Below are 60,948 nucleotides of genomic sequence, written 5' to 3'. Positions count from 1 at the left end.
GTGGAATTATAGCCAGCAGCATTTCCTGAACCCTCCGAAAGCCTTTCTCCAGGTCACAGGTTCCCACTTGGTAAAAGACGGATCTGAACAGATGTCGACTATAGATTTTGATATCTGGATCGATTGCTCGGAGTATAGTGAACTTGAGTGGATACAGATCAAGGACAGTACCGGTACCGTCGTTTACAGCAGGTCATCCGCTATAACATCGGAACTCGACAGTCCACTTGGTCAATGGTATCAACAATATACCAACAACTTATCACAACAAAATGGGTATATCATCCCTCGGATCTGGCGATTAGATGTCACCGCTAACCTAATTACGCAGCTTTATGGTCATTAAAGAAGTTTCACAATATGATAAGGCCGCCATATCAGCTCAAATAAAACTCCTTGCGGATGGGGTTGTTTACGGAGGCACTCTGACGACTAAATTTCATCATCTTGGACTACAGATCATTGTGCCATCTATTAACCCGTCTTTGACATTTCATCAAAAACCTGAAGTGAAGAGCTGCTGGAGTTATAAATGGCCATTTACTGACTATAGTCAGAATGTGTCAAAAGATATCTTATATGCTAAGCACCTGCAAATCGCAATGGTCGATCGACTAAAGGGTTGGATTACACTTGGAGATCTACCTCCACAGATGGGAATGTCTCCGCTCCGCAGAGGTATAAGAATGGGTAATCGCGAAATTGTTTCCTCTACCACTGTGCCCACAGAGACTGGAAATTTTACACGGTCAACTATAAGATTTAGCAAGTGGGGCTGCGATGAGATCAGTAATTAATTAATCGAGCTAAGATTTTTGCCAATTTACAGCAAATTTGTAGTGTTTCACAAGTCGAGGAGAGCCATTGACAGATAAGTCGTGATTCATATACTATAAGCCAATAATCCCTCTCTTCGCTCATGTACTTAAAAGGTTATCATTTCTATACGAGTAGGTTCGGATAGAAATGGGAAGTAAGGTATGGACAGACTTGGAAAGTGCAGGGTTTATATGAATTATATTAGAAGCAAAGGCTGTAAAAAAGCTAATCTCTAGAAATGATATATAATTCTTTCTCAGAAGAAAATAGGACGGAGAGAGAAGAAAGGTAGGCTATAGTGATATATCTTAATGTACATCTATAACATATTCCTTTGTAGGGTGTAGTAAGATAACGCATTAGTGATCCTAAATATTTTGCTTGATTGCTTGTCTGACTGACTGATACATTTCAGGATATCTAATTTGACTATACTATTATGCAAAGAGGTGGCAAAGTCAACTAGAAGTGCGTAACACTGTATCGACTTCTTATCATGGTGGTAAGTGGTAGGGGAAAAAGATATCAATAAAATCAATAGCAATAACAATCACGATATATCAAGTACTCTTTATGCTAAATCGCACTGGAGTATCTCTTAGCTGCAGCGATACGGAGGTAGCTCATCGCCAGAATGCTCAACTCCAACCTCAATATGCGCACCGCTGTCATATGCAGCGCCGGTTTCACCTAGGAAGTCTACACAAAGGCTCCTGACCGATGAAGCGATATTGATCCACAATGATGTTGGATATATAATATCGTTACAGGCAGTACAGGCGTAAATAAGACAAGTACCATAGACAACCTCATGACAATAACCTGCTGGGATTCCAACACTGCCTCCAACGCTCTGGATTATCGCAATCGCATTGTTGCAATCATCAGAAAGCGGAGGCCCGCTGCCACTATGCTATTTATTGCGTAAAGTAGAAAAATCAGAATTCAAGAAAGAAGGTTTATCAAAGGCTAATACTAACCCCAGTGCAAGTCACAACATAATCTGCTGCAGCTTCCTCAGATCGGCGAGTGTTGGCCGCGGCAGTGGTTAGGTTATCCGAATATGGCCGCTCCTTGATTGTCCAGCTATATCCCTCAGGAAGAGTAGGAATATCTTCTTGACTTTTTATAACTGGATCTGGGTTATTGGCAGAAGGGGCTCCAGATATGGCAGCACTAAACGCTGTCCCATATAAACTGAGAATCGGGATGGAGTATGAAATTCTCATTTTTTTTTTCTGCTTAAGGAAAACAATCAGAATAATTGTAGATGTTTTGTGATTGCTGGATGATGTTAAAAAATCAATGCGTCAAAAAGATAGCTTATATAGTAAAGTTATCCTAGAAAGTGCTATTCCTCTGTATCAAAGGTATTATTTGGACTAGATTAAAATAGTGTAAGATGGAAAAATATGAAGCGGGATAAACACGGGAACGATCATACGCCTACCCGTCCTATCGTTTCCCATCATGCCGCCTTTCCTATGCAGGTAGAACGCCGTGTTGTATGCAGGTCTAGTGGCGGCAGTGAGACTAAATTAGTGCGGCGCAGTGCTTAATATCTTTAGCGCTGTGTCTACGCGCTGGCCACTTCCTGTAGCAGGAAGGAGGTGCCAACCTATGTAGGAATTGTTATGAAAGCCTTGTCTACGCCAAGTCCAGCATTTACCCAATTTATATACTGCAGGACCTTAGTGCAGCATTGTCAATAACTAACTATTCCTTCCACCAGTCTCAATCGCTAGGGAAGACTCACTAAACTTATCTACTACATCTAACTCACAATCTAACTCTAGTACAGCACCAACAGTCCATCTCATTGCTTATTCGTCGCTTATTTTCTAGTGAAGGTGAACTTTTTAAGGTTCATCATGACCATCTGACATTAAAAACTCTGTAAGTATGTCTTACCAACAGCATCCCAGCTAATGCCAGCCAATGCCAGCTAAGGTGACTTGATAGCAACTCTGGGCAGCCAACAACCGTAGTCAATCTGGACGAATCAATAGCGCCACGGGCTTCAAGATTTCACGGTACGCCTCTTTTACTACGTCTTGGTTTGAGTGGTACGGTCGTATACACTACTGCGCTTGTCTGGAGCATGCCTACAGTAGTTGCACAATTCAACAGTCCGGATACTGTTGAATCTCGAGACATGGGCCCTTTTACATGCTAGTCTCGGTAGCCTGCTGTTAACTCGTCGTAAGCGATATTAATTGACTCCAGGCAATTTTCCAGACTTTTGGCTATTTGATCTGGGATTGGACCAGGGTATTGGCACGCTTGTTCATTGCATGAGAATTGGAAGCGCGGTCCATGTCTCGAGATTCCTAATAGTGGTACCTGAAGCTCCATCGATATTACTTACTTTATAGCACAAACGTATGTACTTGGCTTCAGCTTTGAGGTCGACAAACACTGGCTTTATCCAGTGCCGGGTACCGTTCCGATTTCGTCTTTTTTGAACCATATTCGCCTAAGCCCGGACTGTTGAATTGTGCAACTACTGTAGGCATGCTCCAGACGAGCGCAGTAGTGTATACGACCGTACCACTCAAACCAAGACGTAGTAAAAGAGGAATCTTGAAGCCCGTGGCGCTATTGCCTCTTATTATTCGTCCAGATTGACTACGGTTGTTGGCTGCCCAGAGTTGCTATCAAGTCACCCTAGCTTCTCAGCTCCTGCAACACCAGTCATGTGATGACTGCAGTGAACAGCCCAACGAGGCTGAGCGCAACCTCACTAACGATGGAACTACACGGCACACTCTGATGAAAAAGACCGCGAAGAGGACAGCATGACCCAGGTGAATATCACAGAATCAGGGCTCCGATTCTGGTCCGACACGTCTTTGTCGAATCGCCTCTTGAAGTTGAGTAAGTCAGGGTTTAATCTTGATGTTTGTACTCTGCTGATCAAGCATAGTATCATCGCTGTCGCAGGACTTGGTGCGAATCCATTCTACACGTGATTCGCTGCCTCGTCCGCCTGAGCGGAGGGTCCGGGGATTATTCTGATCTTGACTCCGGCGGCATCTTCTGGAGCACGTCGAAGCACAATTTGCGTTGCAAAACGTGTGCAGAGATCACTCGCAACGGAAATGATTTGCCAGTCAGACCTTCTAAGAAGGATGGCTTTCCACTTGACTGGTCTCCCAACACAAGCTTTACAGCATCAGCTTCACTGAAATACCATTATCTGAGCTGCCAATGTACCTGAGGCAGAGAAACATTCTCGCTCACTCCAAGTTCACGTAGTATATCTATGACCCCAAGAATGCGCACTCGTCTCTCATTATCGAGTTGGTCAACTGCTTGACCAATTCTCTTTGTCATCGCGATTCGAGTCGATTTCTGTCTTTGAGGAGGCACCGTGCAAAATTTCATCAAAATACAGCCTTTGGACTTCAAAGATGACATCTGTACGTTACCGAACGCCCTTTATATGGTTCATCAGCAGCATCTTCACCTAGTTGCATCGCAACTAGTAATCCCTTCTCAGTACTTGGCATGCTCATTTCTTATCCCTTATTGGCAATGATCGGAAATTCCAGCTAAGAAAAACATCCGCCTTATCTTGCATCAACCTGCTCCAGTTGGTATGTTAGGCAACAGCATTACGTACAGGATGCAGATGATAAGACTGAACTGTGAGGCGCATTTGAAAATAGGAATGTGAGTGGCGCAAATACTGCATTTGAGCATGCTATGAATCTGTAGTCACGAGAGAAAACATATAACCCATAACGCTCTTTTAGAAGCCAGGGCGATATTCAAACGTAAATCGAGGTGCCTTGCTAAAGGATGCAACATGGTAGATTATATTGTCAAGTGGCATACGGGCGTGAAGAGACCGGTACACATGTGTAAAAATTTGGTTTCATTTACATCTCAGGAAAATCGGAAAGACGACACCTTGTGTGAAGGGCTGGCTACTCGGAAACTGTTCTTTGGAGATAAGCCACACAGAATGTCATTTTCAGAGGTAGATCGACGCCGCGTGTATCTTGCTTGCAGACCTATTTTTACAGGCACTGCTGCAAAAATCCAAAAGAATTCGCGAGCTCCTGTTGATGCACCTAAAATCAGTTCAACCATTAGTCCAAGATTTTGCAATCGAGACGGTCGCCGATATAGTAAAAGTATTGCTTAAAAGGTGTATATTTAAATCAGATGTCAAAGCTAACCTCGAGTTTCTAGAGCTGTTCCACTCGTCATCTATAAGAGATACTTAACAAGCTACATCAAAGAATAATACTGCAAGATTAGTTGCTGAGGTGCTAGAAGAAGTGGCTTTGCAAGAGGAAAATAGTAAATGGGATAATGAAGAATAGGAAGCGCTAGAAGATATAATTCAGAATTCCAATAATGTTCAGCTTATGTTTAACAAAGATTTGACATCGAAAGAGCAGCTATTGTATAATATTTCCTTATATCCAATATTTTTTCTATATAGTGCACAACATGCCATCCTTTCCAAGGTACAGTCTATTTCAGAACATTGCTGCTTTAAGTTTATGCGTAAATAGCAACCGTCAATCTTGGAAGATCGTGCGTGGAACTGTGCTGCGGCCATGGAGTAACAAAGTGGACAAGGATGCCTGCTAAGAAGGCAGAGAGGTTTCCCTAGCATACGTCACTGAACGAAATTCTCTTTACCACCCAGAAGCTACGTCACACCGCTGTGCATCGACTTCCTACTACCTGTCTTGGAGTTGAAGCCCTTGTGAAATCCGTGGTCATCCTGGCTGAGACGCTTCAAGATCCGCTGCGAACTGCCAAGCTCGAAGACTTACAACTTGAGGTTGACAGCAAGATAGTAATAGCTAATACCACGAGTTGAATAACAACTACAGAGACCAGCCAGATTGGTCCAAAGCGCCAACTGCCGGAGTCAGTTGCTGTCCAGGAGCTGAGTGTGCGGGAAGAGGATGTAGTTTCTGGGTGGTTAGGGCCTAGGGCTTTGATTCAGAGCTTAAAACATTCTTCTATCAGAGCAAAGGCGACCTGGATATTTCCGAGTGATTTCTAAGTATAGGCAAGATTGCACATGCTAGTTAGAGTATTGAGATGCTTAGGTCCTAAACCTGTTTTTAGGTCTCTATCACCTATACCTGCAGCTCTTCTGCTTCTTTCTATTGTTCTTGATTCTGGTATGTTAATAAAAGGTTGTTTATATTAGTTAGAGTATTAGGATGCTTAGGCTCTAGAATCTATTTATAGATCTCCATCTCCTGCACCTGTAGTGTAAAGTCCGTAATAAGGGGGTAGTTGGTGATTCTGAGAAAGCGTGACTAGTAAGATAGATATTCGATTAGTTAGGAAACTGATCATTGACTATTTCGAAGCAATGATTATGATATTAATATATATACATATGTTCGAATAAGCTTTTCGAATATAGGAATATGTTTCCGTATGGTACAACTTTGGGATGGAGTTCTGTAAGTTTATATCATGGAACTATCTTCCGTCGGATTTGGTATTCGTACGTTTTTGATGAGCATTCGTATGTATGAACGAAGGATTCATATTGCGAAGTTTATTTCGAATGTTCGATATTTCTTGGCGTTTACATGTAGCTCCTCTGCTTCCTTCCATTGTCCTTGATTTAGATATATTAATAAAAGGTAGTTCATACTGGTTAGAGTATGGGGATACTTAGGCCCTAGCACCTATTTCTGGACCATTACTATCTATACCAACATTTTCTCTGCTTCATTATTCCTACCGTTGCTGTACAAGCAGCGCCCCACATTCTAGATGTAGTCATTATACTAATCTTATTGCTCACAAAACTCATGTTCACTCAACAAGGATAGAGCATAGGATAAATGTTCCCTCTAAAGCTATTGATTAGGATAATCATTATAATTATTATAATAGAAAATCTTATCCAATCAGTCAGCTGCTTTAACTATATAGGTTAAAAATTGTTTCTTCTTCCTCATCTAGATTCGAGTTGCTAGATATGCCAAGCGGTGAAGAGAAATAGAGTAATTCCTAGATTAAATAGTAATAAAAGAGTATGAGCTGAGAAGCTTAAGAGCATTAGTTATCTTCAATTTAGATCCTGGCTATAGTAGAAATCTATAGAGAATATTACGTGGATTGATATAAGCTATGAGCAATAGATAGTTAATAGCAAGTTAGTCTAGCTTCTAGATCTAATAGAATAAGATTAGCTATATCTTAGCTATTAGATTCTATATATCCTTGTAGCGTCTATCATCATTAAAATCCTTGCTAAGGAGCTCTATAAGGTCTATCTCTTATTCTTTTAAAAGTATTAAATAATTAAACAATATTATGTCTTTTTTTTTTATACACAGTAGCCTAGCTAATAGCTAATGGAAGAAATGTCAGCTGCTTAAGTAGAGTGATTGTTGTATAAGAATCATAAAGCAGGTCTGTGTGAACTAGAGACTTCTTTAGAAACTCTATATCAGTCTTTTTATTGAGTTTGCGAATATGTATCATATAAGAGGATATTAAATCTACCGCTAAATCTTGATTGCGGGTTGTAAATATTATATAGCTATGATTATTAATAGAAAGAAAGTTCTTCAATAATAGAGCTGTTTTCAAGGTAACCAAATTAGAGCTGATGAGGTGACTAGCTGCAACAACGGCCTCTTTTCTTCATCGCACATAGCTTTGGAGGGATTATTCTTGCCCATGTGGGCGAAATTGTAATATTTTAATATGTATCTACTGACATAATCTTCCAGTGCCTAGTCAGAGCGATCCAGACGATAGATGAAGACCACCTAGCGATTACGTCACTTCATCGGGTCAGGGCCACATACAGCATGATTTTCTTTGGCATCCCGCACAAAGGGTTTGTCGTGGAAGATATTCAGCAGATGTTGGCTGGCGATGGAAAGCATCCATGCGAGAAACTATTGCAGCAGATCTTCAATAAATCCGGGAATACCATATATCGGACCCGTACGAATCCAGATGGCAGTGGTCTTCACGAGTTGATCAAAATATTGGCGGATTAGCGTGAGATTCAGTTCAGCGTTAACTGCTTCCGCCGCCGTGGTACGAAACACCCCAGTGATGAGACACGCCGCCCGCTTTTGGATATTCGCGAATTCTCGTGAGATCTTGGTGAGGTGAGCTTGCGTCATATTCCCAACCTGATACCACGAACCCCTTGGACGCAATTTAGCGCTGTTAGACGTCTGGAAATCCTGCTTCAGCAAGCAAATCTAACGACAGTGATTTCTCTATATTACATGACTCTGCGCGGATGCTATTACTGCAATCAATCTCTATCTAACTGCTCTATGTAGTCTCCCTAATTCGCTAGTCAAGGATAGATTTGCAACTACGCCATATACCCTCTAACTCAGCTATGTATATTATCGCCGTCTATTGATCACCATACGCCCCCCCGTTCTCTGTTCAGCTAGTGTCACACTATTATCTACTGCTTTGGGCTGTTATTCCAGTTTTTACACGCAATCTCACTGCCGTACCGTTTAGGCTCTCATGGCCTTGCTCACCATCAATCAAGCTAACAATTCCACGAACGCCTGCTCATCAGATTCACCACTCACCTTTTCCTCTCCAGTGGACCCTCAAGGCCAATACACTCTTTTTGTTCGTGTCTCTCGCTTCACGCTCGTCAATCAATAAAGAACGACTTTAGCTTATTTAGACCCGAGGTCAACATCTCTCGCGCGCTAGTTCGAACTTGCTTTTCTCTCAAGAACACACTTTCAATTCATCTCTCCTCATCCACAAGTTTCCCCAGTGTCCCCATTAATCCATCACTCTGGCTACTACCAGCCTACTACTACTACCAGCTATTAAATTAGTACTACTTCTTACGATAGTTGTTCAAGTTAGTTAAGTTATGTTACGGCTCCGCCAACCGTTTGCTGAGTCATCGCCTCCCCTAACCGGGGTGATGGGTCCGATATCGGCATGATTGGTTTTTCAGCCTTCTCAACCTTCGCGGGGAAACCTGCCCAGCATTCATTCTCTAGCATATCCATCATTCCTTCCTGACTGCTTCTCGGATTCGTTCAGCTACTGGTTTGGTGCCTCTACCGCGTTGCTACAACCCACAATGGCTTCAGCATTCCCCCCACCACCTGTCGATACCATTGGTGAGCAAACCTCACCATATTAAACGTTCGACGAACATTCGACCGCTAATGGTGTGTCAATTGCAGACTGGAACAATGTCGGATTCAAAGTTCGCGAAGGTGTGAAATCCATCCGTCCTTCTTTGCACTAAAACATCAACAGACCATCGCTAAATTAATATCTAGTCAATGGCCATATCGAATCGCACTTCAGCTACTCTGGTGGCGGCACGTGGTCGGAACCCAAATTCGTCGCATCTCCCCATCTACAAATCCACGGCATGGCACCTGGCCTGAACTACGGCCAACAAGCCTACGAGGGGATGAAAGCCTTTCGCTCCCCCGACAACAAGACCGTTACGATTTTCCGACCGAACCGTAATGCAGTCCGCATGCAACGCTCTGCCGACTTCGTCTCTATTCCACGTGTACCAGAGGGGCATTTCATGAAATGTGTGAATTTGGCTGTTGCTGCGAACGCCGAGTTTGTGCCTCCACACGAGACCGGAGCCGCAATGTACATCCGTCCTCTGATATTTGGATCTGGTGCTCAACTAGGCTTGAACCCACCGGATGAATATACGTTTGTCGTGTTCGTTATGCCGACCGGCGTCTATCATGGCGTACACGCCGTCGATGCTCTGATTCTAGAAGACTTTGACCGCTCTGCACCCGAAGGAACTGGTTCTGCCAAAGTCGGTGGAAACTACGCTCCTGTCCTTCGTCACTCCCAACGCGCATACGCTGAGAAATACGGAATCACATTACACCTTGATAGCAAGACTCGCACTGAGATTGATGAATTCTCAACTTCGGCATTCATCGGTGTGCGAAAAAACCCCGCTGACAAAGATGACGTGACGATCGCTGTGCCTGATAGCAAAAATGTCATTGACTCTGTTACCGCATCATCAGTTTACGAACTCGCCTCCAAAGTGCTTGGATATAAAGTTGAAAGACGTCGAGTACCATATGAAGAACTACAGGAATTCGATGAGGTATTTGCGGCTGGAACAGCGGCTGCATTGGTGCCAATCAGATCGATCACGATGAAATCGCGGAATGACAAGTTCACATTCAACGTGGGTAAAGAGGAAAGTGGCGGGGAGGTCTGTGCGAAGCTGCTAAAGATGTTGAAGGGAATCCAGAATGGGACGGTGGAAGATAAGTTTGGCTGGAATTTTGTGGTGCAGGAGCCCCCGAAGGGATTTGTCGATGGTGTCGGTGCAGAGCAAGACGCGGATGGCGTGAATATTCCATAATCTCCATTCTTCATTGCTTCATGCCGAAAAATGCTTCGAGCGCATAAGAATTACCGCAGTCCTTCAATATCGAGCCGTCGCTCTCAGCAGCGCTGACTTGTGGTATCTTTTCTTTCTTGATCTATTATGTAGGGGATAGACAAAAGTGGTAACTTCAATCGAAATCTTCACTAACTTTTCTCTATTCCATGCATCTGCATTATGCATTCTTGTGGACACTTTATCCCTGACTTTTCGAATCGGTCCTGGTAACCCTCGACTCTCTCTCCTGGACACAAGCATTGAAAAAATCAGGGTGGGTATGGTCGCCAACATAAGGTTGATCCTCTGGTTTCCGTAAGCGCCAGTTCGGCTCGACTGCCTTTGGCGGCTCCTTGAGGTGAACAGAGAGTTCAGCATCTACGTCTGCATCGGACTCGCTGGCTAAGTCAGAATCAGAATCAGGCTCGTTGTCATCAGAAGTCACTGCTGCCTTTTTTTCTGGGGTGCTGACCGGGAATTTCATGAGCAAGTGGAACAGAGGGTGCTGCAATCTGACATGGAGAACCACCACAGGATGCTTTAGAAGGCGAATGTAGTTGCTTTGTCGTAGTGGAGGTTTGAGAACACAAACGGTGAGGCGATTGAACTGGCGGCTGGTCATTCTCTTTTTTGCTTTTCCGCATCTCTCTTTGCCGTCTCGTTTCTTCTGCCCAGAGATTCTTCTTCTCTTTCACTTCTCGAATATTCTTTTAACTCCTGTTCTCACTCACAAATCAAAGCTTCTCTTGCAGCTTCTTTTGGTCATTGTTCTTCTCCGTACCTGAGTTTGGATCAGGGTTCGTGTGATTTTTTATGACCGAGACCGTGGTTCCAGTTTGGATATCTCTACCTGATTAAAACGTAAGATCATCTGACGATTGATATGCATTCGGCCAGGGCTAGGGCTACTGGTGATTCTAGTCTTAGACTTCCAGGTGGTCGATTAGGATCTCGGGATCTAAGGGGCACGGGTAGGCCAGTGACTAGCCTTCTCCGTATGGATGGGGCAGCTGGAGAGAGGTTTGACCGAGCCAGGCTGCGAGAAGGTGGCGTAAAGGGGATACACGGGAGCTGCTGCTTAGATGGCTCTGGCGCGTTGTGGGAAGCGTCAGTCATTGCTGAATCCCCGTCTGCGTCGGAAATCAGAGCGATCATTGCTTTGTCTTTCGTAGTTGCGAATGTGGCCTGATCCAACCTGTGAAGTGAGTCGATGCTGGTCTGAAAATTCATCGACAGTGAGAATGAAGGAAAGGTGATAGAATGTGTGTCCGAGATCTGAAGAGAAGACAGTTGAACGAAAGTGAGAGAAGGAATATTTAAGCGAGGGAGAGAAAGATCAAGGGAGGGAAAAAAGCGAATGAAAAAGGAGGTGGTAGAGATATTCCATTTGTTGAGTCGGCTGAAATAGGCAATTGACAAAGAAAACGTTTTCCACTTATTGCGACTGGGTGTACAATCAGCAGCCAGTTATGAAGGCGGTCTGCAGAGCTGTCGTATCTCAGATCTTATCAGGAATTTGCCGGACAAGCGCTCCGCGTGATGTCATCTGTGCCGCCATCTTGAGTGTGTAGGATCCTTTCTACCAAACCGAGTATGATCGCATATTGCGTCTAAAGACAAAGTTTACATTGTCCTAGGCTAATATACTGACTGCACCAAGCCGTCGTTTTTCGAATGTGCAACCGTCTAAGCAAAATAGCATGAGAATGTTGAATTCGCAAACCACACCGTATAACAAGCCCTTTCAGAAAAAGTCGGTCGTGTCTAGCTTTCTCTTCAAGCTCTGCGATGCGAATGGACAAACTGCTAAAGTGGCCCTGTTCCGGCGAAGCGATAAAGTTCACACCTACCAGTAAGTTCATGTCTTTACTACCCTCACAGCTAGCTACAAGGTATGGGCAAAGTAAAAGAAAACTGACAGACTCGCTGGTGATAGACACCATCTCGCACCAATATCCGGTGCCATCGATCCTCGCACGGATGCGACACCAGTAGAGACAGCATGGAGAGAACTAAAGGAAGAAACATCTCTGACAACATCGACTGTTAAACTATGGCGAAAAGGAAGGGAATTCTCTTTTCAGGATGAATCAGTTGGTAGAGAATGGACGGTCTACCCGTTTGCGTTCCTACTTAAGCCACCAAGTGGCCGCACTGAAGCCGTGCGTTCGGCTGAAGACTGCGATAGTGACGATGGGAACGGCATAACCTTGGACTGGGAACATGACTTCTACAGCTGGCACGACCCGGAAGAGGTGCTGTCACTCCTAGACGAGAAGGGACTTAACGCAACCATGTGTGGCCAGAAATTCGTGCCACGTATTGCCGACTCGCTGAGAAATGTGTACCCTGAATACGAGCTCGGAACTACAGCGGGGAGACTTTTGAGAGAAGGTCTACAGCAACTGCAGAACGACCACGAAAGTGGTGCAAGAGAGCTAGCCACTATTGCCCTGAAAATACTCAAAGATATTCTGTTGGAGATCCGACCGTCAAAGTTGCGGATTGAGCGAAACGAGGATAGGTGGAACGTCTGGTGGAGGCATGTGCGGCTCATATCGTGGCATATTTGGAAAAGCGGTAGAGAGTCAATGGGCGCAGCGATCGGCAGTGCGATACTCACTGTGCTTGCGGACATGGAACAGCTGCATGAGGGAAGGATTCGCGAAGATGATGTTGCCCACGTTGTTGAACGCTCGATTGGAAAGAGGGAAGCAATGACAAGGCGGCTCTGCGGGGCATTCGAGTCTTATCTTCGAGAGAAAGTGCTCGGGAATTTACTGACGGAACAGAGAAGGACCTTGACAATAATGACATTGTCAGCAAGTTCTACAATCAGGGAATCTATCTTACACTTTCTTAAAAGTGATGGCTGTAACAGCGACGTCCCATTCGACAATCTAGATTTGCGGGTCTTGGAGTCAAGGCCACTATATGAAGGTGTGTCTCTCGCATCGACGATATTATCGTCAGTTCAATCGTTTGATGACGATGTTCCACGACCAAAAGTCACCGTATCTTTATACACAGACAGCTCAGCAGCGTTGGCAGCCAGAGACATCGACGTGCTACTAATAGGCGCCGATCGTATCGCAGGGTACGACGGTGCAGTGAGCAACAAAACAGGCAGCCTACCTGCAATCCTAGCAGCGAAACACATCTCGCCTCGGGCCCGAATACTTGTCGTCAGCGAATTAGATAAAGTAGCCCAAGCCGAGTCGATCGAGAACCATTCAGAAGAGGAGAATGATGCAGAGGAAGTGTTGCGAGCTTGGAGACTGGCTGGGGKGAAGGGAGCTGACGTAATTGACCGTCGATTGGGCGGAGAACATAATAAATACGGCTTGGCAGTCAAGAACGTCTACTTTGAGTGGGTTCCGTCGTCGTTGATTGATGCCTACATTACGGACGAGGGAGCCATGGGGGTCGCTGGCATCCGTGAGAGATCTACCTGGGTCGACCAGCAAGTCTGTAGGTTTTTTGATCATTTGTGACTGCAAGACTGGGTACAGAGATAGGCGTAGTGATCTGTAAAGTGCGAGCAAGAAGTGGTGTGATGAGGTCAATGTAGTCGCCGCCAAAGAGAATTCATTTGCCTATTATGGCCTGTCTTAACTAACCAGGTGGCGAGTCACAAGAGCAAGACAGACGAGGCACGTTACCTTGATTTGATTCGGCACTACAAGCCAGGGGTTGATGCAGCCGAGTGATCAGTGACCAATCATGGACCGCGCGAGTACACGGTCGCAATTCGCTTCCCCGAGGGTTGGCTTGAGAAACGCAAGTTGTCTCGAAATCGTGCAGTTTCCCTCGCAAACTGTACAAGGGTCATTATTGACTGCGAATGAACACACGAGTAGTCACTCGTGATGGCGTGGCTGGAAGTACTTTGATCATTTGCGCGAAAGAGTGTACACGTCCGTACGATACGTTCTGTATGTATTGACTGAGTGGGGGTCGAATCCGGGGTTGCCTCCACCCCCGGACTTTTCAGAGTTTAGTCTGGGTAGACGACTCCACTAACTCCACCCTTATCGCCATGCATGGTACTTTATTTACCATAGGCCGCTCCATATATTCGCAGGTACATATTTAGCCTTCGGTAACCCTAGCCGGCCTGGTCTGACGGAAACGACTTTGCTGGCAAGTACACTCTACGATACAACCCCGCTCCTTCGCTCCCACTGATATTCCATACCCAAGCCTATGATTCGTTGTTTGTCAAAAAGAGGGCGTTCAGGCCTCTCGTTTCGCAGGTGTAACGGAATTCGATTGGTTCTCGGCCCTGGCTGACACCTTTTCTTCCAGATATCATCTTACTAGTCGTCGACGACGGGGTCATCGTCGTCACCCAGGCAGTGTACTTATGCGTGGTGTGACCCGATGGTATATATGCTTTGTACCCCCTTTCTCGATAACTCTCTCTTGTTTCCCACACCATTCATCCAGTACAGTGTCTACTTCATCTACGCTCAACCATCGCCTGCATTTTGTTCCCACTAAGCAAGGCTTTTAGTCAAAAATACCTCGTGCGGATACTCGACGCCATTCTTACTCAGTTTGCTTTGTGAAAGTTGCACAAGCAGTAGGAAGCGACAGAGCGATTGCCTCGCTTCTCCTTTAGAACTTTCAACTTTTATCTCCAATCTCCACTCATCCAGGACCGAGTCATCATGTCTTCCGCTATCGTCTCTCAAGCAGGTCAGATCCTGCGTGAAATGTTCAAGATTCCCAGTCGTGCCCGCGAACAAGTGGGAACGACTTGGCGGAGTCTTAGGCAGACCGGTTCGTTCCTCGTCATTCCTCTGCTCCACCAACGAACTCAAACTAATAGTGACTTGTTTTGAATAGAAAAACCCAAGAAGGAACTCCTCCAGACCTCGCTCATGATTCATCGTCCCATCTGGATAACTGGTGTTGCTGGCACTTATACAACGGCTTACGCATGTTACCTCACGATGAAATACATGCGAAAACTGAAGCGCTAGATTTGCTAGCATTCTGTTCATTATACATCTCTATCCACTACTGTCTGGAGAGAGAACAAATTGTCGCTTTGTTGATTTACACTTATGTTATCGATGCTTGTTCCCTTCTTGTTCGCACGGTCGTACATGACATGTCCACTCCACTGTCCACTATGAACCATCGATTTGATTGTATCATGCCATGGCCGACGTTTTTACGTCCCTCGTCTTTCTTAATAAAACGCAGATAGAACCCACACTCTATGCTTGTGTGTTGTTCCTTGTAGTCCTTTACATCATGTTGGGTTTATTTGATACCTAGGTATTACTCTTAGATACAGAGGAATGATAAGACTTGTTAGATCGCGATACACTACCATTGTAAGTTTGAGAAACATATGGTGAGACTACGCTCACTGTTTTCAGCCAGCTTGTGGGCCGATGAGCCCGGTTATGCGGTGCAATGCCTATCACACAAAATAACGGTAATGCGAGTCTTTTCCGGCACACACAATTCACAACAGTAGGGTCGATTCACATCAACCACTAATCCATCCGAGGTTCTTCCTTTGAACGACTGATGTGTCAAGGACCATAACGTTTCCGAACATGCTAGTGCTGTCTGACATGAGACTGATGGCAACGATCTGACCACCCAACGTGCAGTTTTTCCTTTTCTCGTGCAGCAATGGGATGCGCGCCACAAAAGAAACAGGCCAAAACAAATCTGTCGTACGTCTCGCTATCCCAAAACTCTGACGCCTCTCCGTCTTCCTCACTTATCAACCCCACATGATAATTGCACATGTTCGTGCGCCAAATCACACATCGAGTTCTTCATTTCTCACATATGTCATCCGACTATACGTTCGCAGTCTCCGCGCAATCGAGTTGCGCGTCCCCGCCGACTCGCTCATCCTCCGAAACACTGTTCGTATTAATGCTAGTCATTGCTATCGGTTGTTCTGGCTCGTAGATCATGCCGACCTCTTGCTCAATCGTACGTAATTTCCCCACCGGCTTAACCTCGCTTGATTCGTCGTTATCAGCTGTTGTTGTTGCAGCTCGTTCTTCCTCTGATTCGTATGAAGAAATTAGATGAGCGGTCTCTATCGTGCACAAACTGCGCAACTGCGATCATCGCTTTGTTGCTCGATCACACTGGTAATGCGTTTGTTCGATCCAAATCTTTGAAACGCGACTATATGAATAGCATGAAAACTATCTGTTTGCATCTGTTTCCTTGGGTGACCCGTAGGGTTGGTCCGATGTGTGAGCGGTGATTGTACTTATATGTACTTGCTAAATATGGTACACTCATTATTTAATTCATATTTTTAGCAAGAGTTATCGTTATTCATAGATTATCTTGATTTGAACTGCCTCACAAGTAGATAAAAGCGAGCCTACCCGCTACACGAACTTCGAACCTTTTCACCTTTCGTTCAGTCAGATGGAACTAAATGTACAGACTCCTAATTTACACTTTCCGTATCTTCCCACCTAATCACGATTGGACGAATTTCCCAAGCGAGTACTCTCTGGAATCATCGGCATGCCTATCAACGCCCCCAATGAAGGCTAAGTTTTTCTCGATTCTAGGCTTTCATAGCTAGGCTTTCATAGCCTCAGGGGAACATTGAGGACATACGTCTCCGGTTCAGGATTCCCTAGATTTGCTAGATCAAAATTGGCCTCCCGGCCCTGCGCTTTCAAGTCTAGAAACCCAGGTGCAAAGGCCTCCAACTGTCGCGCCCAATCCCAGACAAGCATCTCCCTAAAACATACAACAACTGATGATAGGCATGAAACAAGCTCAATGTGAAAGGTGGCCAGGCTAGCTACCCGGGTGCCTACATATAGCGAATATCGAACATGGGGAGAGAAAAAAGAAGATATCAAAAAGCTCGTGATGCATTCGGGCACTACCAAAGTAGTGCGAGAAAAGTGTTCGTTGAGTTCAAGCAACCTCTACAAACTGGACACAAGCATCCTCATCCCTCTTGACATGATTGTGAGCCTCTCGCTTCCCAGTCACTTCCAAGTCGTGATCCGCTTTAATGGCCTGCTGCATTTGTTGAATTTCATCAACGTGGTCGTTCTCTCCAAAAAGCTGTTCAGAATCATCAGCGCATATCAATCACATTTACTGAAAATTGTGAACCTACCGCATCAATGCGTTCAATAGACAGTCCTTTTGGTTCCTTAACAAAGAAATATACAAGAATAGTACCGAATGCACAAGTCCCCAAAAGAATAAGATACGACTTAGCACCGATCGCTGCAGTGGCATTTGGCCATTGTTGCCCAAGAGCAACAGCGACTCCAATGGGGATGCTATTAGCAATTCCAACTCCGAGCTCACGGCACTGAGTTGGCATAATTTCATTGACATAGACGACAGCTGGTCCTGTGCCTAAGAGCCAGTAAATCATATTGTTCAGAATAATAAAGGTAGCTATTAGCTGTTAGTCATCGCTTTTCTTCATTTCCAACATCTGCATGAACAACATACCTATGAAGCCATTCGCGACGGTGTTGGTGCTGTTACTACCTGCAGTACCTAAAGCCAAACCGCTGATACACACGAGTCCAAGAGTTTGGATCATAGATGCAGACAGAATGCAAGTACGTCTACCAAGCCTCTCAACAAAATAAGAAGAACCTAAGGCAGCGCCGGCATATAGAATCTGCGTACAAGCGTTGAGTAGCAACGCGTGATGTTGAGTTGAAAGTCCCAGCTGCTCGTAAATGACTGCGGCATATATCTATTTGTTATTCCGTCAGCGTTGACCAACGTTTTTGTATACAGAAAATAGAGCATAAACTTACAGTGAGAACGCCAACTCCACACAGCTGTTGCTGAAGCAGTGGCACCATTGCGTAACCGATTCGTCGAGCAAGTCGCTTTTCCTTAAAAATATTGAGAATGCTTGTAGACTCGTTCTCACTAGCCCAAATCTGGTAATCTCGGATTTCTTTCGCTTCGTTCAAGACCTCTGGATGGTCCATGGGCCGACTCCGAATGTAGGACAAACTATTCAGGAGCGGTACGTCGTCATTTAAGTACTTCCCAGCCAGCCATCTAGGAGATTCTGGCAGTCGGAAGACGAGTATAAAAAAAACCAAAGCCGGCGCAAATTGTAAAGACTGAGCTACCTTCCAGCTGTACGATTTGTTCTGTGGTAGATAGGAAATGGCTGCGTTATTTGTGTCAGCATGTTATTCATGGAACAGATGAATGTGGATTATGTTGGACTCACCATACGCAATCCAGTATCCTGCAATCGCTATAAATGTGCTAGCAAATTGTTGCACCAGGATTAAGCTTCTTCCTCGGACACTTTTTGGGGCGACCTCGGTCACATAGTACCCTAGCACAAGACCATTCAAGTCACCGCCGTAGCCCATAGTAATTCGCCCTACAAGAACAGCGGCTGCGAAATTATTCAGATGCAAATTTGATTGGACTTGATTACTTCACTTACTCCAATTGCCTGTGAAAGTCTGTAAAATAACACCAAAGACAACGAAGAACGTCGCAAGTTGAAAAGACCATTTGCGTCCACAATATCTGGGAACGACAGGACCAAAACCGACGGCGCTAACCAACGCACCTACCGAAGGGAAAAGGCTGAACAAACCGAGTTTCTGAGAGTTGATCTTGTATTCCTGGATGTTTCTATCTCAGCCATGACCTGGCAGAACAAAAGAATGCCAAAGAGAGGGAGACAAATGAGCACCTACATCGTTCCAGGCTGTGTTAGTTTGGAGAACACTGATGACCGACCCATCCAACGCGTAGAATAACCATGCCATACATAGAATAGGGAAAAACTCCAACCCTCGCCTCGTCTGGGGGTCCATGTTGCGAATTCTGGCGAACATATTGTGGAAATGGATGGTACGATACCGTTCGTACGTCAATGAGTTCCTTCGACAAAGACTTGATACGAAACGAGTTTCAATGTCTAGATATTTCATATGAAAAGAATTTCAGTCGTAACTTTGAGTACTTATGGGCGATACATGGGATGGCCATACGGTGAAAAGTGAGGTTTGACGCGTTGAGCCCATAAAGCTCAAGCCCTCTTAAATAACATTTATCTCATTGGGACTGCATGGGTATGATTATTGGACGAGATGACAGCAAAATCTCGATCCGGGGTATGGAAGAGAAATACTAGAATTTGCCTAGTGGAGACACAAGAGTGAGTTCCTTTTCAAAGCCGCCAGCGAAAGCCGCCAGCGAAAGCCGCTCCCAAAACCGACAAACAGTATCCACATTGGTGGCGACTCTGATAATGAAGCTCACCTTCGAATTACTGATGATATGACCGCTCTCACCCTAGACGTCGGATTTCTAGAAACTATGGTTGGGCCCGGTAACTTCGTTAGTATTTTTTTATTATCCTCAAGTCACGGTAGGGTCATATAATTAGTGTATTATGTTTTCGACCAATTTTCTGCTGCTATTCTACTTATCATAGATTTTGCTTTTTAGAGCAGGCTACTAGTAGGTTACGGGTGGGTTTCAAGCATTAAGATATGCAAAGACTTTGGAGATATTTGCTGTAAATATAATAACTGACAACAGGAACTATTTTACACAATCGAAACTCAAGAGACTATACAATTGATTTTGTACATCGAGACTCTCCTGCGAAGACCCTAACCACATAATACCCGAGTCCAAAAAGCTTGCATCAGGTGACTCAGACTCTGACGAATGGAGGTCTCTCTCGTTGATAGGGATATCGTAGTTGTTTAAAAATTCGAACATCCACGAGTCCATTTGAAAGCTGCACAACTGTTCCCCACTGTAACAGGATCGGTGGAATGCGTGGAGTCGTGAGAGGGAGGCCTTCAATGTTGGCCAATACTTTTGAAATTGCTGTAGCATAACAAAATTCTGCTCCAGAAGCCGTCGTATTTTGGGGTTTGGTTGGGAGTCATCAGCAGGAAATAATAGCGAATGAAGATGCACGGATGAAGCGACGACGAGAAGGTGTCCATTAACAGGGGACCAGAGACATTCTGATTTGTGCATTGTGTTCGTCGCCCACATGAGTGCACTGAGGGCTTCAGCATGTGATTTGCAACGAGCTGCATAAGCTAGAGTCACCTTATCGGCGTTTGCCATTCCTGCAGGGTGAAGAAATTGATAGTATAAAAGTTGACATTGGTGGTGGTATATCAGATGTAGGACGGCCAATTCTCGGCCACGATTTCGTGCTGCAAATGCTTGCAAATTTTCTGGCGTGTTGTGCAAATGCTTTGGAAGTGTCCTCAGCCATTCGTCGAGCTGATAAGTGAGATGGATGACTTTGTGATCCCGAAGAAAATCAAATGACGGGTCGTGGACGAGCATATCATTAAGTTGCATTATTTCCGCATAAGTCTCGCTGAGTCGGGTAACATTGGTCATAATGCCAGAATTTCGATCAGTATCCATCAAAATTCCAACTACCTGACGTTCTTCGGTGGGGCTCATATTTTCAAACTGTTCTTCTTCCAGTGGAAGGGGTATAGTTGGCTTTGCGATCAGTTGACGAGGTAATCGCTCGCAAGCAGAGTGCCAGACGTCCATCATTAGGGCATGCCAGAAAACTATAGGCAGTGTTCAGTATTGTTTTCTGAACCGTGTTGGTTGTACTTTCCAGGACTCACGCCTAATCTCAATCTCGTGCTCAACCGTGCCAGCCGGTGATCTGTGTGGAAGATCTAAGAGCTGGACCATGCGTACTGCTTGAGCACTTAATAAAGCTTCTTCATCTCTTTCACCCTCTACAAAGCAGGTGAACGCTAGCAGGATGGCTGCTTGTAAACTATGCACCGAGATGGGAATCTGTCGGTCATTAAAACTCTTCAATGCGCGATGTAGCAGCGGCCGAGCTCTTGCAGTTGGCTCTATGCCATTGAAGTATGGATTTGTGGAGAATCTTGTGGCCAATATCAGCTTCGGCCCATAAATGCAGCGACAAGATGCACACGTACCGTGCCACCACAGCCAACGCACCTAGCAGAAGATAGGTAGGGAGTGAGCCAGAACGTCTTTGCTCTAGGAAAGTGCGCCGATGGAATAGAATGAGTTGTTTGTTATGGATCATGTCAAAATACAATTCAATGAGCTCGTCGCATACAGAATGTTGCAATATATCACATTTGTTGGCTGTTTGCCTGTCCGTTGACACCTCTTGTTCCGCACTCTGCAGAGCAAGCTGGCGGCGAGAGCTGGCCGACTTGCGCCGGGCCTTGAGATCACACTGGAGTGTCTTGGCCATGCACAACGCGCAAATATTTCCAGAAGCAAGAGCTACGCATTTCTTTTTGCGAGAGCGACAAGTTGAGCAAGATGATGAGAGGCGCATTGTCTCGATTCTGCCTTGAATGGAGCCGCCGTAGCAGTCGCTTATTACCGACAAAGCCGCTATATTATGCAAGAAGCACTCGTACTCTCAGGCTGTTCAAGAGAAGCCTGGGTTGCGAGATGCGGAGCCCCGCAGTCTAAGCAGATACCGGTATTAGAAATGCGGAGGTGGAGGGTAGGCAAACATGCCTAGTCGGTATGCGTAAGATTATGTATCTCGGAATTAAAATGATCGAACGTAGATTTTGCAAGTTGTAACTGGAAAAGGGTTGGGAACGAGATAATTGGGTTGGCGGGGTCGAACATCATCTCATTGGTTCCAATTCCGCCAATTCCGCCAAACAACGAAATTTAGTGGCGATGATACGAGTCGAGTGTGGTCAGGCCTCTAGGCTTCACAAGTTGTGCTCGCAGGAAATTAAAGTGGATGTATACCTCTGTAACAGGATGTTTCTTAGCCCTCGGGGCTCACCACGAAATAAAAATGTTGTACCTGCTATAAGAGTTTTCGCATATGCTGAAATCATGCTACGCCAAAGGGCATTCTAGTTGATCAAGTTGGACTTTTTGTTGCCATGAGAAATTCATCGCTATCGCTCGATTCGAGCGCCTTTCATGTCGACTTCGACAGCGAACGTGCCTCCATTCAGGTACTCCAGAATCCTTCCGACGAATACGGCACCAACTTTGTGCTTGGAGCAGAGCAGGCACCTGAACTAGACATTGAAGATTCACGTTTTTGGGGGCACTTGATATTCCATGTCTCCGGAAACACTCTCCACCCAAAGGGGTGCACTATGACCTCAGGGCTATCCAGGGATATACGCACCATCTCAGGCACAGAGGACGACCGCATCGTGGTAACATACCAGGGCAACTCAGGACATGAGGGTGGATTTAAAGGTTTCTCTGTGACGGCGATCTACACGTTGACCGGTCCATCCAGGGATATTCTGGACTGGTCAATTGAAATAACCAATCAGACATCCGAGCCCGTCGAGTTCGAAGATATTGGAATACCTTTGATGTCAAACTCTTACTGGGGTAATGACCAAACTTTCAATTACGAAAAGGTCGTTCACCGGCATTCTTTCGTCGCAAAGAACGGGTCATACATCTACTGGCAGCGTCCGAATGGCGACGGGCCAATGTTAGTCATGATGCCTCATCGCAATACGTCATTAGAGTTCAAACACAGGTATAGAGAAGCGGAAACCATTTTTGGAGAACAACTGCCAAAATGGGAGGGACTCGCGGAGTTCTATATCCATTCCAAGCATATCGCGACAGCAAGAGCAGAGAAAGCGTGCCAATATTTGCCAGCGACGTCTCTCACCTTGGCCCCAGGGGAGTCTCATACATACGGTTTCTGCTTTAGGTGGGCTGCCGACTACATAGGCTTACGTAACGCCATCTACGCGTCTGGTGGCCTTGACGTCGTTTCAATGCCAGGTTTGGTCATTCCAGCTAACTCTAAAGTCACTCTTGCTCTACGCTGTGAGGATACCATTGAGACTGTGACTGGAGAAGCCGGAAAGAAAGCCCAAATCACTGCATCTGGGACCTCAGGTGAATATCACCTGTATAAACTTGGTTTCACCACACTCGGTTGCAACTACGTAACTGTCACCTTTGGTAACCTGCGATCAGCCGTCTTGCAATTCTACAGTATTGAGCCAATCGAGGTCCTTATCAAAAAGCACTCTGCATTCCTCGCACAACACCAATTGGCCAAGACCACCACCCGAGGCTACAATGGCGCTTTCTTGCAATGGGACATGACCACACGTAAACTTATTACCTGGGATGACTATCCAGGTGGTGGTTGGAAAGAATGGATGGCCGGTGGCTCTGACGACTTGGGTTTAGCTCCAGCGGCTTTTTTATCAGAAAAGTGTTTCTACTTCCCAGTCCAGTCGGAAATTTCTGCCATCGACTACCATATTAAGAACTTTCTATTTGGCTACCTCATTGGGGCCAGGGGTTCTGATGACAAGCTTGCATTTCAAGTCTATCGGTGGTATGATGGCCAGGATGGGACACCAAAAGACACTGGTATTTGGAGAGCTTACAACTACACACATATCGCCAATACCTTCTTCAACATGTATAAGATCGGTAAGGCGTATCCATGGATAGAAACACGGTACAAACCTTTGGAATATCTTACATTCGCTTATGAGATACTCCAATCCATGTATTGCAAAATATCACTACCCAATCCCATTGGGGATGCAGCGAATGAGTTGGGTCTGATGGGCGAGTCAACAGTTCCAGAAATTATTGAGGCACTGAAGGTGGAGGGGATGAATTATCAACAGCAAAAGTTGAGGGCATTCATAGACAGAAAATTACATCACTACAAACGAGTCAAGTATCCATTCGCGTCAGAGATGACCATTGATACAACTGGGTTCGAGTCAGTATATGCACTTGGAAAAGTCGGTTTCGATGTGCAACTCATCGAAAAATGCCAAAAGGCGTCTTTGGCCTGTCGTGGACTGCAGCCACTCTGGTACTTTTATGGTTCCGACAACCGAATGATGGGCGAGTCGTATTGGAACTTAGGGTATGAGACTCAGTTGGGTTCCTGGCAGCAACAAGACTATCTTGTCAATTACTCTAGCTCGAATAGAGGTGATTTTGCCGAGGCAATGCGCTCAACATATGGTGCATTTCTTGCTGGTTGGGCGAACATTAACTCCGGGCAGATTGATGCCCATCCTTCAAATATCGGCGCGGCGTCGTGGCTATGGCAGAGTGAAGGTGGTGAGCCTTCTTGGTCCTTTATTCCTCTTGTCGGCAATTGGTGGGCATGGTCTGGAGAAGCTGACCTTGGCTTTTGGGGGGGTCTGCGCACTGCATCAGTCAACGTTGTCCAGGATCCCATCGTGGGGTTGTATGCCTACGGAGGCAAGGTCGAGCTCATAAATGATAAATATCTGATTGAACCGATGGATGGTGTGCAATGTCGCCTTACCATGTTCAATCTCAACAACATGACGATCCATGTTCCCCGGACTCGGTTCACGCATGTGACAATGGACAGAGATGGGTCGAATTTTGATCTTGACTTGCAAAATATCGGCACCAGTACTTGCAGCCCAAGTGTCACTCTCATCAACTTCCCTGCTGCTTCATATGAAGTATCGATAACTGATATAACTAAGGGAAAACTTATTACAACATCTACTGGGTCCTCTACCACTTTTGAATTGTGGGAGCTGTCTACTGCTTTTACTAAGGTTTCTTTTAGGAGGCGTTAGCCGAGAGCATCGGAATGAGTAGGCTGGCTTCTTAGAACATGATAACCAAGTCTAAGTGTTTGTGAAAGAAAGCACAGAAATTTACTATCCATTATTACCTTGATTGCTACGTAAAGTTTGGAAATCGAATAATCAGGAAATATAGTGAGAGCGAGCGGTTGGGTATCGTTATATTATATGAAGTAATAGATATCTTAAAAGCTTTAAGGTTAGGGCTACCTTCAATTAATTTAGATATCACTACGTAAGTACAAGTACCAAATATGCAGAAACAAGATAGACAGATCATCAAGCTCTAGCCTAGGCAGCTGCTACTTCAAATTATTCGGCTAGGTCACTTAGGCAAGCTATCTGTGCTTTTAAACAAAAGTAGTGTTTCTTTCATATCCGAACATTCCCGGCCCCCTAAGGTGACTTTCCAGAATCATCAAAGCATGATGATCTTGCCCGCTCATTGTGCCAACCAGAGAGTTTTCCGCCAGTTTAGCATCGCTTCTTCGTCCACATGCCTCCTCTCGCTCTAGCTTACCCCATCAAGTCGGACTTGCCTTTCCAATGCCGCTGTTTATCCAGGATTTCTTCAAGTCCGACAACTCGCGGTCATTTCCCCAGACTTCTTCCCCGCAGAACTGATGTTCCTCAAGTCCACCGGAGAATTGCCTCCTAGGACGATTTTCATCCGGTCGCTTAATGCTTTGGTCTTTTTTGATAACTTTATTGCTCGTATACCGCATGTTAAATAGGAATGGATCTCTTCCACCTTGAAATTTCATTCGAAAGAAACAAGTCACACTCCCTGTATTGTCTTGATTGTACTATCCCTTAAAAATGCATTTAAAGTCACTCCTCGGAGTGCTGGTATGTCCAGCAAGCCATGTTTTAGCAGACGATTACACGGCAGTTGTAAATTTGGCGTCGACTCGCAGCGCTACAACGCATAATACGTCTGCATTCATCTACGGCATGCCCCTGAACTATGACCCGAACCAGATCCCGGATGCGTAGTAGGTTTGAAGTTGTCACACTCTCTTGGATGATTTCTAATTATCTATCAGCTACTCTAATATCGCAATCAAATTTGGACGCGCTGGTGGTGCCCAATTGACCGATCCTTGCCGCGGATGGACATTCGGTTTCAACGAGTACCAATGCCGGTTCAATGCGACGATGCTCAACTATAAGCAAACACGCAAGTTCGGAGCCCAGTTCATCATTCTCCCTCACGATATATGGGGTATCGATTTCGTGAACTCTACCTATAACTGGCCCGGCGATGATGCAGATTGGACAAGCTATGACGACTTCTTGAACCAACTTATTTCTGATTTAAAAGCCAATAACGCTCTTGACGGACTGATCTGGGATATCTGGAATGAGCCTGATATTGGTGGATTTTGGGGAAGGCCAGCGCAGCAATGGGTTGATTTGTATATCAGAACTCATAAGCGCCTTAGGTATGATTGACCTCCCTAATCCTGACGAAATGATTTGATTCTCTTGTGTGCGCTCACACTATCACCTTTCTTCATATATCTTAGATCCGATTCAGCTCTGGCCGATGTCATCATCAGTGGCCCTACTCTGGCTGAATCCCCCGATGTTGCGAGCTACTGGTGGAGTACATGGGCTCCTCAAGTTGCAGGCAATGAGACGTGGCCCGACCAATACGCTTGGCACTATGAAGCCGGTGTAGGGTGAGTTCTATTTGATCTTAGGAGTTATCGCTCTGGAGAAGGTGCTTTTGACTTACTTTCTTGCTCTGATTAGTTCGAGTGATCCCGATATTAGTAACGCTCTATTCGAAACCTTGCTCGCGACCTACGGTCTGCCTTTCCGCCCAGTCAATATCAACGAATATGCCACTGCGGATGAGCAGACCCCGTCAGGATACGCTTTTTGGATCAGCCGTCTAGAACGCTACAGCTATGCCGGATGCCTGGGTCTTTGGCACGCACCCCTATATGACAACTTTGCCAACTTGCTTACTAAGTACGGTAACGCAACCGATCCCACCAATATCAACTACACCACGGCAGCTGGCTACCCTCTCTACGAGTACTACGTGAACTCGATGACGGGTCTACGGGCAAACACAATAAGCTCTGGGGATGCACTTTTTGACAGCTTTGCAACTATTGGTACTGATGGAACGGTGCGGGTTCTGGCTGGCTCACGTGCCGTCACTGGGAATTATACGCTGCAGATCCAAGGCTTGGAGACTGTTGGGTATTCTGCGTCGGGGACACTAAATGCTGAGTACTATGCTTACTACGGCTCSGATGACATATTTGACACGTATGGGGCGGCTCCGTACTTGGGTACTCAGAGCGTTCCTATTAGCGATGGCGTGGCGGACCTCAATGTCTACATTCCTGATCGACATACGGGATGGAGAATTGAGTTTCCTGTCGTTTAGTGATCGTTTATATTATTGAGAGTAGATGAAGTTTAATTCTATCCGTCCACACTGAGCTGTGAAAGTAAAGAAATGTAAGCACAACCTTTGGTGTATGCCAACTCGATCTACTGTTCTACCATGGAGTGAGTCTACACTCATCGCCGTACGCGCATTCGCGCCTTTATCAATCGATTATTAATTATCCTTATGCCTAATTCGATTGCCTACAGTCTTCCCCCGTCTTGGTCTTACCGTACTCTACCTTTAAAACCTATTACTAAACAACTCTTTCCGCGTGCCAATTTGCAACTATTACCCTTCAGCAAAGATAAAATACACAGAACGAACCAATTATCGCCTTAAAGCTCTCACACATCCGGTTTCGCAAGCGGATATTAGAGACCTGTTACGGCAGTCAAATAACATTAACTTTGATTTTTCCCTTCAATAACCCAAGAGCCCAGGTTAGTAGTGTTATGCTGACATCAACAAAATCGAAGACTAGAGCACCACCGAAAATGATAGCACAGTAAGTCCATGCAATACCTTCCGGAAAAGAAACCTTAGAAACAACTATGGCCCAAGGTAACATCCAGAGGAAATTCGAACCGAGGGCCTGGTACAAATACCAACGTGGGGACGTCGCAAGGAGAATAGCGGCCAGTTGGTAGTTTAGAGCGTAGAAAATGTACGTCCAGTCTATGGCCTGGCGGGAAAAGTTAGTAGAGTTCGTGATATGACGGTACTGGAGTGGTGACTACCTTCCACATCATCTGCGTGATTTGAGCAACTATTTCAGAACCAGACAAAAAATAGGCAAAAGGCTGTATGCCATGAGTAGAGAGTGCAATGCAAATGATCACTTCAACAACCAGTGCAATGCAGCAAGATGTGAGGGCAGGGCGAATCATTTCTTGCGAATCACATGCATTAGCTAAGGTAATTAATAATAGGTCACTGTCCATACCAAAGATTTCAGCTCTAGATGCTTTAGGCTGACGGATCTCAACACCTACACGCGCTCGCCAGCTCCCCCAGTTGTGCCCAACAAACGTTAGTGTTGATGCCTCAAGAGTCTGGACTGGAACCATAATGAGACCCCATCGAATTGTGTTAAAAATACCCCATGCTGTGGCGTAGTTCTCGCCAAGCAAAATGATTCGGTTGACGAGCCAGAGATAGATGGCATTTCGAATAGCAGACTCCGTGAAAGTGTAAACACTGGGTCGTGCAAGAGTTTTCAGGGCCGCAGCAGTCACTTTCACGGATTCCTCCATCTGGCGTCGCAACCTAAAGGTGATGTGCATGAGATATATAAGGCCACAAAGTACGGAGCCTAGATCATAAGTAAGCCTAATCAAGGCCTGCATATTGACGGTTGGCGTGAAGAAGCCAACATGAAACCTTGATATGATCAAAAGATCGAGCATTATATTGATGACGAATTTTGTCGAGCTGATCAGCAGCGGTACATCGGGTAGATCTAATGCTCTTGTGTAATATGCTACAATAGTCTCTATACTAGATGACAGGGCTTCAACGGAAGAAATCCGCATATAGGTTAATGAACTCTGCCGAACTTGTTCTGGAATAAATGCAGCTGTAAGTTTGTCTGAAGTAGCGAGGAAGATTATCGTTATGAGAGACCCTAGCACTATTTAGACAGATATCATTGTATATGATAAGCTCAATTGGGAGGATATGATACGTGAAGATTTGTCTCCGATGGTTAACCAAGCGGATCTTGGGAGACCATCATTCAACACTTGTACAATAACACCGATATAAGTATATACATCGGTTGTAACGACTTGGCTTGAATCGATATCAGCAATCCACAGTTTGCTTAGTGTACTGTACAGAGCTGGGAGGAGAAATGCGCCGAAGTTAAAGATAAGCGATCTAAAATATCTACTTCTTGATTAATATAGTCATGCTTTACTGTAAATATCTAGGTTATGTTTGGCGACTCCACAGACGATGCTGTTTGTGTTGTTCATCCATATGAGCATCACGACCACGTTCTTGTTCGACATCAGCCGCCCGTAGGAGCACACTTGCTTTTAATGAAGCCATCGAGAAGATGCTCACAAGATGAGTCTCGCTCTGAAGCAAGGCAATCAACAAGGCATGTGGGATACAGAGTATTTCACAAGTGGGGTATAGATAGTGTAATGGTGGGATAGATTGAGCACGAGACTCTGGATTTGGTTTAGCTGCATCTGTCAAAACATGACATGTCTCATAAATTGATTGATTGATTGGTTGATTCATGGTCGTGCACGACCAGTCTCGTCGGATTGATCGCAAGCACAACTTCAGACCTGGTGCTAGTGGATTAGCGTATTCCCATCACCTTGTGACTCCCACCTCCGTACAGAACAGCATTGTTCATCACATGACCTGTCCTACAAGTTTACTACAGTTGATTGTAAAACCAGTGCGCGCTTCCACACACATCGATTGTTTCTGAACCTCTGTAGCCAGGATTGCGCTAGTCCATATTTGTGAATTTTTCTGAGTCTCTATCTTAGGTTTAGGTATTGAGATAGTATGGAAAGTTTTATATCTTAGAATAGAGGAGGTTGTATTTTTGTAATACAGATTTTATCCTATACGACCACGTTTCCACTAGCGGCAGATCTTCTTAAAGATTTATGCAATATTAATTAATCTTTTTAATAGAAAAATACAGTACGAGATCTAAATAGTGCTAAGGCTAGTTTTATCAACTTGAGAGTTTACACAAGATATGATCATAAGTAGTGAACTTACTATCTCTTAGAACTGAAGCTGCCTAGTGCCATCTAAGTATAATTAGATGACATTGCTATAATTTATGCCTGTTTGGTAGCTTGACAGCGCTTCTAAATAAAAGTGGGCGCCCACAGTGTCTTACGCTAGTAATGATTAAGGCTCTTTGTGATCACCTGCTTGAAAAGCTTTAGTTATATCTAGATGAGAAGGCAATTTTTTTATGGGATGAATTCTTTATATAAGTGGAGAAGGCTAGTATCAGCCGTGCTCTAAAGTGTTAGGGGTGGTCTAAAAAGACTTCTAAACAGAAAGCTAGCCAGAGGAATTCTAACTTATGGGATGGATATATGCACTTGATATCTGATATTTGATCATATTACTTAGTATATGTGGATGAATTAGATGTGATAAGAGAGCAGGCTTTAGAAGGACAGGGTAGTTATCTCTTGGTATAGCGTCAGCTTAGGTAACTAAACATCATCGTGACTAGTGTTATTAAATCCTCCTAGTCTCTGTCTAGGATGGAGGAATTATGTATTATGTTTTTAAAGGCTCCATGGATGCTTCATTATTTGAAAATTTCATTGAGGAGCTGTTTTATTATTGTGGAAAATGGCCAGAACTAAAGTCGGTTATTGTTATGGATAATGCTTCTTTTTATTATTCTGTAAATATTGGGATGATGTGTTTAAAAGCTGGGGTTAAACTTGTATATTAGCCCCCGTACTCTCTAGATTTGAACCTAATTGAAGAGCTCTTTGCTGAGTTGAAAGCCTTCATTAAATGTTATTGGCAAGCTTACGCCGACAACCCTGAATAAGGATTTCATACATTCCTAGAATGGTGCATTGATACTGTGGGTAGAAGGGAGCAGAGCGCGGACATTTCCAGAACTCCTGACCTGGCACTTGAAAAGATGTGATTTATGTAACGGTGCTCAAGTCGATCAAATCTTCTTCATTGAAGTGTAGCTGTTGATGAAGATAACTAAGCATGGAGAAGGGGAAAATTAGATAGGGTATATATCGACATTCAACACCTAGAGGAAGCTACCAATACACCGGGCATCTCCAACCACAAAGCACCAACAATCAACTTGACGAGACGAGCCACTGTAATCTCCGGACTTGACCATCATATGCTAGTTTATCGACGCCATATATGCAATGATGGCAACATTGTTTAGCATAAATTTAGCTGCTCTCCCCGACTCTTCTTTGCTAAAGACAGCTGAAAAACATGATAGCATAGAAGCTGATTAATTTCTCAATGCGCTAGACGGACTCCCATAACTGTAGACCAAACGTAATATTGGGTCGCTGAGAGTAGCGACCCACAATATATGCATGGGCAGCTGGATTTTCTCCAAAACAAATGGAATGATGACCTTATCCCAACTGGTATCTCAAAATATATGTTTCCATCACATACGTAGCAGACGAAAGTCTCATGTATACTTATTTGGGCCCAAACTCTGCACAACGCCGAGGCAGCATCAGCACGCAAATGTAGCAAAGAAGAAAGGAAATCATCATGTCTTCACAAAAGACCTTCTAGTCTGGACGCCACTTGCCAGTGTCTATCATCTAATCGGCACGTGACCGCCTGGAGGATCTCAAATGGCCAGAGAGATTTTTTGCCTAAGGCATAAACGGCAGCCCGCCTTACATCCGAGTCGCTGTCTATAAAGTTTGCGATTATACCCATGAGCTTGGACGACATATGCCAACGACGGGCTAATGCTTTTAGAACCTTTTCTGTGTGGGAGCTTCTCCTTTGTAAGAAATTCTTCTTAAGTAATTCGCATAGAATATGATCTGGAAATTCAGTCTTAACGTAGAGAGATATTTCTTGAAGGGATTTATTCTCATAACTAGACTATTATATACATCCAAGTTCCAATTTTTTGGAAGATGTAAGAAATTATTGCTATTACCTTTAAGTTCCAAATCTTCCAGTTGGAGTAGCTCGCTGAAGCAGTGTATAAGCAATCGCTGGTGTGCTGGGCCTAGTAAATCTCATAGCTCCTCCTTGATTTTTTTAAGGAATGAGCTTACTTATTCTTCATCAATATTTTATAACAGTTCTATAATAAATCTCTAGAGTACATCATAGTGTCTACTGTACTTGTTTTTTTTAGAGAAATTCCTCTAGTGATATTTGCATGGTATATCTCTCTATAAGTGGTTAAGCTTGAGACAGAGAAGTCGTTTGCTGGATTTAGATATCAAATACTAGACAAGATATTAAGTAGCGAAAAATTTCTAAAAAGTAAGATATATAAAATGATAACATCGGTTCTAGCCTGTAATACCTGATGTACATAGAAAGGAGAGCTGGTCAAGGACATTATCTGATACTTTATAAAAATTGCGGTAATTTATATAGCCAATCGCGATGAGCTTAATGAAATTCAATAATATCACTGTATAACCCCGTAAAAGTATGAAATTCCAGTAATTTCATCTCAGTTTCTACCCCCAACTGAATTCGCCTGCGTGTTCGCAGATTCTGGACTGTGGTTTTTTTTAACTGTCTTGCATTGTCTAAGTTCAAGATATCCTTTTGCCATGACTTTAATTTAATGGCCTGGTATATTTCTGTGATGGTTTGTGGTGAAGCATCAGAATGGAAGTTGTTCTCAATCCAACTATAGCATACAGGTAGGATCGAAACCAGCTTCACCACTTCGCTCTCGCAGAATCTGTCTCCAACCCTTCGATAAAACACGCTAATCTAGTTCTAACATAGCCTAGCTTCAACCGTTGAATAGTAATGAAATACTTCGTGACGTGATATTGGACTCAATAGACACTTATAATACGCATACTAGTATCCCACAGCTTTGAGCCAATATGTGATGGGACATCGTCCTTGGAAGCACACATGAAGCAGATAATGCAGTTTAAGCATAAGTCACGACTCACGGGCATTTATTTTCTTGATACATTGGTACAACCTCATAAGTGCGTGTTGAGACTCCATTCGAGAGGGGTGGTCTTCAGTGAGCGCTTTCTCTTTGACTGCAACTACATGCTCTAGAAGTTTCACTGCTGCTTCAAGCTGCCCATCTGCGTGATAGACTATCGCAAGTACATGCTCAGAGGCTAGTCGATCAGGGTGGTCTTCGGTCAATACTTTCTCTCGGACTGCAACCACATGTTCAATTCGCTTCAGAGCTAGCTTGATCTGCCCATCTGCGTGATAGACTATCGCAAGTACATGCTCAGAGGCTAGTCGACTGTGACTCTTTTGATCCTCATTTCTCGTCCACCAAGCAGCTTCTTCAAGAAAGCAAACGGCTTCTCTGATCCGGCCATCTCTATAGAGGCATATTCCGACCGAGTAAACCAACTGGTACCGCTGAGGCATACCTTGTGTTTCGTCGGCTCGGAGAAGACTCAGAGCATGTGGCATATATGCCCGCCATTTCTGCTGATCCTTATGCTCGCCGACTGGAAAGTCACCACTCATTCTTTCCAGTGCCGACAAAAACGAACTTTTGAGAGATAGCTTGAATGGGGGCTTTTGTGTTCGCAGCCAGTTTCGTGTAGCGAGATGAACAAGTCGATGGAAGCTGAGAGAATTATTTGTTTCATTCTGATTCACAAACGAATATGCTTTCAATGTCCCGATGGCTTTAGCTTTCTCCATAGGGGATCTTGCTGGCGGCAGAAGAGATTCAGGGATGTCTTTTGGCTCAATGCAGGCGATGAAATATAAATAACTGGCTGCCAGAGGCTCCTTGCGGATATGCTCGAATGATACGAGCCATGTTGTAATCACGGGGTTCTTCACACCATTGTATCGCCCGTCGGTCTCAAAATCTTCACTTAGGAGATCGATGACTTCTTGCTCTGGCCGATCCAAAAGTTTTTTGTAATCCGAAAGACGAGTTATCGAATTCTCGTTTATGAAAGAAGCAGCCTGTACAACCGCCAAAGGAAGAAACGCAAGCTTGCCGAGGAGTTGTAGAACCTCATTGTCGTCCTGCAAAAGAGTTGAATTATCCAAATGCTGGGAAAGCAGTTCCTTTGCTTTCTTCTCGCTGAGTTCTTCAACTTTAATAGCCTTTCTCGCAAGTCTAGAGGCGATCTTCTTGAGACGTGTTGTGAACAGTATCCTTCCATTTTCGCTCTGTGGAAGAAATTCACTTAAGCGGCCTGACTTGGCGTCTTCTGAGGATTCGCCAAACCACATATCGTAATCGTCGGCATTGTCAAAGATGAGTAGCCACTTCCCGGTCGTTTTGTTCAAGTAGTTTTTCACCAGCGTTTTGACATCAGCATTCTGGTCGTCGGCCCCCGGCAGCTTTAGTCCTCCAGCTATCTCCGTGTAAGACTTTTGAACGCTCTCAAAATTCATCGCTTGTATCCAAAGCACAGCGTATTCTTCACACTCTGGGTTTCCTCTACCCTTCGCTTGCGTTTGATGGGCTATATCGAGTGCAATCTGCGTTTTGCCGACGCCGCCGAGACCATAGATTGCGATCCTAGAGACCGATTTTGTGGAAAAGAGCAGTTTTTCTAATTCGCTGAGCTCGTTCTCACGTTTGATGAATCTTTCGTTAGGATGAAAAGGAATGTTTCCGCGGAAAGCTATCACGTTGTTAGCGGGATCCTCAATTCGAGCAAGCCTTCTTACGGATTCGCCCGGCAATGTGTCTAAGATATTTCTAAGAAGAACGAATGAGCTTTGAATTCTTCCCAGGTCAAACAAGTCTATCTCACAGTCTGAGTTGTGGCGAAATCAATAGGTGTTTTAACTGAACAACAGTATCAGTCTAGGTGCTGCATCCTGACCTAGGAAAAGTCCTCGACATACATACATTTTTTCAAAATGAGATTCTCAACACATTTCTCCCTGCGGAACTTGCAGTCTATGTGCTCAATATAATCATATGTGGCGGTCTGAATCAGCTCTTGCTGATTATACTCCTCCAAGCCAACATTTTGTAATCCCTGTTCCACATTGAAGCGGAAGTAACGATTTTCACTGAAATGCCCAGCCCACCTCTCGATGAAATTTCGCTCGGTGCTCTCTGTCTCCGTGGCAATATTGGCGAGCGTCGTGTGAATTTTGAGTGCACTGTCATCGATCCCTTGGGTACTAGGCTTCCCAGTTCCGATTGAAAGAAAACACTTTACATGGGGCTGCAACTGCGACTTTGGGCACCAAATTGTGGAAGCCTCCGCTTCCACCTGATCCACCGGGTTGTTTGCACCCAACGCGCCATCAACAAACCTGCGAAGTCCAATCGATACAGTATCGAAAAAGCTCGTAGCGGCTGAAGTAGCAAGAGCTGCCTCGCAGATAGTCGCGTCAATGTTTGCAACCCCGCGGAGTTTATAACTCCGTAGACGAGTAATTCCGGTGGTCGCTTTAGCAGCGGCACAGACAAAGCTTATTCGATGTTAGTTAACCCTTTTTCAATTCTGGATCACTGATTTACACTCTGCATTTGCGATCTTTCCCGTCATTGAATAGTGTATTTTCATCAACGTCGTGTTCGGTAAGGACATCCAGAATTGCTGCCTTCAACTCGTTCTGGTTGAATTTTGACTTGATTTCTAGCTTCCAACCCAAGGGCACCATGCGCAGCTTGTCTTTGAAAACACGTTCCATGAGTTTCACATATGCTTTAATGCACTCATCGACGTCCATCTCGAGCCGGCCTAGCATGATAGCAATGATACTATCTACGTTAGCAGATTTGGACAACCTGTAATGAAGGGWAAAACGAACCCGCCTGTGCTTGTACCACCAATGAGATCAAACAAATCACAAGGTTTTAGGCGCGGAGAGCCAGGTTCGCGGATTTCGTTCACTTCATCCATTATGCTCTTGAGTACGAAGAGTGTCGACAGCCCTCGGACACCACCACCATCTAGTGACAGCAGGCATAATCCTGTCTCATCGACTGAACTCGGCTTACCACCGGTAAAGGTAGCTTGTGCTTGCATTATGATTTAAAAGAAGTAGCTGCACATAATGGTACTGTATTCAATGATGAAATAAGTTTGATCCCAGGGGATTGCCCAGTAGGTCTCAACCTCGAATATATATCTGACTTACGCTATGATGAGCTGTACGTAAGATGATATTTCTCCCGACCGGCAAGTGCGCTTCATTGGAACCACCTATTTGACGAGCTAGGTAGGGGTCAGTTGCTGGAACCCTTCAGACAGGGTTCACTAGGGAAGGCGACTAATCAACGCCCTTAGCGCTGGGATTTTCTTTTTCTGATGCGTGATAAGTCATAGGTTTCGTATTTTGTTGCTATGTTCTTCATGTGAGCTGCTCCTGATGTCACCCGGGCGCTACGGAAACATCCATGGATGGATGGACCACTGAGAGCCAACTTCTACAAAGCAAACATGTAGCTGCCAAGTCCCACTCACGTCATTTTCCCTCTTTACAGAGGCTACATTTGATAGGGATTTATAGCTCGTGCTGGTTACTGATATAACGGACCTTTGAAAAAAAAACAGAGAAAAAAATTCGCTCATAACCATTTCACAGGTGTATTGGATTACTGCCAAGAAAAGTGTTCAGGAAGGGTAACCGTAGGAGGTTTAGCGCATTTAGAAAAGGGGTTCGAGAAAGAATCTTTGTGTATAAGTGGTGAAACTGATTTCGATCCTTCCTGTAATGCATCAAGCCGTGTTACGAACCAACTTGCATGACGCTAAAAGCAACTATAACGAAAAAGGAAAGGACTACTTTGGTATGAGCTAGTACCGGATTAACTGAGAACCAGTCACTAGCAATAAGTGAAAAGAGAATATGATGGTATGAAGCATGCACCAAAGGTTATGTGAAGATATGAAAAGTATACCCTATCTCTGATAAGATAAAGGTATGTAAAATAACAAGGTATTAGATAATATTATATACCTTATACCTACTATCCTGGGAGGATAGCAGATATATAGCATACAGAACAAGGGAGGATTAGATATATAAAGACGCTCTCTAAACCATTATGTATTTAGTTCTTTATAGTTCTTTGACATAAGTCACTTGAATATAATAGTAAGAGTTAGCAAGGCATTTATACTCGTACAAGCACCAGGCTGTACGGGGGATCTCTTCTATCTTAGTTATGTTAAGACTTCCAAGTATCTGATCGACTATTATTACTCTATTTACTTAGTCTACTCTATCAACGACAATCGCCGAACCTTTCTGTAGTTCAATCAAGCCTCGCGTACCTCAACACAACGCTGTTTAACTGAGGTGGATCCAGGTCCGTGACACGCACTGATTTTGCAATCAACTGTATGCGGCACAGCGCATATAACTAGTGTAACATCCGTCAACAATCTTCCGACGATTGAATTAGTTCGATTGGCCGCTGAATCATATCAGACCCGCATTTGCAGAAACGAGACTCTCCAGTTTCAAGCAGCTCTCGAGCGGAGTCTTCGAGATCTTGGGGCTTGATTGTAGCGTGTTCGTGTGCTCCGTCCCCGGTATTCTTTCCCCGCTGGTTTTCCCAGGACTTTGATAGGAATGCTGGAGCCGTTTTATTTTATGATTTCAGTTCAAATAGCAAAATCTTAATTCATTTGACATTATCGTAAAATCGATTTCGGAAGGAACCGATCCCTATCAATAACAGTTGAGAACCCTATCCAAGCCTGCGAGCAATAAAGCGTTCCAGCTTCGCTAGACAACCATTTCCCATGGTCGATGGCCAACAGGAAGTAACATCTTCAACATGCTGGTCAACATGCTGGTAAAGCGCTGAAAGTTTGGAAAAATCTTTGTCACAAATGGGACATACATATGTCCAGCCCGGCTCATTGTTGTATACCATTTATCATTCTTATCGATGGTATACTATTCCTATCTTCACGTGACTTGGTGCGTGTCCCATACCGAAGTGCCTTCATCCTGACATCCTTCCACTTGTCTTGTCATCGTATGGTTCAGACGCCTTCAAATCCATAGTGACCTTTCCGTCTTGGTCATAGTACAATTTAGCGTCATGCAGGTTGATTCGTAAGACTTTCGTATCAGAACCTTCGTCCATTAATTCAGGCCCGCTGCCAAATTCACAGGGTTTGGGCTAGGCCAGATATAGTTAACACAGTATCTTTGACCGTAATATCTCTTTGTTCATACGCGTCTCGTACGCCTTTGAGACCCAAATGTTGCAAACATCCTTACAGTGCAACAGTTAATTCAAGACAGTAATGTAAGTAGAAGGTTAGATACAGTCGCGTGCACAATCGGTTTTCGGTTTCATACACTTCGATTTATTCTCACCGCACGGACCATAAGACAAGGGTTTCCTAGTTCGTATTAGCGCAGAATAGGGATAACTCCGTAATTAATACTACTTTCCGAGTTGAGTAATGAAATATTTAATTCCGGAGCATTGCTGCCTTAGATATATCTAAAACATGTGTTCTTCACTGGAGGTAGATTACTTAGAATACTACATTAATGATGACTCAAAATTATATCTCTATCTATAATCCCTTCCTACGCATCCTTGCCCTTAAGCACGTGTAGAATGAACCCTGTTTACTCTCCTGGCTGCTGCTTGCTGGCTCAGTTGTAGCTTTATGGCTACTCAGACTGGTAACGCCACAAGTAGGCGTTTATCCAAGTGCCGCCTTGTGGTTGTTATTGAAAGTCCTGCTACGTCTTAGTCCTTCCTCCTCTGCCTCCTGTTGCATAGCCGTAAAGTCATTGAGACACTTAATGGCTGTCGGGTGCTGAGAACCGAGCTTCTGCTTGTAACCGTCACACGCTCTCTGATAGAGTTCTGATGCCTCGGTATACCGCTTCTGTTTGTCTAGAAGACAAGCAAGACCGTAGATGGAGTTCAGCGTATCTGGGTGCTGTACACCCAGCTCCTTCTCTCTCTCTTCCACCGCTCGCCGGTTCAATTTCTCCGCTTCGTTATACTTCCCTTGATCCCGTAGCACCACTGCTAGGTTGCTCACGCTCGTCAGCGTATCTGGGTGCTGTACACCCAACTCCTTCTCGCATCCTTCCAGTACTTGCCGGTTCAATTTCTCCGCTTCGTCGTACCTCCCCTGATAGCGTAGCACCATCGCTAGGTTGCTCACGCTCGTCAGCGTATCTGGGTGCTTTTTACCCAACTCCTTCTCCCTCCCTTCTAGCGCTTGCCGGTTCAATTTCTCCGCTTCGTCGTACCTCCCCTGAAAGCGTAGCACCATCGCTAGGTTGCTCACGCTCGTCAGCGTATCTGGGTGCTTTTTACCCAACTCCTTCTCACATCCTTTCAGTGCTCGCTGATACAGCTTCTCCGCTTCATTGTATTTTCCCTGATACTGTAGCACTATCGCTAGGTTATTCACACTTGTCACCGTATCTGGGTGCTGTACACCTAGCTCCTTCTCGCTTCCTTCCAGTGCTCGCTGGTTCAGTTTCTCCGCTTCGTCGTACTTTCCCTGATATTGTAGCACTAACGCTAGGTTGCTCACGCTCGTCAGCGTAACTAGGTGCTGTACACCCAGCTCCTTCTCGCATCCTTCCAGTACTCGCCGGTTCAGTTTCTCCGCTTCGTCGTACTTCCCCAGCCCCGTTTGCATGTACCACGCAGCGTTGTTAAGCATCAGAGCCCACTTTTTCACTGCCTCATCGCTGGGTAACTCACTCTCATATAAACATACAACATGGGGAAGTAGCTGCCGGCATTTCACCCAGTTCTTAAAGTCTGCCTGAGGAGATTCTCTTGCCATCAGTCCTAAAAACTTCTGCTTCCACCTCTTTGCATCGCTGAATGAGGAAAGCCACACTCGCGTGCAGAACTGTACTAAAGCGTGCATCTCACACACATCTCTGTCCGCTGTTGCTGTTATAAGAGAGTACGATTGTAAAGTACCAAGGTCCTCGTCAAACGCGTTATCAGCCTCGTCTTCATCGCCTGCTTTCGCCACGCTCTTGCTGTGCCTTCGAAGGATCCACTCTGGAATTCCTTGCGGATTGAAGAAGCTCATAAGCGATAGCAGCTCTGCAGCCGAGCGCCTCTGCTCATGAATGTGCTCAAACGATATCTGCCACGTTAACACCACTGAATTCGATGCACTTTCATCTCGGCGAAGATCTCCTGAATCCCAGTTAAGAAGGCTTTTTCTCTTCTTATCATTCCTTTGAAATTCGTCCAAATATCCGGACGCCGTCATTCGGCCTCGCCGGTTGATGAATGCTGCCGCCTGTGTAATGGCAAGAGGTATGTAGTCGAGCGCACGTAGGAGATCTACGGCACCTTCTTCGTCTGACGCGCACCCTAGCTTATTTCGGAAGAGGTCCAAGGCCTGGGTTTCGTCCATTGCAAAAACTTCCTTGATGTTCCTATAACCTCCTGCCAGCCTGGCTGCCGCATCTTTGCTTCGGGAGGTGATTAGGATCGATCCGTTACGGCTCTGAGGGAGATAGGTTGCAAGTGGTGTAGGTGCCGGCGGGGAGGATTCGTCCCCCGTGCGCGTTTGCTTCAGATAGAAGACCTCGATATCGTCCGCATTATCAACAATCATCATCCATTGTCCATTGGTCTCGTCACACAGCCAGTTGCGGACCAGCTGTAAAACATCGACGTTCGGATCGTCTCGCCTGGGAAGCTCGAGCCTGTCGGCAATGTGTCTGTACGCTTCTTCGAACCGGGCCCTAGTGCTGGCGTGCACCCAGAACACGTACGTTTGCAGCGACGCATCGCGGACGTCGTAGGAGTATCGGATAGCGAGCTGCGACTTTCTTTGTCACATTAGAAACTATACCACTCGACAAGCGGACGTTGATATACCCTACGCCGCCAAGACCGACCAGCGCTGCTCGAGCGCCTGGTCCCACACACTTATCGTGAATCCACTCTAGGATCTCGGGCCGGTCGACGAAGTCACGGTCTGGTGCGAACGGAATGGTGGAGAAGGGCACGCGTTTCCGGCTCGATCCGTCTGCGCGCTGACGTTAGCATAGACGTGGTTTTTGGCAGGGCTTATGGTGGTTGACCTGCCATGCATTATAGGGTAGCCTCCGAAGTAATTGTTCATGGTGGCGCCAGTCTCGAAGTGCGAGCCAACAATGACGTTGCGGCCGGCAATGGCTCCATTGAAGTCGCTTAATGGCGGCATCTTTGCTGTCGAACAGCGGTGCATGACGCAGACATGGCCTACAGTTCATAAACTGAAGTGGTGGAAGAAGGTAAGTGAAGCAGTGGGCAACACGAACCGCACTGGGCAGCGCTCAGCCGCAGCTGAGGCGGGCCTCAACCCATCCCGTTTCGCAGTCTCGCACCAGGTCGATTTGATTCTGTTGATAAGCTTCAGATGTAGCTATCACCATCACTGCTAAGTTACATAATGTCTTTCTTCAAGAAGCTAGTACGTTCAACGGCGCCTGATACTAAAGCCGGCACCGAACTACTAAAGGGCAATGAAGATGCCCAGAATGCCCCTCCCCACCCACCAACAGATGAAATGTTCTCAACGGCCGGAGATTATGGTCTTCAAACATTATCCGAAAACGCTGGTGACATTATCGAGTAAGCGATCTACCATACCTCGTTAGCTCCACTAATCATAAAATCAGCATTATTTTCGTCCACGGCCTAACCGGCAATCGCGAATCCACTTGGACCGAAAAGACCGCCAAGGTATTCTGGCCCAAGGATCTACTCGCAAAAGATCTCCCGAAGGCGCGAATCATCACGTTTGGCTATGATGCCGACATTATTCGAGGATTGAGCACAGCCGGAAATGGCACACTGAGAGACCATGGGAAAGCTTTGGCAGAAGATCTGGCCATACGGAGGAAGAGGACAGATTCTGTAAGACCTTTTATGCTGCTATTTACAGTACGATCAATCGTGCATATAATCGGCAATGGCTGCCTTGGAACTCCATGCAAGTCAAAGAAGCCGTGAAGAGCTGTCGCCAAAGTAGCCAACATATGTCGTTGGGAGTTGGTCTCCAAGACCCGCAGGCTTACTTAAGTGACAGAATTTTCGCCCTCTGATCTTCGTTGCGCACAGCCTTGGTGGACTAGTTGTTGAGCAGGCGAGTCATACACCAGGATATTCACTAGCCGTCAGTTAATTAATACACCAAGGCAGGCACTTCTTGTCTCCCGCGGCTCGGCTCAGCAGCATGTTAAGGACTTGCTTGAAAGCACCGTGGCGATTGCGTTCATGGGCACTCCACACCTGGGGTCGAATATTGCAGACTGGGGACACCCAATCTCGAAACTCTCAAATCTACTGCGCAAGACAAACTCTGAGGTTATAGGAGTCTTGCAGCCAGGCTCTGAGATGCTCGCCGCGGTGCAACAAGAATTTTATACAATGCTTGACGACCGGAGTAGGAACGATAGTAAATATATCAACATCTTTTGCTTTTATGAGGAAGTTGGATATACTGGGCTTGGCGAGGTATGCAATCACTTCAATATCCTCTTTCTCAATCGAAGCCGAGTGCTAAGCTCTTACAGATAGTACCGAAGCAATCGGCAATTCTCACGGCGTATCCAAACAATGGCATTCATGCAACGCACACGGGGATGACAAAGTTCAAGACTGCCATGGACGCTGGCTATGTTCGAGTACATGATCAGCTTTGGCTTTGGTATAATGCGGTTGAAGAGAGTCAAGATGCATGGAAGGAAAAGAAGGATGTCGCGAAAAGACAACAGCGCCTTCTTCAGCCTGTTAGTGTCGCTGAGAGCGATCGAGGAGGGACTCCATACCGCGGCCCTGTATTCAATGGTCCCATCTATGGTCGCAATGTGACATCTGGAACGCAAGTCACTGGCGGTACGGCCAACTTCAATTTCTCTTGACGAATGGACATAATAGTGGATAATTATCTATGTTATTCTTCTGTGTATTCTGCGATTTTCGAGCAGTGACTACGGCCTTCTTAACGGCGACGCGAGGTAGACTTGGTAATTGAGGCTTGCGCGGCGAACAAGCCACACTATGATCAAGCCACAGAGAGGTCGAAAGTCGGGTCCCTGATAGTCGACGCGCAGACGAATTGATAGGGGTGGAACGCCGACAATTTGTAGGTGTAGAAGCTTCGGAGATCGACATTGCATTCGTTGGCTATGCGGCGGATAGCTTTCTCTGTCCACTTAATAGACGCTAAAGCTCTGCTAATGCTGGCAGCGGATACGAGGACGTCGAACTCATCGTACAGAAAGACGGCAGTCAAGAGACTGTGTATTAATATAATATTCAATAACAAAAATAGCAGTAATCACGGATCAACAAACCATTGTGGGAGAAGTGATAGAAGGGAGGCATCGTCAGCAACTGGACGTATACAGTCGGAGCTCGATGCACAACTCAATGCTGAGTAAGACTCCCCGGGTCAGGCCTCCGTGTGGAGAGATGCATATAATTTAGTACGCTGTCTGGTCCGCTATGCAATTTAGTCCTGGATCGCTGGCGTGATCCCAATGGAAAGAGGCATTATCGATTTTGCATGTCTTATTTAAAGAGCATTATGCGGTATGTGGAGTAAGGTGGCCTACTTTGTAGCTATAGTGTCGTGAACCGATGATTCGTAATCGTCTAGATCCGAGAGAACTCTTCACTTAACGGCGGTTAAAAACGGTATTCTGATATCGAAAGGGCGGGATGCCTAAGTAATGAACGAGAGAGCCTAAGTATAACTAGATCTATGAGTAATAGTATACTCAAGGTTAAACAGTTAATTCAAGACGATCGACTAAAGCTAACTAAGTGGGCAAATGAGTGTGTTTATATAGTCAAGGGATTCCTGATGGAGGGCATCACATATCGTACCCGGGGTACGATATACCGGTCCTCAGGTGTGATCGGGTCGTTCCTGGGGCACGACTCCTCGTTCCCTGAACATCCCATGTTGTGTATCCCACGCTCTAATGGTTCCTGTTACTAGGGTATTCCCGTAGTTCGGTTCCTGAACAGGATAGGTTCCTGGGTATCCATTCCTGGGATTCTTGCGATCCTATGATACCTATTCTAGTAGCTGTGACACCAATATGTAGTTTACTCATTGGAAAGTAGCTGATTATGTCTTGTCGCTCCATTCTGTTAGGGTGACAGCTGATTGAACAATATGTTCAGGGGTGCTCTGCAGGTTGCGTCGTGTTCGCTCATGATTCGTTGAAACCATAGAGCAACATGACGAATTATATGGCATCACAATTTAGGGGGAAGGCTAGCTCGGTGAATATCGACGTACGTACACAACGACTTCACCACCGCTGGTGCGGGCTTTGAGAATTTCATAACACTCAAAGAGAGCTTTGTCAACCTTTGTTATATTCGTTTCTATGTTTGGGAATAGTTTCATGTCCTTTGTTGCTGCGCACTCCTGTATGAAGCCTTGTGGTCTTCATTGTCCACAGTTTCTCTGTTCGATTATGAGAGGAAGGCCTACTCTATCTACAAGTATGGCAAGGCTTCCCCATTAGATAGTTTTGGAAGCTGTGATGTTGCTTATATCCTAACTACGGAGTAGCCTATCGATGAGATACTAAATTTACAGGAGGAAGAGAAAAGGAAAAGGAAGCTTGTACGCGTTCGCTACTGTTTTATATGGTGCGCTAACCCTAAGGTAGTGCCTATTTAGGAAGTCATGAAGCTCAACGGCAACTTCTGTCTTAGGGCTAAGGTCTACAGCATGAAGTCTGACGTCACGATATAAAATAGTAACGAGGGGCGTATAGCCGTCAAATTGGCTCGCAAAGTGAAATTGCTGCATGCAGGCACTGGTTTTACATGCCAGAAACGCAATCCCCAGAACTCAATTTCGTGGATTTCTGGCTTTTGCGGTCTACCATCCGAGCCTAGCCTTCTGGTCTTACAGCGTGGTGTCCAAATCCAAAGCCAAGTCCGTAAAATCGCCGTTTACCAGCAGTAGATGTGCTCAAGCTATTTTGATGACCCAGCTCAGTGGTTTTCATTGACTCAGAGGAAACACTTGATATCGAGAAAGTTATTTCCCTTGCAAATGTTAAACTGGCGTTGCATGGGGCACAGGGAACAACAAATTTTGTAGAAGATGCGTGTTACGTTATGCAGATAGTTTGATGGGTGCTTGAGAAGGATGCAATAAATGAAGTATTGCAGCCGTTGGCACTGAGATGGTGTCAATTGATGATGGAATTGAGGAATGCAGCAGGTGGACGCGACGCTAGCAGATCGACGTAGATTGATTGCAATCACCGCTAACCACAATTATACACCCTGTGACATTTAAGAATGATTTATTTAGTAACGGCCTGGAATAAGGTTGTCAATCCTATAATTTAGTATTATATAATCTTTTAATCAGTTGTTACTGTCCACCACCTTAGCCAAAATCTTTGATGATGGCAACGGCCCCATGATTACTAGGTAGTCCGAGCCAGCTTATCACCTCTGTCGAAAATGTTACTTTTGTTTTGTAACCATTGATTCGCATGAGAGGTTCTATAGGTTGTGACCTAAAGTAAAGATGTTGGTCAAAGTCTTGTCGGCGTTTGTGAAGATCGAGAAGTATATTTTATGAGTCAGAGTCCAGTTGGAACTTTGGCCTAGTGGTATTGCGAGATAGGTCCGGAAGGAGCACAGTTATTTATCACGGATGAAATACTGCTTTGGTTGTAGGGTTGCAGCGTCGCCAGTCAAGGTAGAATACTTAACGGAGATGGTCACCTTGGCGGGAAGGATGTCGTTGTTATCAGAATGTTCGTAGTAGCTGGTAAAAGACGACGAAGACGCCAGAAGAAGTGTTGACCTGGGTGCTGGAAAGGCGCGAAGTGGCGATCGTGTTCCCGAACCATAGCCCAGGTGCGCTTCCAAACAATAGATATAGATTCTCATAATATAGGATTTTGAATTCTAATTCGTATGTTTACTTCTCCTACTGGTTTAGTATGATGGCTTTGCTCTTTTTAGCCTAGACATGGCAGGCCCACATCCTTTAACACGTGCCTATAGGTAGGAATATGCCAGAATGGCGGAACATTGACCAGAGCTAGCCACAGCAAGTATATCAGTTCAATTATGACGATTCAAGGGGAATGTCGGAATAATGCACCTTGGCGCGGGCATAGGAAGAGCGGGGGAGGGAATATCAGATTTAGAAGGAACCGATGTTCTTAGAGAAATTATAACAGGGCAGCGGTGACTACCTAGATTTTGTTTCTGTAGTATCCCTTATATATAACCCACATTGATCATCCTTAAAGAGGGCTATGATGGCCAGAATTCAGGAATGACCATTTAGTGATATAAATTAAGCACACGGAGCTAGGACAAAGGCCAATAGACGGACTATTTGCTTGACTATATTCTGATCGCGTAATGTAGGCCCTACATTACAAGACATGGCGTAGCGAATGACGACAATCCCCGAACAAGGAGATTTCTCACTCAAGGAAGATCAAAGACGTTCCCAAGTATTGTTGGTAACTTCCGAATAAAGAAACATAAGCTTGCTGAAAAGTTCCGATTCCTGATTACTAACATCATGTCTCCTAATGAGAGAAGATATTCATCTACAAGCATTGATAGTAGTATGGGTTGATTTGCTGGCAAGTGTAAGGTGAAACACAAGTAGTGGGACCATTCCAGCCGATACCACCACACTGTCCCCAGTGAGCAGCGCCAGTGCCTGAGCTGCTGCTCGTAGTGGGGGAAGTGGAGCTGGTGGTTCCGGTAGTTGGGGAAGTGGAGCTCGTGGTGCCCGTAGAGGAGGAAGTCGGTGGAGAAGCCTCACTCACGGTTATATCAGCGGAGCCACTGCTGCCGTATCCTTCGGTCGACACAATCTGATACGCAGCGCTGCTAAGTGGATTATGGGTCATACCATGAGACTGGTAGTAATTATAGTGATTTGCCGTTGTAACAGTGCCAGAGGAACGTTTGTTCTGGCGGATGGACCAGTTCTGGAGATAGTTGTTGCCACGGTCGACTAGGCAGACTTGGTAATCGCTCCCATCACTGTTAAGACTGCCCATATTCGTACCACCAGAGCACGGATTATAGGTGCCATAATCCTCAAGAATCTATCCTAGGTTAGATTGCATATCCTTGCGTCAATCTGGACAGAAGACCTACATAGTTCTCGCCTTGGGTTGACCAAGTGTATACAGCAAGATAGAAATTGCCCCCACTGTTGACGGTACCAGAGAAGCTGATATTCCGGGCCTCAGCCTGTTGCCAGCCCTTACCTGCAGTAAAATCACCAACATTCTGCCAGTTCACAGAGTATTCCCCAGCAGGCCCATTTGTGTAGGTAGTAGTCCCACTAGAGCCATCATCCCCTTGAGATTCAGTTAGCCATAAGCTTTCTGAGGATTAAGAACTAATGCGGGTATTCTACATACAGAATTGGTAGAAGTAGCCGTTGTTCGTGCCTGATGAGTTGGGGGTGTTGCGCTTGGCAAGTGGGGCAGGTGCTGCCGCAGGGCTGGTAAGAACCCTAACTGCAAGCGTAGCAGCAACAAAAGCAGTGGTGAAAGAGAACATAATGTTTGAATAAAGGTATCCTCAAGAAACAATGCTGTGAAAGAAATAATGTTTAAAGAGCAAAATGGACTTCCAGGGTGATCTTATATTTTTCAGTTTTGTGATCAACGCTAATCATATACCGGCAGCTGAATCAAACGAACTGAAACAACCTTTAGTTGAAGTGATCTATTTAGCCAAAATATCTAGATCATTAGTCTTGCTTGCAGATCAGTGGATGATCGGATATTATGATCTGGCAGATCTAGTAACATACAACACATCTACCATTATATTTGTGGTGGGGATAGTCGGAACTGTACACGCACCGTACAGGACTCGGCACTGTTATGGGATTCCTCTCCAGCAAATAGCCTATATCTGGAATAGTACTGAGAGTCTTGGAAATGAGCAATTAACCGACCCCGCATTATGCATTTTTGAAAGATTGTTCGATCAATAGATTAGTAGTACGTGTGACAACAGCCAAAACCTTGTATTAGGGGATAACTAGGTGCGCTCATCTACAGAGAATATCAAGCATGAGGGGAAAAAAGAAGACCAAGAAACAACCTCGCTACACTAGCTATTTATACAAGGCTTCTTTGTGTGACTGGGACTTCCTAATGCAGTACCGGTTCCCAATACAGCCATGCCCAGGACCGAAGCCCTATCTCGCAATAGCTTCATGTTCCACTTCCTTGTACGGGAAGCTCCACCATGTGGCCAAGAGCTGCATGGCCTCAAGCTGTGTGGCTGGCCACATTGAGGACCGTTACAGCTGTCACAGTACGTAGCAGTAGTAGCATCGATATACCTCTTCAAGCCAGGGGACGCTACAAGATCAAAGGATTCTCAGCGGGAAAAAGAAAAGAAAATAAAACATGACTGTGACACTTGCTTAATCCTAAACTCTAGGGTAGCTCTGTCGACGTAAAACTTAGCATATAGAAAGAAGAGAAGGAGGAAGGCTCCGTGTGAGAGCTCGCTGTGGCTCTTTTATATTGCGCAGGCCTTCAAGGCGGTGCCTATTTGGGAAGGCATAGCAAAGGCATAGTCCACAAAGATTTTTAAGGCTCAGGGTTCGTGAGCCTCGTCAGGGCATCACAAGGGGCTAGCCCTAACAAGACGTGCGACCATCACAAGTGACTTGAAATAGAATATCAACTTTAAATAGGAATGTAGAGACACTAAATGAATCAACCATACTGATACCGAGTCGTGCTAGTGTTAATTTGCGCTATAATGTTCATTCCTGTTTGGGGTTAGTGTACGTTCTTGTCTGATGTTTATGATACTTCCATTTAATCTTGGTAATGATTGTTTTGGTGCTGTATACACCGTCTTGAGCGGTAAGATATTCCGTTTGATTCTGTATATACCATCTTGTGCTCATTCAGTAAGCATTCTTATTTCATGTCAACAGCCATTTCCCATCTGCTGTCTTTAGATCATGTCGTTCTGTACTTGAATTGACACCAACTCATCCCGGTACAACTCGTACTAGTAGAAATCCCAACCAAGGTCCCAGTTTACTCACAGTCTACGATCTCGTCGTGTAGCGGTTGGTAAGCATCTGTCAAAATTTGGGCAAATCTGTTTGTATTTCTCGTGTCTCATTGGGAAACAACCTAAAATGAATAGAGAATCAAATAAAAGTATAAATATTCAATTTGGATACTTTCATGTCAACCCTATAGACCTCCACTAACCGCCACGCAGAGGTATACTGCAAGGTGCAATTTCATACAAGAGGTTTTGAAGTCAAATGTTGGGCATCTCTTTTGCTTCGAGCCACAGCGGTCTCTGTCTGACCTTCGTATAGCACTTGTCATTATGATTCCTGTAAAGCTGTACAGGCTTCTTGTTTTGAAAGTGCATTGTCTGCTCTGGCTGCCATACATATACGATTAAGCGACATGAGTTCATTCCTTAGCTAGCAATTACTCATTATACAGATAAGTTCTATATCCAGCACCCAAGGCCCTGAGTAAATTTTTTTAAAACAAAAGAAAAAGCAAAAAAAAGACATGAGGCTTAATGCTCACACAAACTAAAGCTCCCAATCTCGTACATGTCATTCTGCTGCCCCTTCACAGCTGTTCTCTCTTCCATCAATTCCAATCTCAGCTCTTTCGCCTCCTTAATTGTCATTGGCGAACCCTCCAGTTCCTCCTTAATCATCTGCTGCAACTCCACGGGAAGATCCTTCTTCGAGAACAGATCTTGTCCAAGACTCATCTTCTCTTCTGCCCACCAATCCTCTCTTTGCGGAGGTACGTTGGCGGAGGAAATAATCCGAATATGAGGATCAACTAAGAACAGAGCTAGGATTTTACGACTTCCGGGTTTGCTCTTATCAGCCAGCTCAAAGGGTGCAACCCTGTGTTGTAGGACATTAGGGAATGTGAGTAAGCGGCCTTCGAGACACGATACGCTTCCAAGTTCTTGAGTAATGTTGCAGTCGTTGTTGCCGTCTACGTCTGGTCCAAACCCATACACGGAGTAGAGGAAGTCGTGTTCACTTTGCGGATAGTTGAGATCCGTGAAATCGTCGATTGCGCGCTGACGGAAGGATAAGCTGCTATGTGTAATGTTTTCGTTTGAGTAGTAATATATTGCTGTGGCGCATATATGCTCGTTCTGTTGTTCCCATTAGTCAAGCGACGAGCTGGTGAGACAGGAGAAGAACAAGAAAAGAACCCACCAATTGCCCCTCAACATGCCATGAACCGCCTTCATATCGTGGCTTTTCCGGAGTCAATTCGATGTTCGCCAACTTCACAATAACCTGCAGACCCGAATCGCGAAATTTGTCACTCAAAGGGATCCATGGCCCGAGATAAGATCTCGACCTTTTCGAGGGATCAAACTCGCCTTCGGGTTCAGGCATTATAATCGGTCTATTAACTCCCCACGCTCTCCGCGCTTCCAAATATTCCTCAACTCTGTCAAGTCCAAAGTCATCATATTCGGGCTCAGGAACGTCATAGTCGAGATACTCGACGTCATCGTATGAGATTCTAGGAGAAGGAGGGTTCACGGCGTCGTGCAACGTCTCGTCCCACAACGGGATTGTTTTAGCAATTATCTGCTCAATTACCTGATAAAGATCATAACTGTTCTTTGGGTGAAGGTTGTTTATGTATGACGCTATTTGACATTTGTTTGCGTCGTCATCGCCTCCGATGAATTGGACATCGCAGGGAAGCCATTGGAACTTTGTGCTGTAGGCCTTCATGCCTTGTCGCAAAGGCCATAGTCCATATTGGCCTTTTATTTTTGCGTCTTCTTCAGGTGGGGTTTGAAGAAGCTCGGCCTGGCCTGACCAAGACCAACAATTGTCTAACCTAATAACCTCATTCTTGAGTATCTGGCTGCGACCGTAGACGACTGGGAACAAAGATGGGTGCACGAGGTCAAGAACCTGATTATCAGATCCCGGATGATAATCCTTCTCTTCCTCTGGCACATCTTCAAGGTGTTTCATAGCTTTTTGCAATGCAGCTTGTAAGTCTTTGGAGATTGCGGAATCAGACCTGACAACTCCAGGGTTAAATGCAGTGACCATTCCGGTCTCCTTCAAGACGGTAGCTTTGTGCTTCAGCTCAGCTAGGATCCACTCGATCATTTTTGGGGTCACATCTTTCCCACTTTCAGAGATTTCTGTAGTCCATCTGGAGGTGATCTCCTCATCAAAGACCTGCCGTCTCCTATCAACACCTCATCCACGGTAGAATTGGCTTGGTGAAACAGACCTTCCTCTCCCACTCAGGCTTCTCAATGATAGTATTCATAATTTGCATCATGGTAAGCTCACGCATGGTGTTTACTGTACTGGTTGGAGAGGAAAATGAAAGTAAGTTACAAAATTGCTGTCGTTCCCCACCTGAACACGCACATGCTACTCACCCGATAAAGCCAGCTTCAATATGGCTGATTTCCAACGCATTGGGAAAGCATTGGTTTTTGAAAAAGTCTCCCTAGTCGTCAATTAGTCGAATAGCTTGATGATGGAAGACAAGGTGAACTCTCTCACGGGCGAATAGTTCAAAGGCAATGTAAAGCCCGGAAGGTCGAAACGACTCTGTAGTTGGGGTTGCTTTCCTTGCTTTGAGGAGGTCGCCATCTTATGCACGAATTCGATTGCTCTTCTTGTTTATCTGTTTTTATTGAAAATAGGCAGGCAAGATGATGCTTTTATAATTCCGCGGCGCTGGCCAAGACGTACTAGTAGGCAACCACTCGCTTACCGGTCCAAACTCAGGCAGCAACCGCCACAACGTAGTGGGTCTAAGCAGAAGAGCTCTCGGGATGTGATAGCATCTAACCTACTAAATGGCAATTTTTTTTATTACTACACTACAGAGTTTGGTGTATATTTGATTTTTCCTGGAGCAGTATACTTGGGAATCTGCGCCGCAATAGACTGTGGATCAGGGGCACACGCATCAGCACCCTAGAGAGGACAGGGCTCAAGGTTAATTGCAAATGAATGTGCAAAAGGAGCTTTGACTATAAGACCGATCCTCATTGTTGGTAGAGTAGTCAATATTGATACACTAAAAGGATACAGAAGTGGATCCAGGCACACCAAAAGGACCGCATTCCCTCATTATCCTGCGTAATTCTTGTCCCGCGTTACTCTAATCAGATTGCTTCCGTTCCCTGGTCTCTAACAAAAACTGCTCACCTATAACAATATATTCGAGAACTTAAAGAAAACTAGGATGAATTGACAGAAGAATATACTAGCAGAGACCCTTTCTGCGCGTTCACAACGTTTCAAGGTGTGAGTCGTGATCCAGAACCAAAACAGTGTAAACATTCATAAATCATTTTTTACTCACCTTAACCATCTCGTCTCACCTTTGATATTGTTTTAGATACGATCATATCGGGATTCGAAGTTGATCGGAAGCTGCAGAAATTACAACTCAAGATTTTTCGCTTTATCTAATTAATGGCCGAAAGCTGTTAAAAGATGTGGGAACAGGAGCAACTTGATCCAGAACAACTACAATGCAATGTAACAAGGGCATGCAGTCCTTTTGAGGTGCCTATAAAGAAATAGTTTCTTGATTTAATACCCTAAATTACCAATTCTAGGCCGCAATAATGAAGCCATTTTCTATTCTTACTCTTCCTCTAGTGCTTGTCACCACTGCCCTAGCAGACAGAGGCCGGAGTGTTGTCTACTGGGGTCAGAATACAAATGGTACGTACCCAATGATCCGCTTATTTTACCTCCCAAGCTGGTGTGTAATTGTGACAAATCCGCTGGGAGAAGGCGACAGCAGGCTTGGTAGCCTGACTCAAGGTCTTTAAGAGCGATATCAAATAAAGGAATGGAGTTACGAGTAAATTCCGAAATTTGGGGCTTCGCGGTGCTTTTAAGCCTTACGAAGGAAGATAGATATGGTATTCTTGAGACATTGATGTCATACATGACCGACCCAATTTTGATTTTTATTTTGATAGACGCTGCGGCGACCGAGATTGAATCCTTTCGAATTTCCGTATCATGGCTACCAAACTTAAGAGTATAGGTCATCAGGCAACATCTTCGGCCCATCAGTTTACCATAATACCAACTTATCAACCTGTACATCATACTTGATCATGGCATTACCTCAGCCGCTCCGTCACGACAAGATCGATTCTTGTAATTAATGCGGCTAGACATCTGAGATCCAACTGATGGCTCTCTTTCCATTTTTTTTTTATCTCGAGCGAGACATTCTCAACCTCCGATGTCTCGAAGAGACCATGTTTGTGATAAGCGCGCACGAGATTGAACGAACTTCTCGGTTTCAGTTTCGGCACGACAGAAAATCACGGTGTTTTTGAAGACTTCAACATGGATGGTGAAAGGTTCAAGCCCATTCTTGCTGCTATTAGGATTGAAAAATGACAGGAGTTCGCGGATTTCATTTCGATCACTTATGAGACCAACCGATTATAGATCGAACGAAGGATGCTCCATGTGTAAGATCCGAAATAGTGGTTCAAGCGGATAGTCAGGATGACGAGTGGCATTCTGCGCTGTGTAAATCAAACCGGAGTCCTTCGATACATTGCGTGCGGTATAGGGGGAGACCAAAGTGGAGGGCAACGTGGGACGGAAATAGTGGGTTCAGAAGCCTCTAGCCAATTGTACGAGGACAGGTAGCAGACATCAGTCACTGATGCTTCATCCGCTGTGCTCGGTAGATCTCTCCGTGAAATCTCGGTCAACTGCTTCAAAATCATGATGGAGGGTTTGTCTAGTCTTGTGGTATGGTTATACCTTGAATGTTGTTGTATTCGATCGTTAGCAACATCACTCTGGAGCATGAAGAAAAAAAAGATTTAGGCATTTTTTAGTTGCCCTTGACTTCTCGCTTGACACTAGATGGTCAGTCACAATCTTAGTAGGGAAGACAGATTACACACACATACTAAGGAGGCCTTCTTATCTGTAACCAATAGCATCTAGCTCAGATCAAAGGTCAGAGAGACCGATGCAAAAAATTGCAGCGTGGTTCAAATACGACCGGTCAGTCCGTGCAGCAAAGCGCAAAGTAGTCGAGCATAACCACTCGGTTTCAATAAGACGCCACGCAGGGAAATGGGTCTTACGCAGATAGTGCTTTCATTGGGAAGGCAAAAGCTGATCATATCTATATTTCGATGATCTTTGTTCGCTCACACCTACGGTTTAGAACACCATCGATTCGATCACTTTCCATTTTCATGTATATTTGACGTGTTAAAATACCTCGCAGAAGTTAGATTACTCTCTTTCGCGAATGAGCTGTCTATATGTTCTAAGCCTAACATGTGACCCACTGGTCGCCCTCCTCTGGATGAGCTACGGAAGGCCTTATTCGATTTGACATGTAATAGCTTCGCAACAGTTTTGAGACTTATTATGCCATTCGTTGGCATCCTTTCTGAAGCATCGTGCCCTGAAACTATAACATTACAATAATACTAGAAGCTTGATATCGCTCGCAAATTCGTCGTCACAGTCCTGCTGTAGTTCAATGCCTAAGAGAACCGTAGCAGGACTAGATCTAGAAGATTTTTGATCAGAACCTATGACGCGTACTTTAGTTTCCAAAGTATAACCTTCCAATAAATAAATTGAACCATGCGACTTCCACCATCGCTTTATGATTAAGCATGTTCATCATTGTCACCTGGCTCAATAACGTAGAAAAGGAACAACAGGAAAAAATTGTATACAAAACTCCCCTCATCCGATGATGGTCAGCCATCGAATGTTCTCGCCCCAGAGCTGTAAGCTTGATTCGTAGATCACATTTCCATCAATGCGCGGTCAACCTAGGACAACCCTGAGCTTGATTGGCCATGAAGCACTCAAAACCCCTCTTCTGAACACCATAGAAGTTTTTATGGACGATCTTTGAATACTATGAATTTTATTTTCCTACTCCACGAGTTGACCTCTGTAACTTGGTTTCAGTCATGGAGGATCAAAGACTACAGAATGAAGCGAACACTCCTTCCGGAGTCATCGCCGAGTATCTCTTGAGAGAAGTTCCAGAGTTTAGAAAATTATCTGAATTGCGACAACAGGTCAAATCTGAATCAGTACTTTCAAATAATACCATAAATTGACTAGTAATAGGGATGGAATAATCCAGAAGGCGACCGGTTCTTCGAAAATCAGCGTCAGGCTGCCGACCATGCGGATTACAAGACAGCTCAAAAATTTTATAAAATGATGAAAACCATTGCATATGATATGCATCAAGTGACTGGAATCTTTCACATGAAAAACGCCTCCCGGGATGGTTACTCTGTCCTAGACATGTGCATGGCACCGGGCGGGTTTCTGGCGATAGCCCTCAGCTGTAACCCTGAAGCCCAAGCAGTAGCATTCAGCTTACCGATAATAAATGGAGGGCACCAGGTTCTTTTACCCAAGCGTCCCAATGTTACTCTAAAGTTCTTCGATATAACAATGTTGGCAGAGGATATGGGACTGTCAAGTATTCCACACGAGCATCCGGATGCTGGAAATTTTCTTCCGAGCCAATTCGATCCAAGACAGTCCTTTGATCTTATAATATGTGATGGTCAAGTGCTTCGCAATCACGGCCGGGCTGACTATCGCGAACGTACAGAAGCAAGTAGATTATGTCTTACGCAACTGACAATCGCACTCAATCACCTCACTCCAGGAGGGACGATGATCGTACTTCTCCACAAAGTCGAGGCTCTAGCTACGGTACAGCTCTTGCAAACATTCGCTAAGTTTGCTACTGTGCAGTTATTTAAGCATACGAGATTTCACGCAAAACGATCCTCCTTCTACATGCTGGCAACCAATATCAGAAGTGATTCTGAGGATGCGAAGACGGCCATTGAAAGATGGAAATTACAGTGGAAGATTGCAACGTTCGGTACTGATAAGGATTATGGTGGAGAGATTCGTTTGGATATGTCAGATGTTGAGGTTCTTCTGAAGGAATTTGGCCCCCAGTTGATCAGCCTAGGACGCAGAATTTGGGAGATCCAAGCGAATGCCCTGGAGAACGCGCCATTCATAAGACGAAACTTGTCCTCATGAGGTGTTATATTGGCCACACATTTGGTGAGACATGCAGGCGGGCAGATGACAGCTTAGCCAGGATGGTATTTTGAGTGGAGGCATATTTTATTTGGTAATCTAGTGTCTTGACTTGGACGGAAATTCAAAATCAAAGTTAAGCCACGTTTTCAAAGGGTAGATAGTTGTAAAAAACCGAATCTTCCTTGAGCTAGAACAGATAAGCGACGTTTACATAGGCTAGAAACAAGAATCACTTCATCTATTTCTGTTACTAGATAATGGCTCAAGGCTAATACTCAAGAATAAAAATCTTCGCTTTCTAGTATACATAGTCTTGAAGGACTAATCGTATCTAGTCGCGGATCCGACCGGACTGTCAGTAGATGAAGTGATCTCTTGCGGAGAGCGCATACCCATCACTGAAGACTCAAATGACTCTCCCTTCTCTTCTTTGGCATTCAGGACTCTCTCAATGAGCTCTCTAGGCATTTCCGCTGCAGTATCTGATCATAGTTTGCATGGCCGTTGTAAACGACAGCTTGGTCATGGTTTCCGAACTCAATCGCATCGCCAATGATCTGACCGGGTTTCACACAAATTGGGATGGTCAAAATCTAGTCCAGCTCAACATTTGATTGTACTATCAAGCGAAGAAAATGCCACTTACCCAACGCTTCTTTAAGACGTCATCTTCGAGGAGACTATTCAGTCATTCTGGGTGCAACTTAATAATTGTCGAAGGAACCTGAATAGAGTCACCGATGGAACTGCTTCAGATGTTGACTGGTGCCCCAATAATTGAGAAGCAATTATCAAAATGTCAAGATACATGGTAGGCTTTCATTTTATCCTGGCTGGTGGAGGCTAGGCTATCCATTTTCTGCTTCAATAGGACAAAACGTACACAAGACAGAGGAGGTTCACCTGGGATCACTGACATTAATTATGTGTTACTTAAGATACACTGGCAACGCGGGCAATCACATGTTTGCTGTGTGAGATGCTCTTGAACTTGCAATCTGCGAGAACACACCTCAGCGATTCGGGCAAATCTAGACAGACCTAGTACGCGACCATTAGTTTTGTACGCAATATGGACCTAGGTTACTACTTTTAGAACATACCAAAGTGGAACACGAAGCTCTTCATATCTTGCTCTAAAATGGAAGGAAATGGTGCTCGCATATGGTAAATAAGTCGATATTCCGTATCAGAACATTATTTTTATGGTCGACTTCAAAAAGTGCAGCTTTGGCGATATCGAACATATCTTGATTGTATCCCTTTGTGAGGAACAGCATTGCTCTTGCATGTCGTTCAGGAGTGTTGAGTAGGCCTTCACAATTAGGATCTTCCCCTAAGTCTTTTAAAATGTTTCGTATACTGTCGGCCATTCTAGCTTCTCTATATGAGCTTGTGTGTTTATTCTGAGCTAATACATGTCACAGTTAGTGATTGAATGGACATGTAGTAATTCCAGCTCAAATATCTGCTTCGCTCTCATCGATCATTTCCACAAGAAAAATATTGACGTCAGTACTACACGAACTGAATATCGGCTTKTGTCATACTGTACTCTTGATGTGATTGTCGATATGACTTACAAGGATATCTGTGTTCAAGTTCGACATAGCTGGTGTAAATTTTCGGGCACGGTCCGAGCTCATGTTGGACTTTGCAGACTTCGCAGTAGTATACTAGTAGGATTGGATTGATATCCATTCAAAGTGCTCTGGAGTTATCGGCTTAATGAACAAATGCAAGCTCTATACCCCTTTTTCTTGCTACTTACTTATGCTATTTTCGTCCCTTCGTCTCTGCAGCATCTCGGGATAAACATGACGGTAAACAAATTATTTCCGTGATGAATATCTTATGATGTAAGTTACTTTAGCCGCCTGATCCTGTGCACCAGAGATCAACCAAAAGTTCTATCCTACTGGTAATTACGTATCTGTAACAAATTACTTTGCACAGTACGGCTATCTCGGAAAGGATGATTGCAGCCCCGATTTCTCTAATCAAACAGAGTGTGAACTAAAATGTATGTAAAAAAATCAACCCACACAGCGCTAGGTGGATTTTAATTTGACTAATGGAGAACCATACGGTACAGCCGGCATCCAACAGCCCTAATTAATTCACTTCCACGTCACACCACGTTATGTCCTCGATTTTATGGGAGATTTCTTACCATGGATGAAAATCGAGGCTACAGCCCCTACTTCGCATGAGATTTTTGCATGGTTCCACCAAGTATGCACTCAGTCCTATCGAACTAAAGCTGATTCTCCCGTTACATCAATTTCTTTATATTTGACTTCACGCCTGGAAGTGTGGATGAACTAAGAAAGTTCTTGTCATTTTGGCAAGCACTACAGCGGAACTGTTCTAATGCGACATTGGTCATGGAGTTTCTTTATATCTCAAAAAAAGACGTGCAAACGTTGATACCCAGTACAAATATTGCTTAGCAAGAGCAACCTGCCAGCTGCGCTTTACTTGTCGCAGGAAAGCCCCATTGACAGTTGCAGTAGTTGTTATTGCCTGCATCAAAGTTGAATTTATTAATCCAGCCTACTTTATGGTAAGAACAATCACTCCAGAGGTATGGAATTCATGTCGTAGAGTAAACAATATGCCTCGTACTATTTGTACTGTAAGAACTTACTCCTTCGCGAGATACAAGGAGCCAATCTGAATGGGTGAAGGGTTGATGCTGGCGATTCAAGGTGTCTGCGAGATGCCTTAGACATCAGGACCCTTGGCGCCAGCAACCAGACATTACTTCGTGAAGAATGGAGAACATGTAGACCGCTATCTATAGAGCTCAAACCTCTCCATGTCCTAGAAGGCGTCTTCAAGGCGTTTCCGTGGCGGCGTACCGCTTGTGTATATAGAGCGGAAGTCTTCGAAAGCTATCCACAAAGATCAAGCAATTATCTTCTAGAACAATCTTATACTCTTGTTCATCTGGCTCAGAAAACTTTCATATGTGCAAGCCTTAGTAACTGCTGCTATAAGTGTTCGGTAGTCTCATACCCACAATCGAACTATCGTTTAACTCGATCTTCACATGCACATTGGCATACAGCATAGTCAAAGCTGCAATCTAGGTCCTCACTATTACAAATTTGTAAAGTCAGCACATAGCAGTGAAAAGAAATGTATTAGTAATATAACTATAAAAGAATAGCACCCTGAAGCCACTTAGCACTCCTTAATAGGAGTCGGAGCAGCAGTGTTAATGTAAATTGGTCTGCAAGTGGTAAGAAAGATATTTCTCAGTGAGAAGGAGATGTCTTGTAGCTTTGATTCGAATTTCCTGATCTTTAAAGATCCAAGTTTAAGTCATCGAGAGTGTGCTCTAGTTAGCTATTTTTGTCTTTTCCTTCGGCACTAGGTCCTACCCCTCACTATTCACTTCCATACCTCTTCCCACCTTTCGAGGTCGAAAATAATGCATGTTCCTATTTAGATTAATATGATTGACTCATGTCATGCTGGGGAGTCGTACTGTATTGTAAATCGTACAAGGGTCCACACTTGGTCCACTTGGGTAACTACGTCGCAATCTCTAGTGAGCTAAAAGATATCCTTCCTGGTGAGGCTTGATTAATTTAACTCAAGTATGCAGTAACTTACACTACTGGTCGAGAGCGATATAGTACAATTACAATAATGTATGGTATTTTTAATTGTATCAGGGTTACCCGAATGACACTGGGATGTTAATGTAACTTCGTACTATTATTGGTAGTGGCTTGTTGCGGGGKCTAATACTCGCAGTTTATGAATTGTCCTAACTAAGACATCGTATGATGGGGAAGATTGGAATATCTGTTTCTACTCTCATTATTCTGAGATTGCAACTTATTCATATCCATTACTAAACACTACGCATAATGTTTCCGCGTCCCCGGCCCCCTCCTCTAGAGCCAAAGCCAACACTACCTCTACCAGCCAGCGATTACCACTGGAAGCTGCATGAGGATACTATCCAGCGTACCCTGGCCCACGCAGAAACAGAGAGCTTTCCGGCGCTGCGTTATGAATCGCATGACTTTGGGCTCCTCCTTATTGCCATTGACCCGGACACCGGCGACTCAGTGTTACATCGGGCTGCTGCCGTGGGCAATGTGAATTTTCTCAACAGTATCCATCCTATGTTTGGCAAGCAGCTCGGCTTCAGACCCCATGCAGAGCGGCTTTTTTAGGTGTTGATGGTGCACCAAAATTTGGCTGGCGACACGGCATTGCATGCTGCTGCACGTGCAGGCAATCTCAGGGGGGCTAAGGCCATCTATCGCCTGTTTCATGGCGATGAGCTCGATGTTGATAACGTGCGGCGCGGCTGAGACCCAGACTCGGGGGACTCGCCGGCAGAAGATTGGGAATGGGATGACTCGGGCGCTGTTATTCCATCACTTGTATTTGTTTGTACTAAGAATCATGCTGGCCGCGACGCTGCGGCAGAGGCACGTGCAGCCGGCCACGAAGATCTAGCAGCGTGGTTTGATAGCCTAGCACAAAGGCTTGATCTTGCAGATATGAGAACAGATGAAACCTACATGGAAGCGGCAAGGCAGGATGCCCTAGCAATTCATTATTATTACGATGAGAGCAAAAGGGAGGAGGGGACAGTTGACCGGTTGCCATCGAGGGAGGAGCGAGATTAGGCATGCAGCAGTTACTCCCACCTAGGCGCGTATCCGTTTCTTTGGAACATATATTTACATCCATTCTCGTGCACGGAACGATCTGGAATGGGGAGCTCCACAACTTCGCACACTGCTCATAGTAGACCTAGTGGATTAGTGTGCATTAGCGTTCTCCCATCACCTTTTGACTCTCATCTCCGTACAGTACGCAGTGCAAATTGATTGACTGACTGATTGATTGATTCATACACGCATCTAAGCCTAGTGGCCTGCGGCACCTTCTATTGGGCAGCGGGCTTACTGC

The 60,948-nt window shown here is 44.9% G+C and overlaps 11 protein-coding genes across 11 annotated transcripts; 7 read left to right on the top strand and 4 right to left on the bottom strand.

Moving 5' to 3' along the window:
- Positions 1 to 8,902: 8,902 nt before the first annotated feature.
- Positions 8,903 to 10,183, top strand: BHQ10_009470 (uncharacterized protein; the record flags this gene model as incomplete). Its single annotated transcript, XM_040882389.1, has 3 exons — positions 8,903 to 8,942; positions 9,009 to 9,041; positions 9,108 to 10,183. 3 exons carry the CDS (start codon positions 8,903 to 8,905, stop codon positions 10,181 to 10,183), a joined length of 1,149 nt encoding a protein of 382 aa, XP_040737972.1.
- Positions 10,184 to 11,910: 1,727 nt separating this feature from the next.
- BHQ10_009469 (uncharacterized protein) lies at positions 11,911 to 15,192 on the top strand (the record flags this gene model as incomplete). Its single annotated transcript, XM_040882387.1, has 4 exons — positions 11,911 to 12,056; positions 12,141 to 13,675; positions 14,906 to 14,989; positions 15,056 to 15,192. 4 exons carry the CDS (start codon positions 11,911 to 11,913, stop codon positions 15,190 to 15,192), a joined length of 1,902 nt encoding a protein of 633 aa, XP_040737971.1.
- Positions 15,193 to 16,032: 840 nt separating this feature from the next.
- Positions 16,033 to 21,542, bottom strand: BHQ10_009468 (uncharacterized protein; the record flags this gene model as incomplete). Its single annotated transcript, XM_040882386.1, has 10 exons — positions 16,033 to 16,201; positions 16,823 to 16,948; positions 17,151 to 17,284; positions 17,340 to 17,629; positions 17,687 to 17,939; positions 18,004 to 18,371; positions 18,435 to 18,608; positions 20,398 to 20,781; positions 20,842 to 21,113; positions 21,169 to 21,542. 10 exons carry the CDS (start codon positions 21,540 to 21,542, stop codon positions 16,033 to 16,035), a joined length of 2,544 nt encoding a protein of 847 aa, XP_040737970.1.
- Positions 21,543 to 22,116: 574 nt separating this feature from the next.
- Positions 22,117 to 24,807, top strand: BHQ10_009467 (uncharacterized protein; the record flags this gene model as incomplete). Its single annotated transcript, XM_040882385.1, has 1 exon — positions 22,117 to 24,807. One exon carries the CDS (start codon positions 22,117 to 22,119, stop codon positions 24,805 to 24,807), a length of 2,691 nt encoding a protein of 896 aa, XP_040737969.1.
- Positions 24,808 to 25,635: 828 nt separating this feature from the next.
- Positions 25,636 to 27,223, top strand: BHQ10_009466 (uncharacterized protein; the record flags this gene model as incomplete). The annotated part of the gene is made up of 4 exons (XM_040882384.1): positions 25,636 to 25,811; positions 25,863 to 26,261; positions 26,346 to 26,501; positions 26,575 to 27,223. The coding sequence occupies 4 exons, from the start codon at positions 25,636 to 25,638 to the stop codon at positions 27,221 to 27,223; spliced, it is 1,380 nt and encodes a 459-aa protein (XP_040737968.1).
- A 5,655-nt stretch (positions 27,224 to 32,878) lies between these two features.
- Positions 32,879 to 35,925, bottom strand: BHQ10_009465 (uncharacterized protein; the record flags this gene model as incomplete). Its single annotated transcript, XM_040882383.1, has 6 exons — positions 32,879 to 34,560; positions 34,607 to 34,637; positions 34,693 to 34,727; positions 34,791 to 35,365; positions 35,415 to 35,657; positions 35,708 to 35,925. 6 exons carry the CDS (start codon positions 35,923 to 35,925, stop codon positions 32,879 to 32,881), a joined length of 2,784 nt encoding a protein of 927 aa, XP_040737967.1.
- A 2,649-nt stretch (positions 35,926 to 38,574) lies between these two features.
- On the bottom strand, positions 38,575 to 41,073 carry BHQ10_009464 (uncharacterized protein; the record flags this gene model as incomplete). The annotated part of the gene is made up of 3 exons (XM_040882382.1): positions 38,575 to 40,696; positions 40,746 to 40,886; positions 40,952 to 41,073. 3 exons carry the CDS (start codon positions 41,071 to 41,073, stop codon positions 38,575 to 38,577), a joined length of 2,385 nt encoding a protein of 794 aa, XP_040737966.1.
- Positions 41,074 to 41,301: 228 nt separating this feature from the next.
- Positions 41,302 to 42,775, top strand: BHQ10_009463 (uncharacterized protein; the record flags this gene model as incomplete). The annotated part of the gene is made up of 4 exons (XM_040882381.1): positions 41,302 to 41,483; positions 41,531 to 41,768; positions 42,054 to 42,368; positions 42,428 to 42,775. The coding sequence occupies 4 exons, from the start codon at positions 41,302 to 41,304 to the stop codon at positions 42,773 to 42,775; spliced, it is 1,083 nt and encodes a 360-aa protein (XP_040737965.1).
- A 3,693-nt stretch (positions 42,776 to 46,468) lies between these two features.
- Positions 46,469 to 51,244, bottom strand: BHQ10_009462 (uncharacterized protein; the record flags this gene model as incomplete). Its single annotated transcript, XM_040882380.1, has 6 exons — positions 46,469 to 46,978; positions 47,031 to 47,236; positions 47,300 to 47,394; positions 49,495 to 50,063; positions 50,128 to 51,123; positions 51,179 to 51,244. The coding sequence occupies 6 exons, from the start codon at positions 51,242 to 51,244 to the stop codon at positions 46,469 to 46,471; spliced, it is 2,442 nt and encodes an 813-aa protein (XP_040737964.1).
- A 3,905-nt stretch (positions 51,245 to 55,149) lies between these two features.
- BHQ10_009461 (uncharacterized protein) lies at positions 55,150 to 56,001 on the top strand (the record flags this gene model as incomplete). The annotated part of the gene is made up of 1 exon (XM_040882379.1): positions 55,150 to 56,001. One exon carries the CDS (start codon positions 55,150 to 55,152, stop codon positions 55,999 to 56,001), a length of 852 nt encoding a protein of 283 aa, XP_040737963.1.
- Positions 56,002 to 59,888: 3,887 nt separating this feature from the next.
- BHQ10_009460 (uncharacterized protein) lies at positions 59,889 to 60,200 on the top strand (the record flags this gene model as incomplete). Its single annotated transcript, XM_040882378.1, has 1 exon — positions 59,889 to 60,200. The coding sequence occupies one exon, from the start codon at positions 59,889 to 59,891 to the stop codon at positions 60,198 to 60,200; it is 312 nt and encodes a 103-aa protein (XP_040737962.1).
- Positions 60,201 to 60,948: the final 748 nt, after the last annotated feature.

Source organism: Talaromyces amestolkiae, assembly GCF_001896365.1.
Source record: "Talaromyces amestolkiae strain CIB chromosome Unknown scaffold24.1, whole genome shotgun sequence".
NCBI lineage: Eukaryota > Fungi > Ascomycota > Eurotiomycetes > Eurotiales > Trichocomaceae > Talaromyces > Talaromyces amestolkiae.
This window is presented reverse-complemented; position numbering and strand designations above follow the sequence as displayed.